We start from the raw sequence: 72,089 nt of genomic DNA, 5'->3' as shown, positions 1-72,089 counted from the left end.
CTAGAAAACGCGGACATTGAAATCTAGTTTAAGATTTCCCATTTTTTACTGTTGTGTGCCTTCAAGTCATCTCCAAAGCCAGTGAATCTGCTCTGGGCTTTAGTCCAAAGTTTAAAAGACTGTCCCCGGTGCTTTCCTTTGATTGGGTGTCGTACCTTTGATAGTTCCTCTGGAATTCAGATTGGAACCTAGAGTGAATTTCCTGTCCTGCAGATATGGGGAGGGGAGATATAGGGAAACCCTCAGATAGCTTGGTCAGTACCCAGAAGCCTTTTAGAACAGTTTGCTTTCAGGTTTTCTAATAACCCTTTCCATTCTCTTTTGCTTTCAACAGGAAAAGAAGGAGAAAAAAGCAGTTTGTCCTGAACCTTCTCCAAAGGTCCACCAGATGCCTCCTCCACCTCCTCCTCCTCCTCCTCCTTCTCCTCCTCCTCCTCCTCCTCTTCCTTCTCAGCCAAAGAAAAGGACAGGTAAGAAACCAGGCAGAAGCTGACACACAACACTTTCCATTAGTTCTCATGGCCCGAACAGACAAGCCAAAATAAAGCTGCTTCGGGACACATTGGAGGTATGCGATTTAAATGCACATGGAACTTAAGAGGCCAGAGGGTGTACCAATGCTGTGCTCTAGTCCTTAGGACTGGAGTGTGGCTTTGACGCAGCTTGCAGCCTCTTAGGACGCATGCATCATTTAAACAGCCTATCTCCAAAGTGATCCAAAGCAGCTTTATTTTGGCCTGTCTGTTCGGGCCTCAGTCCAAATTATAAAGAGATATAATTTTACAATTCAAAAAGGACATTGAGAAACTAGAGTGTGTCTAAAGGAGGGTGACTAAAATTGGGGTGTCTGGAAACCATGCCCTATGAGAAACGCCTTAGGGAGGTGGGGATGTTTAGCCTGGAGAAAAGAAGGTTAAGAGGTGATATGATAGCCCTGTTTAAATTATTATTATTATTATTATTATTATTAACCTTTATTTATAAAGCGCTGTAAATTTACACATTTATAAATTTACACATTTATATATAATATTTCCTTCCTTTATTAGCAAAGCGAGGCTTTGGACTAAGAGACAGTCATAGGAAGCCTTCCTGCAACAGGACTAGAAACACATCTCAGAAGCGTTTGTGCAGTGACTGGGACCACAGGTGAGCTGACTTTTTCATATAGATATTCTTAAGGGTGAAAGAGAAAGATTGCCAGATTGTAAATACTTTCATATCTGATGTTATTGGAATATAACAAAATATGTGGAAAAATGCTCATTTTGATAGTTCCAATTCTCCCAGAAAAAGAAAGGTGTATTTTTGACCAAGAAGCTAAATCCCTTTTTATCTCAGTCCAAAGCTTAATATAATTATTTTGAAACAATATTTCTATTTGTCATAACAATTCCTAGGTATTTAGCCTTATTATTGATTTTAAATCCAGAAATCTTACTCAGTTTCCCATTCTTATCCTTGCTTAAATTCTTTGTTATAAAAGAGGTTTTAGATTGATTTATCATCTGTATATTCTTGTAATGTGGGCAACAATGTCTAGCTTTAAATTCATGTTCTCTTATTCTTACCCCTTTTATCTCAGGGTTAGTTCTGACGGGGTTCAACAATACCTCAAATGCAACAATAAACAAGAGAGGGGATAGGGAACAGACTGTCTTGTACCACGCTCAATTTTAAAATAACCCGTTCTTTCATTATTTACTATCAGTTACGCCTTTTGTTCAACGTATATAGCAAATAACCAATTGTATAATTTTGGTCCCAGATTCATCCATTCCAGTACTTCTTGTAGATAACTCAAACTAATCCTATCAAATGCTTTCTCCTCATCCACCAAACAGCATAGCCAGCTTCTCATCATTCTGGCGCTCAAATTTTTCAAGGATGTTTAACACTGTCCTAATATTATTTTTACCATGCCTGTTTGGAAGGAATCCACACTCATCTCCGTGTATATGCTTACTTAAAACTTTCATGTTTCTGGCATCCTGGATGTCTTCTTCTGAGGTGACACCTCTCTTTCATTATCTCTTGTTCTGTCCAGGGATGAACCGGACAACAAGCGGAGACGTCTAGCCACTAATAAGCGCATGCTGCCACGTCCTGAGGTCCAAAACTCATGTTGCAGCCCTCCACCTGCAAAGAAGCGTTGCCTTGAAACTCCCTGTTGTTGCTGCCATAACACCCCAGTTTGCAGGTTTCCAACACAACAGGGAAAAGATGTCCGGCGGCAGCTGAAGGGAGAAGCCAAGAAGAGGAGAGCAGAGGCCAGGAAGAGGAGAGCAGAGGCCAAGAGGAGAGCAGAGGCCAAGAAGAGAACAGAGGCCAAGAAGAGCACAGAGGCCAGGAAGATAGCAAAGGCCAGGAAGAGGAGAGCAGAGGCCAAGAGGAGAGCAGAGGCCAAGAAGAGAACAGAGGCCAAGAAGAGCACAGAGGCCAGGAAGAGCACAGAGGCCAGGAAGATAGCAAAGGCCAGGAAGAGGCCAGGAAGAGAGCAGAGGCCACCTGCTTAAGGAGGAAAAAAAAGACCAGAGCCTGCCCATTCATCTAATACTAACCGGGTGAAAGAACTTGTAGCCTAAGCTTTCATAGACTTGGTTGGCTTCCTACAATGCAAAAAAATGAAGTTTCAAAATGATTGATAGCTGTCAAACTTACTTAGCCCTTCCAATATAGACCTGCCACACCCCTTGACCAATTGGAAGCAGTGCTCTGAACCATCCAACTGTGAAGAGCTGTCCCTTCTTATCCACTGGGGGCTGGTTCCAGGACCCCCTGTGGATAACAAGGCCTGTGGATGCTCAAGTCTCATTAAATACGAGGGGATATTGTGAAGGTGGAGTCTGCAAAATCTCAAAGCTACATGCCCTTGAAATGCTTTTGTTGGTGCATTACCCCTCGTACAATGAATGACATAGCAAAATAGTCCCCCTCCTTTAAAATAGTAGCCAACCCACCAAGGTTTGCTACTTGGAATTTATCCTTTGTTTGAAAACTTTCAAGCTGCAAAAGCTTGAACCAGTGGCTAAAAAATCCATGGCTTAGGAGGGGGAACTACTATACACCTTTCCAGTGAATGGTTCCATTAGCCTCAGCGAACTCACGTGGCCTCTTTTTTTCTCTTGCCCTGCAATTCCTGACCAGTAGGTTTTTTTTGACCTGTCTGTTTTCTGATTCATCCAATGTGGGCAAATCTCCAACACCCACGAAATTATCCAAACCGCCCTCCCATCTCTTCCGAGCCAGGCTTGACTTTGAAGGCTGGCAGGAAAGAGATGGAAAAGGCCAGGAGCCTTCCATGCCTTCTCTCCTGAGTTTGACTTTGAAACTTGGCAGAGAAGGGAAGGAAAAGATCCAGCTTCCTCTGACCTTTCTCTGCTAGGCTGGTCTCTCAAATAAAGAGTAAAGCCGCGTGGAGCAAGGAGAGGGGACGCTGGGCCCCCATGGGTTTACTCTAAAATAATGACACATGGGGCAGGGAGGGATCCAGCCCAAGCCCCGGAGCCACAATTCCTGCCACCCAGACTGATCCAGACCATCCAATGGGAAAACAGCCCTTAGACCAATACACTGTAGAGTGAAGCAGTCATGGAGACACTTTTGGCTATTCTATGTAAAAAGGAATGGCCCCATTATTATTATTATTATTATTATTATTATTATTATTAACCTTTATTTATAAAGCGCTGTAAATTTACACAGCACTGTATTAATACTAACGGACCCTTTTAGATCAACTTGGATAAATTCCTTAATTTTGAAGCTTTTGTCTATTGGGTTATCAAGAGATCATGTACTTATGTTGGCTTATAATAAAGCAAAAACTGTTATCACACAGAGAATTAAAGATATTGACCTGCAAACCCACAAAAGCAAAGCAATTCTCTATCCCATAATTGGGGGAACTGAAAGAATTCCATACATGCCAAATACTTTGATAACCTGCACATCCCCAAATTTAGAAGAGCATTTATGCTCGCAAGATTTAATATCATTCCGTCAGCCGTAGTTGAAGGCAAATCTAAAAAGATTCCTGCGGCTCTGAGGAGGTTGAGTCAATTGGACATGTCCTTTTTTGTTGCTCCCTTTATCTAGAATCTCATGCCATATATATATATATATATATATATATATATCTTCTTTTACAACACCTACCTGGCAGAAAAGAGCAATTTTATGTCTTTCAGACTACAAGGAACTAGTAACCGTAAAAGTTGCCAAGTTCTTTGCAGCTGCAATTATCTGCCGTAAAAACTTTTTAATACAGATGAAGTAAGAAAGCTTTAGAGTTTGGCCATAAGGAGCCATCATCTTGCTGTTTTTACATATTTTATCTTTATACCATTTTATATCAAATGTCACAGATATGGCATTGAAAAAGTTTGTTGAAAACTGAATAACTATGCCAATGTTTTAATTTTTTTTCTTTTCCTGAATCTTGAAAAGGTTTTGTGGAATGAGGATGTGGTATCCGACTGTTGACTGTGCCAATGTTTTATAACACTTGACTATGCTCAGATGAATTTAGAGAGCTCAGGATTTTTGCTGTCTTCCAAAATATTGTCAAGTTCATTTTGTCTTTTTGTAATGCCTTCTTCTTTTAAATCTATTTTCAATTTGATTTGTTTTCTCTCTCTCTCTCTCTCTCTCTGTTAGAATGTTATTAAATACTTTCTTAAGTCTGTGGATAAGTTAATTTTCTAATCCCATGTATGTCCTGACAACCTATGTTCAAGATCTTTTTATGTTGAATATTCCAAAGGTGCCCCTACAAAACATGTTTTAGCATGCAAGAATAGCTGATGTCTTTGCAATGTATCAGTCTAAGGCCTGTCTTCTTACCAGATAGTCCAGACTATGGAGATTATCACAATAGCAAACTGGTAGCCATTTTTGAAAAGGTTCAGCCCACGCTCAGCCTGGACTCAGGTCTGCTTTTTTGCCAATGCGATAATCTCCTATGTGATTCAGAAAGGTCCAAAACCAATTCCTAAAGGTCAGGTCTGATAGGGCGAGTTTGAGCAAGGCTTGTATTCAAGCAAATTGGACCATGTGCTGCAGAGAGGATTGCCATAACTGTCACTAAGCCAAAAATGTAGGACAAAATCTAGTCCAAACGGTAGGACAACTGCAGGACAAAACTCAGCCCCAAATGTTGGACATTTAAGGTCGTCCATTTTTCTTAAATGTCCTACATTTTGGGCTGAGTTTTGTCCTGCAATTGCCCTACAATTTGGTGTTGAATTTGTTCCACATTTTGTCACTGGTAATAGTGAACAGTTATGGCACCCCTACATGTGCTGCAGATAGGTTTGCCATAATTGTCTAGTAAGCCAAAATGTAAAACAAAATCTAGACCAAACTGTAGGACAACGGCAGGACAAAACTCAGCCCAAAATGTAGGACATTTAAGTTCCTCCATTTTTCTTATATGTCCTACATTCTGGGCTGAGTTTTGTCCTCCAGTTGTCCTCCAGTTTGGTTTGATTTTGTTCCACATTTTGTCCCAGGTTTCAGTGGACACTTACGGCAACCCTAGTTGCAGATGTGCCCTCTTTGGATGGATCGACAGGGCTACTGATCATGGGTTGCAGGGCAGGATAGGGGGGGTGGGGGGGTGGGTCACGTCACCGCGCTGAGGCCAATTGAACCATTCACTGGAAATGTGCACAGTTGGATGGTTCAGACCGCTGGGAAGGGTCAAATCATTTGGACAGCTATCATGAAATGAGCAGTCCCCCCTTCCTAGGCAATTCTTCACTCAAAGTCAATCATGTCTATGATTGCTTAGGCTACAAATTCATCTTGTGTGGTAAGGCTCTGAGTGGTTTCTCATGTAAATATGTTATTAATATTATTAATTGGTTTAATATTAAAATGTGAGATGGTTTTTTAATGCTATTTTAGGGTGGGAGGGAGATAGGGAATTGGGATTTTGTGTGTCTTATTATGTTTTTACTTCTGGTTTTTTTGATGTTGTGTTTTCATTGTTCTTTTGTTTGTTGTTACCCGCCTCGATCCAATACAGGGAGAGGCGGGATACAAATAAATATTATTATTATTGTTGGTTACTTGTTGTGTTTGGGCTATTTGTTTATATAGGTGCCACCCAAAAACTGCAGAGTTTGCTGGCGCAATGTTACAGGGTTTTCTTGGCAAGGTTCATTAGATAGTATATAGTATCTTGGAGAAACTATTGCAGTGTAGTGGTTTGAGTGTTGGACTATGACTGGATGCCAGGGTTCGAATCCCCGCTCAGCCATGGAAGCCCACTGGGTGACCTTAGGCAAGTGACACTCTCTCAGCCTCAGAGGATAGCAATGGCAAACCTCCTCTGGAAAAAAAACTGCCAAGAAAACCCCATCATAGGTTTGTCTTAGGGTCGCCATAAATTGGAAACCACTTGAAGGCACACAACAACAGCAATCCCTAGTCTCTGCTTCTAAATCTGCATCCATACCTATATATTAGCACGTGTAAATCTCATGCAAGTTAGCGTCCTCTTTTTGATGACGGGCTTCCCTTTTTTGGCAATGCGTTAAGAGGCTACAACAACAACCTATTTATTATTATTATTATTATTATTATTAACCTTTATTTATAAAGCGCTGTAAATTTACACAGCGCTGTACATACAATCTTTTAGTTAGACGGTTCCCTGCCCTCAGGCTTACAATCTAAGAAGACACGATACAAAAAGAGAAGGGAGTGGTGGTGGGGAATGGGATCAGGCCCAGCAGTTCTCCACCTCCGAGGCCTGGACCAAGGCAGATGGACTGGAGGAAGGGCTTGGCTTCTTAATGGATGCTTAAAAGGAGGTTTCCTGGGTCAGAGAGGGGCTCACCTCTGGGAATGCTTCTCTAAATAAACATGACTTTTTGCACTATTGCAGAATGAACAATGATGTTGTATGGTAACAGGTCTGGGGGTGAAATCAATTGAACCCTATGATTTTAAAACCAGGAAGGCTCCCTCCCTCCTCGAATTTACTTAGCAACAAACCTTGCAATTAGCATGAATGAATGGCATCATCTAGAGGCAGCATGGCGTCGTGGTGCGAGTGTTGGTCTAGGACAGGGGTAGGCAACCCTTTTGAGCCTCAAACATGGCTTCACTACATTGTGGGTTGGAAGAGAACTTTTTGCTTAATTGTTGTAGTTTGTTGCCATATGTTAGTGTGTACCATGGAGGACAGTGATCATGAGATACTGTCCCTCAAGGGGCTGCAGAAATAATTAGTGTAGTGTATGCATTATTCATTAATATGATTTTCTATTCTACTTTGGCTTTGACAAATGAGTCTAATTTTACCTTTGTACCTCTCTGGAATTTTGAATTGCAGTGTGAAAATTTGATTCTCACAAAACAAAGGGATGTGATTTGTTCCTAAACCCGAGAAAGGATAGAGGGTCATGTAAGGTGAGTAAAGACAGACACACTTACTCCACTAGCAGAGGAATTCCAAAAGAAAACATGCATGTGCTTTATAGACTATACTTAGCAAAGCTTTTGACTGCATAGATAATGAGAAGCCATGGAACACTCTTGAAAACATGGGAGCACCACTACATCTGATGGTCCTGATGAGAAATCTGTACTTAGAACAAGAGGCAACTGTCGAAACAGAATGGTTCCCAGTTAGCAAGGGGGTCAGACAGTATATTATCACCCTTCTTGTTCAACTTTGTATACATAAAATATCGTAAGAAAAACAAGTTCAGAGTCAGAAGGAGGAGGAAAGATAGGAGGAAAGAACACCAACAATCTAAGATAGGCAGATGACACCGTACTACTAGGAGTAAACATCACGGACTTGGAAAAAATTACTAAAGAAGATCAAGAAGAAAGTGTAAAAGCAGGTTGGCTGTTTGTGGCTTTGTAAGGGCCTGTATCAAATTGTCCTGTTGCCCTCCTTGCTGGGTAGCCTTGGAGGTCTGTCACAGTATAAGACATAGCAGTTAACCTGGAAAACTGAGAGTGTTTAGTCCAAAAAAGGAACATTTCCAAGCTTGGGATCCTATTCTTGTGGAACGTTGAGAACCTCTGACCCAGAATAGCCACGTGGCAAAAGATTGAACGCTTACTCGAAAGCAACACAAGGCAATTGTGTTTGGAATGAGATTCAACAGCAACAAACAAGGAAGAATCAATTGAGCCTGGAGTAGAACTAGAATGACAGACAACACACTGTCTAGGCTGGATAATATTTCCCTACTTAGACCTCTTCAAACGTCACCCATCCCCTTTCTCTGAAGGCTTCTGAATCCTGGAATACATAGGAGCTGTTCCAAAGGGACATGGGGACAGAAGTGCAGTTGTTGTGTCACAGAGCCCAGGGAGCATTACATTACAATCGGGGTTGCTGTTCCAGCAATATTTGCTTCTTTTTTGGCAATGCAAATGTTGGTGGATTTTTCCTGGAGAGCCTGCATTCCTCTCTAAGAGCAATTCACTGTCTGCTAAGGAGTCACCATCCTCTCTCCTTTCCCTTCATTAGGCACTCGCTGGGGACTGTCCAAACAGAAGCAACATAAATCTTGCACAGCATTTTAGTCCAGTGTTTTTCCATTTAGCCCCCCTTCCCCTCCTCCCCCCAAAAGAAAGAAAACTTGTTAACAAGCGGAAGATTTCCCCCAGTTGTGCCTAGAGTTTATTTATCCTTTTCCAAGATTTGCATGCTGCGTTTCAGAGCAAAAGGCCCCCCAAGGCGGCTGCCATCAAACACCAAACAATACTGCATCATTCATCACAGATCAACAAATCCCAACATAAGAAAGTTAAACATTAAAACAGCAACAGCAAAACATACCATAGCGCAGAACACCACACATATAAATGAAATGCATTTTAGTGACTTCAACCTATCCAGCTCTGGTCTAGGATATTTGAAGGACTGTATTTGAGAGCCAGCATTGCATAGTGGTTTGAGCATTGGACTGTGGCTCTGGAGACTAGGGTTTGATTCCCAACTCAGCTAGGAAACTCACTGGGTGACTATGGGCAAGCTTTCCAGTGATGTATTCAAGACTTTTCCTCCAGTTCTCAAATCAAGTCTCAAGTCTCTACCTTCAAGTCCATGAAAGATGCTTTCAGGTCGAGTCTCAAGTCTGAGAGCCAACTGTAACAGAAAAAAAGGAGATGGTGGGAGGCCTGTGTCTGAGAGAAGGTGGTGTGTCAATAACTAGAAAGTCAAGGAGACATGCAGAAAGTTAGTAAAACAAATTCACCAAGGGGAAAAGCAAACATGTTAGAGGCAATGGGATTGAGGTGGAAGGCTCCTTCTAAAGCTTTTAAAAAGCTTTAAAAGACTCCTCGGATGTGCAATTGGCACAGGCTGCAGACTAGACCTTAAGCCCTGTCTCAAGCCCATTGCTTAATATATGTGCTACTTCTGGATCAAGCTAGGCCAGCAAGTTGGTCACTAAAAACATACAAGTCTCAAGTGAAGTCAGTGCGTCATTTATAGTCAAGTCAGGTCCAAAGCAAGGCATTGAAATGACTTGAATACAGGTCTCTGAAGACTGATTGTTTAGGCAATGGGATTTTCTATTTGTTATTTTTTGGTATTATAGTGTATATTTTTCACTTGGTTTTGATTTTCTGAGAGTTTAATTACTTTTTAACTGTACTGTATTGAGTTGAATGTTTAACTTTCTGTTGTAAGCTGCCTTGACTCTCAAACTGGAAAAAGGTGGGATGTAAATCAATATATTAACAACTATAACAAATGCATATTAATTCCATAAATATGGGACCACTATCAAAAGACCATGTCTTCAGTGACTGCCATTCTGGCAGATCTTAATGACAGGAGTTCTGGAAGTCCAGATAGATTCCTATTAGTGCAGCTGCCTCTTTTGATAAGCCAGATCTCAAACCATTGACATTGGCCATCACCAGCACTTTCTGTTCGGTCCAGATAAGAATAGGCTGCCAATGCAGCTGGTTTTATGCACCAGTGACTTGGTTTCTAAAAGCTGACCAGGTGTTGTTGTTTTTATCTGCAGTATTGGCAGTGATAAATAAATTAAAATTTTCATTTCATAAAGAGAACTATCGCCTGCTAATATATAGGAGTCATAGGGATAAGTTGTTTTGTTTTTAAAGCTGGCAGACTTACTTGTTTTCTAAGTTCCACTTGGATGCATTTATCTGCTCTGGGCAACAACAGCTGAAGCAAGCAGGCACAACATAAGAGAAGTCCCAGGTACTATCCTAGGAAACACATGCAAGGGCAGCCATGTGGCCATGCAGCTAACTACAACAAAATCCCAAACCCACAAAAGATACCTACATTGGCCAACCAATGTCCAAAAAAATACATCATGCAAGATTTGGAAGCTCAACTGACTTCTTCATCGGGCAAAAGTTGCTGATAAATCATGCAGGAGAAGAAAAGCGATGATGACAGAATAAAAGACCAATATTTATTTTGTGTCAGATGTTGTTTTTGCTTTAGTTCAGTTGTTCTGGAAGGTTCTCAATGCAGGTAGAAGCCACTTCCTTCTTGGCCATCTGGGGACCAGAGGCAAGGGAAAATAAAAGACAGTTAGTAACTCCATTAGCAATATAGAAAAGTACCTTCCTTTGAGATCCAGGCTGTCCCTGTCCTGTGCAAAGCTAACTGCTCCTTTATTAAGCAAAGAACATTGAATTTCTCAAGAAGTCCCTGTACTCTTACATCTGGAAGAAACATTTAGGTGCCGCATAGGCAAAACATGCCAATTGTAGTCCAAATGAAAGAGTTTAATCTTTTCGGGAGCTTAAAACCTCAAAAAATCAACTCCCAGTCCATTGCTTCCTCTCATTAAAGTTTCCTCTGTTGCAGAAAAATTCAGTATCTTCAAATCTGGGAAATATATTCAGGGGTAGCAGTGTGGGCCATGCAACAAAATCCCAAGTCTACAAAAGAGTGATACCTTTATTGTCCAACCAAAATGCCTAAAATGCATCATGCAAGCTTTCAGAGCTCCACTGGCTTCTTCACAAGGTGAAAGATGTTTTTAAAAACCATACAGGAGAAGAAAAATGATGGTGGTAGAGTCACAGGCCTACATTTTGCCTCATAAATTGCTAATTGCTTTGAAATTTTATCATTTTTCTTTTATTGCCCGTTCCCTCATCATTCCCCACAAGAAAAGGAGTGGCCTTTGCCTACATTGATATCTCTTCAAGACAACTGAATTACAACAGACACAAAATCTGATACAAAATGTGGGTACTATTCCAGGAGCTGGTGAAACGCTCAGTGCCATGGAGAGTGGTTTTGCATCAGAGCAGTGCTTCCATGATGACTGTCTGATATGACAGGACTGGGCAATTATTTTTTCCAGCATGCCAGGGGCTGGCACTACATTTGTGCCCATTGGATGCAATCTTTTCCTTCTTTCACCAATATCCAAGTATTATTGACCAGCTGGTCTAGTCAGTTCCAACGAGTGGAATGGCAGGTGGGAAACAGTATCTTGTCCCTCACCTCAGGCAGTAAAATGTTTTGGTCCAGATCTGGTTCAAGCAATCTTTCCAACTCAATTGCTGTCTCTTTAAAAGCCAGCTACAACTCCTAAGAAGGCAGAAAATCCCCAGAATGACTTCTGCCATATTTATTTGTTATTGCCAGATGCTTTCAGTATTTCAGCGCTATTCAACATCATAGTCCCTGGATCAGTGCGAACTCCTGAGCCATTGGCTCTAGTCTCTAGTAAGTTTCCAGGAAAGAGGGTACTCCTTATTCTTCTGGCAGCAGAATGTCTTAGCTCTAGGTAAAATGCCATCTTAGGGGGAGCAAGATAGTCTGCATCCTAGATAGAAAGCATAGTCCTGTCCCCCCATGAAAGAAGATAGAAGGCGGCTCTGCTTTCAGCTGATCTGCACCATTCACCATATTCTGACAGAGGCAAAAGCCTTACTGTTCGTAATGGTATGGCTAGCTCTGTCTGAGCCTTCCTGTTACGGAGAAAGGGTGCTTAACTCATAGCATGCAATTGTGTACAGAGATCACCGACATCTGTTTACGGGGTGTGCAAGAAAAATGGGAGCCCTCCCTTCCAGGGTTTTTCAGGGTCAGGGAACATTGTGGAGAGCTGGCCTACAGATGATCCATCTAAGCAAGAGGTGTATGAGTCAGATTATGTTTTAACACCAAGAACAAAGTGACTGATGATCTCTGGAGCTGGCTTTTTTTTTATTGCTGTTGGAGCAATTTCTCTTGGAGATGTACTGGGCTTGAAAAAGACTGATAGGTTGGGGAGATTATTTGGCTAAAAAAAATCAAAAGTGCACAGGTAAAAGCTGACAAATGCAAAGGGCGGGGAAGGAAGACAGACGGAGTGGGGGCAATGGCTTCTTAAAATGCCACAATTTACATTTAAAACTCCACTCCTTCTCTGCAAGGCCCTGGAGAGGAATTTTGCAAGGCAGAACAAGACTGCTTCCAGGCCCTGGGGATGGCTTCCTTCAAAACAGGATTTAAGGTCCAAATGGACCTAAAATCCTCAATTACATCTTTTCAATAAAGATAATGGTATAACAATGAATTTTAAAGTTGTAGTTTTTCCTTCTTTGGAGAGAATTATGGCTATGATAAAATATGAACAAAGTAGACCACTTTGGATGTATGATTCTGAAAACATAGTTGAACATGAGGGCTAATCTCAGGCTATCTGCATATGACCATTGGTACATTTTCGTAAATGCTTTATTTCCTGTGCACCAGAATGACCAAATAGCAACATGCTTCATACAAAGCAATGATAATCAGCTAATGCAAACGTTTTACCCTTCAGACCCCGCTTTACATTTATATGTGGATGTTGTGCCTTTGCTACTCAAGAAAGTATACAAATAAAAATATTTTGTTTATTTACTGTTCATATCTTCATTCACACATTCGTGTATATTTGTATTTTACCATTTTATAAGGAAATAACATCACTCAAATTAAAACCGTTTTATGTAAGCAAATTCAATATTCAACTGAATGCAAGTGTGAATTTTGTACATAAAAAAGTTTAGGAAGAGCAGGAGGAGAGGGGCTCTGAGCCTCCAAATCTCATGCCCCCTTGAGCAACTTTTCACACACCTCTGAGGGTCCCATCGCACCATTTGAGAGCCACTGGGCTAATGCAATGGAAAGGGGCTGTCTTGCAATGGAAGAGGGGTTTCAGGGAGGGGTCTGTAAGAAATTCCTGAGCCCCTCCTTGGCTCTCCGGATGCTGGACTGATGTATCAATTGAACCCCCTTCTTATATGCCCTGGTTCTCTGATCGGAATTTATTTGCTTCTCACATAGATACTGTAGCACATGTCATCACATGGAAACTCACATGGATATAGATAACCAGATTTTAATTGATCAGAAAACTAAGCAAACCCACACATCTGAACAAAAATGACTTCCTCCTTTTCTGATGCTATTTGGAGACATCTTAGCTATTTTGGGATAATGGATGCCAATTCAAACAGTAAAGGAATGTGACATTTGCAGAAATGTGGATGCACAACTGCCATTTTAATTTCCTGATCATGCCTTGGAAATGGTATGTCACATCAATTGTCTGCTATTGGGATTTTAAAGTGTTAATAGCATCCATAGTCTTTGAGGATGGATTCAGAGATATGTCTGCCTGTTGGAGGTGGAAGCTGGAGAAGAATAGTTTTGCTATTAGAAATTAGAAGGATATTTTCAAGCAAAGATCATTCCACGCATGCACATATATCCCACAGGAGGAGGAAGACATGGCAGAATTCAAAATGTAGGAGAATCAGCATGACACCCATCCTGCATCGAGTTATCTGTAGACAAGGATGGGTGTCATGTTGATTCTTCTACATTTTGAATTATGCAATGTACCACTTACACATGCATAACATACAAAATTTATACTGCATTCGGTTACCTGTAGGCAAGCCCATTGGACTGAATAATGCCTACCTCCAACAGAATAAGTTCAGTTGGCAAAATGTATGTGGACTTAACAAAAATCTGAAGTGCAGCTTTTAGGCTTTAGTTAGAAATGCAGAGAGTCTTGCAAACACTCATGCTAGCACAAAGTAGAAAGCCCATCAAAGAAAATAAAATAACTATCCAGCCTTCACTTAATTATTTTCTTCCTTTCTGGACAACCTCTAAGCTAATCTGTCACTAGAACTGGTGGAATATAAAAACCACATTATTTGCTCATTTGCTTGCCAAGGCAAGGGAGGTCACCAATTACTCCGGTGCTCAGGGAAATGACTTCACCGTTCCTGCCCTGAAAAATGTCTCCGAAGTGCACTCCTCCATTGCACCTCTCTCTTACCAATCAACAAGAAAGATTAGGCGTTCGGTCATTTTGCTTTCAGGCAGGAACTGATTCTTGGATAAATCTGCCTCTGCAAGTTCTTTCTACTCAGTTTTTAAAATCACAAAATTCATTATTTAATTATCCAATATTCAATTATTGTCCTAGGTGTGATGCACCTTAATATGTGTATTTGTAACAACTGTGTTTTAACTATGTTGTAACCCGCCTTGAGCTGTGAGCAGAGGCAGCTAAGAAATAAAATTATTATTATTATTATTATTATTAGTAGTAGTAGTCTTATTAAGTAACTCACAAATAACGGAAGAAAGTAAGAAGGAGGGAGGCCTCTCAAACTCATTGCTTGTTTCTACAGTAAAAAGTCATACCTTCTTGGACTGGGAAGAAGATGGGAACATAGGGATATATGCGCATCTGACCACACTAGGAAAAATGAAGACCAAACCATTTTAGTAATACATTTTTTAAAAATATATTATTATTATTATTATTATTATTATTATTATTATTTAATTTTTTGGCCTTTCTCTCACTGAACAGCTTTGGATCCCACACTGGAAATGTATTAAAGGCACTGAAGAATGTGCTGAGTTCTGTAGACATAGGGAGCTCTGAAGCTCCGTCTCCTAAAACTGCTTTCTGTTCAGTGAGGTTTTTCTTTGTTGAAATCCCCTTTTTTAGGGAGACTAGACTGGTTCCCTCCCTGTCATCTTTCTTTGGGAAGGATGACCTTTTCATTCAGGTCAGGATTTGCCAACTGGCATTGATTGCTATGGAAGAGGATTTTAACTGAGTAGATGCTATCTTTTCTTTTCTTTTCTTTTCTTTTCTTTGGAGTGTGCAAAGTGTTTTCTTTAATTTTTTAATGCTTTGGTTCATTTTATTTTAAAATATATATATTTATTCTGCTTAGTGGTAGGCCACCTGGAGCCCCATTCTTAGGCAAAAAGAAGGCTATACATTGCAGAAAGAAATAAGCAAAGAAGATGCAGCTCTACTTGATCACTGCAAATGGATTTTACAATCCTTACTGGGCTAAGTGTTCTTTGCCATCAGCGCTCCTGCTGGTTCCCATTATTGATTAACTGAATCTTTGAAGGTGTTTTGTGGTTTTCAATTTATTATTGATTTTACAATGTGATTTTTTTATCTCAGAAGCTGCCTTGGGAAGAGTTGGCCTGAGCCTAAATTAAAAGATTAGGGGGAAAATACATAGAAATGATAGCAAACAGACAGGATAAATCTTCTAAAATCCAGAACCCAAAAAGATGGGGGAGGAAAGATTAAAGCACATAGCTTCTTCTTTTTCTGCCTTCCTTTTCTCTGAGAACATCATGGACCATTTAAAACAGAGAAGGTCTATTTTGACAGTAACCATGATGCATGAAGGCAAGAACAGTTTGCAAAGGGGAGCAGACAAACACATGATGAAGCGAAAGAGGGAAAAGATCTCTCTGCAGAGGGGCTTGTCTTCATCAATTAGTTTTCATTCCTGGAACGGCAGGCAGGACAAATCACATCCTCCAGGCAGCATTTCCGACTGACCCCTTAAGTCTTCTTGCCAACAAGGCCATGAAAACAGAATAACCTGTTACCTTTTATCTCGAATTAAACCATTTCAAAGCTCAGATTATCAAATCATTGGGGTTTATTATTTACACTTTCACCCAGCTATTATTTTGCCATTAATCTCCAGTCCATTGAAATCAATAATGTAAGTTGATATTTAATTAGGCTTGGCATCTTTTGTCTTATATCCACTTACAATAGCCCACTAGAGGAAGGGAAGTAGCAAGGGGCCAAAATCCAGTGTAGGGGAGAAAAGGCAGCTTCTGTAAGAGTACCCCTTCCCTCAAGGGACCTTTCACGCTACATAGTTACAACACTTTATTTCGTTTGATTTTGGGGGCTGAGGTGAGTGATAGGAGCCTAACGGTTGGTGTCTGAAGGGACAGCTAAAAGCCACCCATTTTTATTCCTGGCTCCCTAAAAGAAGCCACTCTACACACCTTTTAAAAGGGGTGTCACAGGCGCACTTGCACGCCATGATGACACCCCTTCCATGGAGCACCGTTTGGGCACTCTGATGCCCATGTGACATCATGGCACGCCCCGTATGGATGGGCGCACGCCAATATGGTGCACGGACACTGAGAGTAGGGTTTGCAGCATGTAAACACTGAGCCCTACCTAGTCCTACTTTTGGGCCCATCTGTATCAGCCTTGGGTTAGCAACCTGAAGTCCTTTTACACAACACAATTAAAGCCCTATACTCTGTTTTTCATGGCTACATCTTATGGGGGTGCAGACCACACCAGGTGACACTTCAGAGAGGGGTGTATGTCTTCCTACGTGGAGTATACCACAACCCGTGTCCACAGGCACCCACCCAGAGACTACAAGGAGGCCAACACTGTTGGCACACCACAGTGAAGTCCAGGAGGCCTCTCCCATTGCAAAATGACACCTGGATCTCTTCATGACTTGCAAACAAGGCATGTAGACTGGAACAACCCAAGACACAGACAGTCCCATTCAGTGGACCAGTCCACCAACTGTTGGTGATAAGCAGACCTGAGCCTTTCTCTTCCATAGTGGCCTGATCTACTCCTGAGGAACCATTGGCCTGGTGGCTCCAAGCCTGGAGGTGACAGCATGAGTTACCACACTGGAGTGATACCAACCCTAGTGATGCCATTGCTGGGACCTGTAGTTTAGGGAACGGTACATAGTATTCTCAGCCAGAGAGCTCTTGTGCCACCTCAGACTATATATCCCAGGAATCCATAGGTGCCAGAAAAGTTTCTCTCCCACTGTTGAAAGGCCTATCATTAGGACATTTTCTCTAGTGTTGAGATCAGAACTGAACAGTATGATGGTAGTTTTAGGGTAGTTTTCACTTCAGCACCATGGCCAGATCACTAGAAACGAAATGATCAGAGTTGTCATCTTGGGCAATGCTTATCAAGTTAGCCGAAGTGGAGGACTCCCTGCTCTCCAGCGCATTTATTTCTGTGTCAGAGACTGGCACCATATTTGTATCTATGTATTTTATTTATCGATTCTGAAATTCATTTTGCACTATTTGGATCCATTGTTCTAAGAAAAAATTCTGATCGTCCCGGTCTGAGCAGTGCCTTCCCCACTCTATTGATGGATTTCTCTGTGTGTGATGTTTTCAAGCCACCTCTTGACGTATGTCAACCTCATCAATTTCACAGAGTTTTCTTTGCCAAGGAAGACTCAGAGGTGGTTTCCCCCATTCCTTCTTCTGAAATAGAGCCTACAACACCTGCTCTTCGTTGGCAATCTCCCATTTCCTCTGGATTTATTCTGTTATCTTTTAATTAATTTATAGGTATTCATTTACCAGTGATGGTGTTATTTAGGGGCTGCAGTGGGAAGAGGGATCAATCAATCAATCCTGATTCCGGTTTACAGGTTTAGATTAAGATATGCTAAAGGCCCCTGAAATATGTCCTGTTTAAAAGGCCCAGGGCATCCTGCCCAGAAATGTGGATTCTAACAAATCCTTGAAATCTAATATGTAATCTGTTTTGTGATTAGAAGCCTCTTCTAACCCAACACCTTGAACTATAGCTTATTTAACGTGTGTGTAAATCTGACACTGCCTGTTTGGCTAGCCGCTATCCTCTGTTGGATCCTGTGTATTATGTTCTTATATTTTATGGATTTAAGCTCTGTTATGTGAATTGCCCAGAGAGCTTTGGTTATTAGCCAGTATGGGGATGTAAAAACAAAGCAGCAAAGAAAGGAAACAAAAACCCTTTGCATGTCCAGAGGGTTTTTAGTTGTCAAGGCTCTTCAGCTTTTCTCTTTCCAAATGATCCTTGGCCCTCAACACCTGCCACTTTTTTGATAGAGTTGCTATCTGACAATGTAAGCATTCGGATGTTAAATGAATCCAGTGCCAAGTCAGTGCTGCTCCAAAGGAGGGAATGGCGGGGGGGGGGGGGGGAGAGAAGGAAAAAAAGGGGCGAGCCATAAAAACACTGACGTCTGAGCCAAGATCAATTTACTTTTATGTTTTTTGGCTGGGGGAATCACACAAAACATCCGCTTTGCAAGAGATAATGAGGTTAAGATTGTTAGAAGAAGAGATCATTGAGAAACACACAATTAAAAAGACAAGGAGGGGGAAAGTGGAGCATTGTAGGGCTTTCCAAGAAGTTACATTTGATAGGATCATTATAATCTGTTAAACTTACATGCCACCTCTTCCCCAGGGAGACCAAGGCAGCATACATAGCATCTCCAAACAGCCTTTCAACAAGGCACCAACAACCTAAGCTAAACCTCAGTAAGCTTCAGTAAGATTATTAATGTCCTGCAGGTCATCCTAGGCTTCTCCATCTACCTTTATCATCAAACAACTCAGGTGCCGCTCCTATTGAACCCCTATAAGCTCTTTTCTGCCTTGAATCCACTCCCTACTGCCTTAGAAGCATGAATCCATACCATCCAACTGTCCCAATCTGTCAGGGACAGTCCCAATTCATCTTTTGTCTTCCCGTTTTTTTCCAGCTACTTTGAAAATGTCCTGTTTCTCTCTCCTCCTCTCACGTTCTCCCTTCATCCTTAGTTTATTGCAACTCGAGTTTAAAGTGCAAAAGCAGTCAGTATTCCATTAACGCAGTAGGAGGAACAGGAGAGGATTGGCAGAACCTTGTCCTTTCTGGTAGGCTCCAGCAAAAGCTATGTGTTCCAACTTCTCCTAAGTTGTGTGTGTTATACTTCACCACATTGACCAAACTTTGATATTACTTGGCCACATATTCCTGGTTCCCATCCATGAAGTGTTGGAGGATGTGTGATCCTAAGCATGTTTATCATGCCATGGCCAGGGTTTATGGAGTGGTCATGGTGCTGAAACCTAGCCTCCAGACAGATTCAGCACTTTAGCTATTTTCCTGAATATCCTGAAGGCACCAGATCCTGTCTGATCTTGGAGGCTAAGCAGGGTCAACCTGGTTACAAGACTGCCAATGAATATTAGATGCTGTGTGCTCAATTTCAGAGGAAGGAACTGGGAAATCCACCTCTGAACATTCCTTGCCTAAGAAAACCCTATGAAATTCATGGAGTTGCAGAGAACAACAGGCACACAGACACACTTTGATGGTTTCCTTCAAGGTTTGGTCTAAAAGATAAGGATTGGAGCCATCAGCTACCATTGACAGGACCAACTCCAGTTTAAAAGAGCTATGGTAACCTTATAGATAGCATGAAACACAGGATCATTTTGGCCATCAGTAACATTCCGCTATACATCCAGGGAGAAAAAAACACTGACAATAGTTTTGTTAGCTTTGTCCCTGATAACTCCCCTCCAAATGACCCTGGGTGCTTTCAAAAGCATTTTGGAAATGAAGTCCTTGTCTAGACATTAAATGTTAATTTTGAGTTCAATTACCTAATGTTTAAACTCTAGTGTAGGCTGCTGCAGCCTCCTTTTCTCTTCTCAGTACGAATACTTGCACTTGTACCAGCTGGAGCCATGCCATTTCCAGAAGATCATACACGTGGTTTTTGCTAATCTTGTTCCAAGAATAATGGAACTTGGGTGTCTGGTTGTTGTTTTTTAACACTCCATGAACCTGTCTCTCAGCCTTTTCTAGCTTTATGAAAATTATGATCTTTGCCAATGCATCTCTATGCAAAAGCTAACTATGCCTTTGTAAAGGCAGTACATTCAAATGGAAACATTCCAATTTTTTCTGCAGATGAATGCAAGATTGATTTCTACACCTGGGAAAAGCAACATGTCTATTAAAATAGTAAGATGGTGCATCTAAATGGGGGAGGAATGAATCATATACTGAAAAAAGGAAAATGGCATTGTTGACTGAATTATGAGCAGCGGTGAGAGAGAGTGAAACTGGGAACCTTGAGTCCAGGTTCTGGGAGAAAGGGGGAGCGCATATAAGGGACAACAACAATATGAGCCAGCATGACTTGAGTCAATCCAGCCTTGGTTTATATCTATACAGCTAACATCCTAGTCATCAGTTTCAATATCATGTCTGATTTACTGCATATACTCATGTATAAGTCTAGACATTTTAGTCAAAAAATTGACCCCAAAAATCTGAGTCGACTTATCCACGGGTCAATGTAAGTACAGTGGGCCCTTGTTATACGCTGGGGTTTGGTTCCAAGATCCTCCATGTGTAACAAAATCCGTGGATGCTCAAGTCTTATTCAATACAATGACATAGCAAAATGGTGTCCCTTATAAAAAATGGAACATCAAGATATGATATTTGAAATTTATACTGTTTTGGAACATTTTCAAACCGTGGATGCTTGAATCCGTGTATAAAAAATCCGCGTATAAGAAGGGCCGACTGTACTGTACTGTAACTCTCATAAAAATAGAAACCATCCCCTGATGAAATGCAAGAGCATAGTCTTTGGAAGCACTAACCCCTCTCTACTTTTTCATCCATCCATCCTTCAATGTGAACACAAGCCGCCTGCAATTTTGCAAGTTTTTTGGCATTGTTTTCCTTTGTTTTATTGTTTAGATCCTTTGTTACACGCTCTTAAATTTGACTCACGATTTATCCACGGGTCATATCAAAATCCATAATTTTGGCCCCAAAACTTGCCCTCAACTTATACATGAGATTGACTTATAGTTGAGTATATACGGTATGTCATTGCAATTCACTTTTAAGTGTTGAATCATAACAAGGTACATGAGTTCAGTCAAAACATGCCAGTTAAGATATGCATTTTCCCACCCAACATGGAAGTTTCTGAGTTGATGGAGAGCAAATGGGTGAGTAATGATGTTTGCATCCAGCCCTTTTCCTGTAGCCAGGCATGTTATGACAGCTGCGGCATAGACTTAAATACACCAGCTCCACATAGGAATTTCAGTAGATATGGTTTGTGGATGGTAGCACTGGGAAACATAGCTATGTGATGTTTCTGTAGCTACCTCTCCTGATACTGGATATCGACCATACATATCTAATGTCAGAGTCACTGATATGCTAACATTCACATGTAGATGCTAACCAAAACCTGACTTGGTATGAGAAAGTTTCTTGCAATGGGTGAACATTTTGCCAAAATGTATAAAGAAACAGCTGTTGGCGCTTTTTAAAAAATCATAGAAAATGAGAGACACAGGAGAAAATTCAGATGGCGTTGCAATGTGTTAGCAATGTTTTGCTCTTCAAACCATGCACAGGCAACGTGCCATTTGGATTTTAAACAAAACAAACCAACAACAACAATGCAGGCAGGGGAGTTCATGTCGGCACATTCATTTATCATCCAAGCAATAAGACAGCAAAGGAGTCAACACACCAAATAATCAAAAACTCATTGTGGAGTATATGGACGGCTCGCAAACAGGGCAGAAAGCAATGGACTGAATGTGCTAATGTTGCAGATTAATCTGAATGTTTTCTTTTTCTTCCCCAAAAAGAGAATGGAATAATGCTGTTGCAGAGTAGAATGCGGATATGAATCAAAGAATGCCGAGTGGAACGGCTCCCTGTTACAGTGATGCTAGCTGCCTTTTTCCAAGGCATTTATCACTGGGTAGATTACACCATCTCTACTAATCACAAAGTCCCAGGCTGTTGCACATTGCAGAATTAATGCAGTTTGACATTGCTTTAACTGTCATGGCTCCATCCTACAGGATCCTGGGATTTCTAGGGGGGTTTTATTTGGTGACACCAGAGTGCTCTGAAAGAGAAATGCTAAATACAGTTGTTCCTCCATATCCACGGATTCTTTATCCACAGATTCAACCATTCATGGCTTGAAAATATATTTTTAAAAATTCTAAAAAGCAAAGCTTGTTTTTGCCATTTTATATAAGGGGCACCTTTTTATTAAGCCATTATATTTAATGGGACTTGAGCATTCATGGATTTTGGTGTCCATGGGGTGTCCTGGAACCAAATCCCTCTGGCTACCAAGGGCCCACTGTAGCTCAGAAAATTACACACCCCAGAATTTCATAGCACTGAGCCATGGCAGTTAAAGTGGGGTCAAAACAGATTGATTCTGCAGTGTAGATGCAGCCCAAGTGACTCAGTCTTGTGAAGCCTGGCTCCCTTACGACACTGAATAAACCACTGTCGAATAGCTCTTACTGTCAGGAGGTTTTTCCTAATGTTGAGGTGGAATCTCTTTTTCTATCATTTTAATCCATTGCTCCAGGTCCTATTCTCTGCAGCAGCAGAAAGCAAGCTTGCTCCATTGTCAGTACGATATCCCTTCAAATATTTAAACAGAGCTATCACACCATCTCTTCGCCTTCTCTTTTCCAGGCTAAATATACCCAGCTCCCTAAGTAGCTCCTCCTAGGGCATCATTCTCAGAACTTGCACCATTTTGGTCGCCCTCCTCTGGACATGCTCCAGCTTGCCAACATCCTTTTTGAATTGTGGTGCCCAGAACTGGACATAGTATTTCAGGTGAGGCTGCAACAATTTGCTTTTGCCTGAGTCTACTGGGAACGGCAAAATCTGACCCCTTTCTTCTTCTCTCCTCTGTGCTAAATTAATTGCAGTTACATTTGTACTTCAGACTCAGCATCAATGGAAGTAAGTCAAGGATGGAAGGAGAAAGTTTGGGGGGGGGGGAGAGACTGGGACATTTTTAAAGCAGCTGAAAAAATGGGACAACAGGGGATTAAATGGGACTGTCCCTGCCAAATTGGGACAGTTGGATCATATGCAATGGTCTGACTTGGTGTGAGTCATCTTACTAAGACCCAAGCTATTAAGAAAACAGTATTCTTAAAACAACCAACACATTTGATCTTAACATACTAGCTTTGATAGGCATGGAGTTCAGGAGGTAAGGTTCAAGGTCCTGAGTTTCACATTCAGTCTATCTGTGCCTGTGATCCAACACAAGGTTGAATTCTTATACTTACTGAAAGCAGTGGGGTTAAGAGTGCAGACTCCATTGCGCCAACTGCTTCCATTCCTTGAAACACCAGCTCTGGCTTCAGTGACACATGCCTTGATAACATCCTGTTGGGATTACTCTAACATGCTCAATGTGGGGCTGCCTTTGGAAACTGTTCAGCAAGTCCAAAATGCTGCATCCAGATCGTTGACTGGGATAGGTTATAATAAGGGCCATATAACTGCCTTGCTAAAACAACTCCACTGATTGTTGATTCATTCCTGGGCAGAAGTTAAAGTGTTGGCTATGACCTTTAAAGCCCTACATAGCTTGGGGCCAGACGGTTTGAAAAATGGTATCTCCCTTCATGAACCTGCTTGTATTCTAAGATCTGCGGAGGAAGCCTTTTTCTCAATCGCACCACCATCCCAGGCATGTCTTGTGCAAGGTGACCAGATGGCCTCCTTTTCCAAGACATGTCCTACATTTCAAAGTGTCCTCCATTTTGAGCATGACTAAGAAGCATGAATTCACATTGATATTAGTGTTTTTAGCTGGTATTTTGTAATGTCCCCCATTTTTCTTGAATGTCCTATGTTTTGCAGTGTCTTGTCATCCTTTGCAGTTATGGCATTTGGTGACGCTGGTCTTGTGAGGACACAAGAGAGGGCCTTCTCAGCGGCTGCTCCCAGGTTATCGAACTCCCTTCCCAGGAGGTCTGGTTGGACCCTCCAGCAAGTAAAGTATTTTATTGTATATTGTGTTTTTAAATTGTTTTTATTATGCTGTGAACTGCTGTGATCCATGGAATAGCGGTATATAAATAAATTTTATTATTATTATTATTATTATTAAAGACCTTTTTATTCAAGGAAGCTTTTGGTTTTTAGTGAAGGTTTTAATGGGAGGAGGGGACTATAGTGTTTTTTTGTTTTATTATGTTTAAAGTAGCATGTAATGCTCTTTTTAACTTCTTTTAATGCTTAGGTAGCCTTATGCTTAATAATGCTTAGGATGTTTTCGGGATTTCAAGATACCACATTATATCCTTATTGACACACCTAAGGAGCCTCTTGGGAAGAAACCAGACTAAAAACTAAATGAAGAAAGAAATGCACAGTCTGAGCAATGACAAGTAAGTGTCATTTGGGGCTTAACCAAAATTAGCTTTCTTTCATTTTTTAAAGCCATTGGAACTTTTTTCCTTCCTAGTTTCTAAACAAAACAGGAAGCCTGAGTGCCAAGAAATGTGGTTTCATACTGTTTGTGATCCTGAACTGATTCACTTTCAAGAAAGTTTCACTGATCAAAGGGGCGCTACTCCAAAAATAAACAGGCAAACCACTGTGAGCGAGGATACAGTGTGCGAAATCTAGTTTTCTGAATTTCTAGACCATGCCATGTTTGCAGTAATTTCAGATAAGCGTCTACCGCGACGTTTGTAAAACCGGCGGAAAAGAACAAGACAAATGACAGGGAAAATGTAAAGCTTTGTGGGAGTCTCTTTTTTACTCTTCTGGACATAAATTCACTCACTGCTTCAATGATACGCCTTGGCTTACTGGGACACAGGCTTAGTAGCCTGCTGGTTCATGTCAGTAGAACATAAAATGCAAAGATGTTGGCTTGCCGCAAGTTAAACCGGCTTCCGGGCGGGCTATGGAGTTGAGACTGCCATGGTCGCCTTAGTTGATGATCTCCGTCTGGGCATGGACAGGGGAAGCGTGTCCCTGTTAGTGCTTTTGGACATCTCAGCGGCTTTCGATACCATCGACCATGGTATCCTTCTGGAACGCCTGGGAGAGTTGGGTATCGGGGGCACTGCTTTGCAGTGGTTCCGTTCCTACCTCTCGGGTAGATTCCAGATGGTGGAGCTGGGGGACTGTCGCTCCGATACGAGGGCCCTTACATCTGGTGTCCCTCAGGGAGCGATTTTGTCCCCTATGCTATTCAACATTTACATGAAACCGCTGGGAGAGATCATCCGGAGACACGGGGCGCGGTGTTATCAGTACGCTGATGACACCCAGATAGTCTTCTCTGTGTCTCCGACTGATGCAGTAACTAAGGATGGCATCTCTCCTCTAGATGCCTGCTTGGCGTCGGTAATGGGCTGGATGAGGGAGAACAAACTCAGTGTGAATCCAGGGAAAACGGAAGTACTGGTGATAGGTTCCCCAGTTCCGGGTGGTGAGATCTGTCATCCGGTCCTGAACGGGGTCACGCTCCCCTTAAAGGACTCGGTGCGCAGCTTGGGAGTACTCCTTGATTCGTCGCTCCAGCTGACTTCTCAGGTGGATGCGACGGTCAGGAGTGCTTGTTATCAGCTTCGGCTGATACGCCAGCTGCGTCCCTACCTGGACCATAGGGACCTTGAAACTGTTGTACATGCTTTGGTAACCTCTCGATTGGATTTCTGCAATGCGCTCTACATGGGGCAACCCTTGTACCAAACTCGGAAGCTGCAAATGGTACAGAACATGGCAGCTAGATTGGTCGCTGGTACTTCCAGGTCGGACCATATAACACCTATTTTAAAAGATCTACATTGGCTGCCTATTCGCTTCCGAGCTCAATACAAGGTGTTGGTTTTGACCTATAAAGCCCTAAATAGCTTGGGCCCAGGGTACTTGGAGGACCGCCTCTCCCCATATAGTCCGCCCCGCACACTTCGAACATCCGGGACTAACTTGTTAGAGGTTCCTAGATCACATCTTGTGAGGACCTCACAGAGGGCTTTTACCATCGCTGCCCCATTTTCTTGGAATAAGCTCCCTGTAGAGCTTCGCTCCGCCGCCTCACTAGATTCTTTTAAAAAGAATTTAAAAACATACTTATTCCAGCTGGCCTTCCCACTTTAGTTAACTGTTTCTCCTCTGCCCCTTCTTTTCCTCTTCTGACCCTGGACCATTGTGATTTGATTGTTTTTGCCCTTGACATGTGTATTTTTTCTGATTCCTGTTCCCTTTTTATGCAGTAATGTTTTAACTTTTATACTGTAATTGTTTACTTTGTATTGTAACTTTTTTAAACTTTTGTAAGCCGCCTTGATCATTTTTTTGGAAAGGCGGGGTAGAAATAAAATTTATTATTATTATTATTATTATTTCTGCATTCTGTTATTTAAATAAACTCAGTGATATATAAACTCAAAGCAATGCTTTGCTTGATATTTATCTGCATTTACCTAGGTTCCAGTATGATTACATTTGCTAGATTCAATTTATTTACATTATCTCTTCAAATGGATCCCATTCTTTTTCTGTTTTATGGATCAGTTTTTTATTAATCATGTGTGTTAACTTGTCCATATTCTTCTTTTCTTCAGTCTTAAGTTTCCAGTCCTTTATCGGCCACCTCCCTGGTCCAGTTCAAGAAGGAGCTGAAGACTCTCTTGTTCACACAAGCATTCCCTGAACCAGGCTTCAATTAGTCTCTTCTCCCCCTCTATGTCAGCAGTGACATGCTGGCTAGAATGTTTTAATGTATATGCTTTTAATGCATCTGTGGTTTTTATTGTATGTATTGTATATGATTTTATCTTGTACACCGCCCTGGTTCATAGAAGGGCGGTATATAAATAAATTTTTTATTATTTATTATTATTTATTGTAGGAGGTTCGTCCACCTTCCAACCTTTGGCAATGACTAGCCTCGCTGCTCTTACTAAAGGAAGTATAATTCACCAGTATTTCTTTGAGTCTTCTTTATTGATCTTTGATGTCATGTTTAGTAAGTACAGTTCCATAGAAAAGGGGATTTGTATTGCTTTATGCACTTGGGACAGTAACAGTAATATTTGTCAATTGATTAAAAGGTATCTTAATATTACTAGACCTCTGGGTTTTAATATCAGTGTTCAGTTAATAAATGATAACTTGGTTTCTTTCTGATTCTAGGAAGAGAAAGTTGTAGGCAATTTAAGATCAGACCCCAAATCATAATAATCACAATTAACTTGTAACATCCCTGGCTTGCTGAAAAATTCATTCAGATATCAAAATGATATCTTGTGAATTCATCATCATTTACTTTTGCCATCTTGGGACACTTGTGGCCAAACTCTCATGCTGTTTGACCACAAGTGTCCCAGTTTTCATGTGTGAAATGCTGAAGAGTGTGATGAGAAGAAGAATCCCTGCAACATATGTACAAGTCTGTAGGACAGAGTAGGGAAGAAGGCAAGAAGAATACAAAATCTCTCTGTCCCTCTTTCTCTCTGTGTGTGTATGCCTTCAAGTCATTTCCCACTTATGGTGATCCTAAGGTGAATCTAGCATGGGGCTTTCTTGAAAAGATTTGTTCAGAGGATGTTTGCTACGACCTTCCCCTGTGCCTGAGAGCATGTAACTTGCCCAAGGTTTTTCTTGTTGCTGTTGTGTACCTTCAAATCATGACACCTGGCAACCCTAAGGCGAACCAAACATGGGTTTGCTTGGGTTTTTTGCAAATTCAGAGGAGGTTTGCCTTTGCCTTCCCCTGAGGCTGAGAGAGTGTGACTTGCCCAATGTCGCCCACTGGGTTTCCATGGCTGAGCAGAGACTCGAACCCTGATGTCCAGAGTCATAATGCAACACTCAAACCACTACACTGCGCTGGCACTTTAGTCTGGCTATACTGTGCATATTAAGGTCCTCCATTTTTCTTAAATGTCCTATATTTTGGGCTGAGTTTTGTCCTGCAGTTGTCCTACAGTTTGGTCTCGAATTTGTCCTACATTTTGTCTCTGGTAATAGTGGACAATTATGGCAACCAAAATGGTGAAAGTTATTATGGCAACCATGCCTTATGAGGAGAGAGTCAGGGAGCTAGGTATGTTTGTTGAGATAGAAAGTCACAACTTGGAAAATGTACAATGTGGGTTTTAATAGTAGCCAGGCATAAAAGGGTGACTGTGAGCCATAATGATGAGGCGTTTAAACAGGAAGGGACATTAAAAAGATATCCAGGAAGTGCTGCAAAGTACTGAAGGATGCCACCAGTCTGAGGAGAAGTCACTCAGGAGGGGGGCTGGATGCTTTGTGACTAGTAGGCCTCACGGAGCCTTTGCTAGAGTAGTGACTCCGAGCATTTCCCCTCCCCTCAGAGAGGGTGGGATCCATTTTGAGGAGGGAGCAAGCTTGTTTTCTGCTGCTCCAGAGACTAGGCTGCCTATATCTTCAATTACCTCTACTTTCTACTCTTCATAATTCCCTATCTATTTCTTCTTATATCTTCTAAATTTCCACTCTTATCTCCAATGTCATTCTTAACAAATTCACCTCACGCGCCCTCGTCTCTTTCACTCTTCTCTCTTCCATACACACAGATCGACTTCCTATTTACCCACTTAATCCAGATTCCTAACTTGTTTTCCCTATAAAATCAACTTCTGACTTAGTTTAATTTGTAAAATCCATCATATTATTCTAATCTAACTTAATATACGCATATTCACCCAGATTCTCTTTTAAGAATTCCATCACTCTTTCCCAGTCTTCCATTAATTTGCTTTTTGTATCATTCCTTAATGCCTGTGTTAATCTATCCATTTCCATCCCATCATACAACTTCCACATCCTCTTTTGTTGGTATGTCCTCACATTTCCACTTTTGTGCAAAGCACACCCGAGCTAAAGTAATCATATAATAAACAATCTTCTCATATTTTGAACTAATTTCCTTCCCAAATATACCTAGTAAATAAAATTCTGGTTTTAACTTCACTTTAATATCTAGAATTTCACTGATCATTTCATTTATCATTGCCCAGTATTTTTTTGCCCATTTGCAAGTCCACCAGCAGTGGCAAAAAGTGCCTATTTCTTTTTTACATTTCTAGCATCTATTTTCTTTTCTTTTATATATTTTTGCAATCTTGTAGGGTGAGAGGTACCATTGATAAAACATTTTATAGAAGTTTTCCCTCAGATTTTGGGAGGCCGAATATTTGAAACCATTTCCCCATACTTTTTCCCATTGTGCTAGGAGTATAGAACGCCCACTGGATCATCTGATATTTTATTAACTCTTCTTCTGTATCAAATTCCAAGAGAATTTTATAGATTTTACCAATTAATTTATTATCCTCAAAAGCCAGAATCTTCCCCAGTTGTGATTCCTCCCCCTTTTTCTCAAATCCATATTCTTTAAGATCTACTTTGAACCTTTCATAGATTTGCCTATATGTGAGCCATGACCCTTTCCATCCTATCTCTGCCAATTCTTCTTTTGTTTTGATTCTCCAGACCCCATTCTTATTTTCAATCAAATCACTATATTTAAACCATTTACTGTCTTTAATCATTTCTTTTCTACAAAACGCCTCGTGGGTAGAGACCCATCCGTTCATTTTCTGAATTATCCTTCCTTTATATCTGTTCCAAATTCTTATTAGGGATTTCCTAATACAGTGATTCATGAAATCTTTATTTTGTTTTGCTTTCTCATACGCTAGATAGGCATGCCATCCAAAGCTCAAGCCTTCACCTTCTAATTCCAATAGTTTTTCTTCTTCCAAAACTACCCATTCTTTAATCCAAGTTAATGCACATGCCTCAAAGTACAACTTTAAATTTGGAAGGTTTAATCCACCTCTAATTCTAGCATCTTGTAGCGTCTTTAATTTGACTCTCAGTTTCCTTCCCCTCCATATGAATTGGGCTATGTCTTTGTGCCAATCTTTAAATGGTTTGTCCGAATTTATTATTGGTAATGTTTGGAATAAATATAACATCCTCGGCAAGACATTCATTTTAATCACTGATATCCTTCCCATTATTGATAAATTAAGTTTGTTCCAATTAATTAAATCTTCTCTTATTTGGGACCATAATTTCTTGTAATTATTCTCAAACAATTCAATAGACCTGTTTGTTATTTGAACCCCTAAGTATTTGGTTTTCTTTCCCATTTTTAATCCAAATTTTTCTTCTATTTTCTTCTCTTCGTCTTTTTTAATATTTTTTGTTAGAATAATAGATTTTTCTTTGTTAATTTTATATCCTGTAATTTTGCCAAATAGGTCTAATATATTTAGAAGTTTTGCCAAATTCTCCATCGGATCTTCCATAATTATAATCACATCATCTGAAAAGGCTCTAATTTTATAATCGTATTTCTTTATTTTTGCTCCTTTTAATTCAGTATTTAGTTTGATTTCCTTTATAAGCAAGTCCATAACAAGTATAAATAATAGTGGTGAGAGGGGGCAACCCTGTCGCATTCCTCTTTGAATCTCTATAATTTGTGACCTTTCTCCATTAATTCTCAATTGTGCTTTCTGGTTATTATATATCTTCCCTATCCAATTACTGAAATTTTCTCCCACTTTAATTTTTTTTAATGTCTCCAAAACCAAATTCCAATTTACTGAATCGAAAGCCTTTTCAAAATCGAGAAAAACTAACCCCAATTTTTTCTCGTTATGTTTTTCATAATACTCCAATATATTTAATACCATTCTTAAATTTTCTCTTGTATATCGCTTTGGGAGGAATCCTCTCTGTTCTTCATCTATTGTTTCGGCTAAACATTCTTTCAGTCTCTTGGATAATATTATAGCCAATATTTTATAATCGTTGTTTAGAAGAGAGATGGGTCTATAATTCGCTGGATTCAATCGATCTTTGCCTTCCTTATGAATAAGTGTGATTTCTGCTTGTTTCCACATTTCGGGTATATTACCTATCAAAGCCTCATTCATTACTCTTTGTAGTGGTTCCAAAATTTCATTCATAAATGTTTTGTAGAACAATGCCGTAAAACCATCATTTCCCAGCGCTTTACCTGTTTTACATTTTTTGATTGCATCCTGGATTTCCTCTTTTGTAATTAATTTATTTAATTTTTCCTGTTGTTCTTCCGTTAATATTGGAATTTTACTATTTGCCAGAAAGTCCTGAATCCCCTCTTTTTCCTCCTTTTGTTTCATATATAATACCTTGTAATATTCTAAGAATACTTCCTCTATGTCTTTCTGTTGGATTAGTAACTGATCATCCTTCTTTATCTTATTGATGATATTTTTCCCTTTCTCTCTCCTTAATTTATGTGCCAGCCATTTACCTGTTTTATTTGCATTGAACTGGGATTTAGACCCTGGTCTCCAATGCTCAAACCACTCCATCTCATGGTGGTCCTCACTCACAGCATGTTTGATACCAAGCAGCATCGGGACCACATGCTGCTAGCAGTTTTGTAAGGGCTAGAAACTCTTTATGCTTCCCCCACTTTGTGTTCTTTCTCTGTCCTTCTGTTTTTCCTTTCTGTCCTCCATCCTTTCCTCCCCTTTTTGGTTTTCTTTCTCTTACCGGTAAACTTTAGTGACCATTTGGCTTGTATCATTCATCCCACTCATCTCCTGCCCTTCTTAATTTTTCTCTTGTCAGATGCATCTCCTTATTGTTTGGAGTTTGGAGCCTTGCAGAAGGAAGCAAGTATGGAACGGCTGGAGGTTCTCTGCAGAAATCGGTATCTATGACTCAACTGTAGCTTTATCTCTAGGAGAAATTAGGAAAAGTTTGCCACATACGGACTGCAATTTAAGTAATTCTACTAAAAACACACACACGAAAGAGCAATGAGGCACACATCTGTAGGACCATCTTAATATCCGTGGCACTTAGCAGTTGTCTGGGTTTCATCGTCTCAGAGCTATGCAAGGGACAGATGCAGATGTGGATGTCAGGAGACAAGAACACAACGTAGTAATGGTTGCAAAACATCTAGGTGTTTGTAATTGAAAGGTTCCTCGACCGACAAGGTCTACTATTACCAGCTGCCCTGTCAGAAAGAACCCTGCCAGGATTGAGAAGCAGGTAATGGTAATTTCAGATCTGAGGTGGATTGTTTTCCCATCCATGTTTTCTCCTACCAGCTCTCCTTTGGAAAGGATTCCAGGAGAGAGAAAGAGGGCTGAAATGATCAGACCGCATTTGTACTCCTGCAAGGGATAAGAAAAGCTGTCCATTTTTCTTTCTCCCCTCAAGTTCTTTCCAGCCAAACATGAAGAAATAACACAAATGTTTGGTAAATTATGATTAAATTAACCATAAATGAAAGTCTCACCCATCGCTAGTTCTACTTCACCCTCCTACCCACACCAGCTAATATATGTTCTAATATTTTTTCTTCCAGCTCTATGTTACTTGACAACTGGATTGGAACAATTTGTATATTTAAAGGTAGGCTATTAAATAGACAGACAGACTTGGTTAAGGATATGATCACAAATATATAGATGTATGCATTGGGTGGATGGATGGATGGTCAGACACAAGTATATCCATACATCCAACCATCTGTATGGGAAAATACAGATTTCTAGCTGTTATAGTTATGAAGATATCCCTGAGATATCCCCATGGAAGAAGAGAATGATAATGCATATTTTATGTGTATTTATGTATTGCTTATAAATTGCCTGTTAACTTATGGCAGCCACACAGGACCCAGTCCCTGGTGCTGAGGGCCCATTCACACTACACAAGTATAGCACTTTTATTCCACTTTAACTACCGTGGTTCCATTCTAGCTTAGTGAGGCACTGGAACTCTCTGGATGAGATTTCTCAAAGTCCCTCTCTAAACTTCTAATCCCAAGATTGCATAGGATAGAAGCATGCCAATTAAAGTGGGATCATCACACTATAATTGTGTAGAGTAGATGGGCTCCTGGAGCCAGTCAGCCCTGCCTCCTGTGCAGTAGTTAAAGATATAGAGCTCTGCTGAAGAAAGCAAAGTCTGGAAGATTACTTTCAAAAAGTGACTATAACAACATGCAAATATCATGCTGGGACTCAGAGCATCATCCTGGCATAGCTCAGGTACCCACATTCAGGGTTTTTTGGTTGTAGAACAGTTGATCACAGCTCAGGTACAGAAAGCATTATATTCATTATAATGTTTTGATATTCATTCTTCTTAAAAATAACTTCCTAAGCTCAGGAGGTGGGGGGAAAGTGGCAGATTGGAGCATCTGAGAGATGTTGGCCTGCTGTGTGGAAATCAGCAGGCTGAATGATGGAGAGCTCACTTCCGATGCAACCCACAAGATGCCTTGGATTCCTGAGGCCACAGGTCTAGGGATAATCGGCTAATAGATCCCACAGAGCAAGGACAGCCAGTAGGCTAAGGAGAGCAGACAAAGGGCAGCCAGCATGAAGAAATTGATATTTACATTTTCCCAGGTTCATCACAGCAATGAGGCACTGCTCCGTGGCTGCAACTCAAATAGATCGAGTAACAACTGCAGCTGGCATGCCATCTTGCTCTTTAATTACATCTTCCATCTAATCAGATTCCATAAGTTGCTTGGAAAGGCAGCACCTATTGATCTACATACCATTCTGGACAAGAGGCTGAATTATCCAAACAGCAGAAGGGCTCACAGAGTCATTGCCAGCTAATATGGCAATACTGTCATGGGGAGATGATTAACATAGATTTCTGGCAACTCACTCTGTCATTATCTGTGAAGTGTGAACTTCATAAGAGGTGGATTGCTCTGAGGCCAAGCTCATCAGACCAAAGGCATACTTGACATTGTTGTGCTAAAGAGCCATAAAGCCCAAAGGCAGTAAAGGTGCCAAGTTCCTAAACATCAGGGGTTACAGGGCTGGATGGTGACTAGGGAAATCCTGATTCATCTCTACTCAGCCATGACCCTCACTGTAACCCAGTGACTCTCTGCTTCTGCTGGAACTATCTCTCAGGACTGTGGAATAGATACAAAAGGAATGAGGAAAGCCATCTGTACCCCTGTCATCTCATTAAAGAAAAAGGTGGATAGTAAACATAACTATTCTTGGCATGAAAACACGAAGTGAGTCATTTCTTGGCATGGATGGGTGAGCAGGAATTAGAATAATAGAATCTCAGAGGATAATCTAGTCCACCCCCCTGGAACTTCATTGTGCCCTCCAACTGTCCCAATTTGGCAGGGACAGTCTGGACTGATCCTCTGTTGTCTCACCTTTTAAGCAGCTTTTAAAATGTCTTGGTTTCTACCTTCTTTTCCCACTTTTCCCCTTTGTCATTAGCTTGCTTCCATTCCATTACATTCCATTCCATTAAACAAAGGGGCTATATGGACCAGCACTTTGTGCCAGCCTGTGGGCGAGGTGAGGGCTGAGCGTCCGCATGCTCCAAGTGCAGTGCCCATACAGCGCAGAAGGGGTGTCATAATGCCACACTGCGGGGCTTATAACACCCCTTCCAAGGAGTCGCTGGGGTCAGCTTCTTTTTGAGTCCTCCGAAGAGCAGAACGGGGCTGTGGCATGTGGTTACCCTTCCCAGTAGGCTCAGGCAAAAGCAAACGGCTGTAGCCTCTGAATGGCCCGGTACAGATGGGCCCTTTGTGGCGCGCCCATGATGTGCTAGGGTTGCTCATTTGGACTATGATACTGACCAGCTCTGGCCAGTGTTCAGGGTAGTGCAAGCACTAGGGTAAAAATATCCATGCTGGAGAAGTTTGGGCTAGATGGACCTATCTAGCTGGTGGGGAATGATCGGGGAGATAGTCCAAAAGTAACTTCTCTAAGGGCCTGAACAGACAGGCCAAAATACAGCTGGTTTGGGCCACTTTGGAACAACACAACCAACAAGCTTCATTTATATACCGCTTCATACCGCCTAAGTAGTGTCTAAACGGTTTACAAATGTAAGCTAATTGGCCCCCAACAAGCCAGGTACTCAGAACCACTGATGCCAGTGACAGTAAGAAATGCTATCTCAGTGTAAGTAGATTTAAATGATATCACTCTAAAATATGATTTGATTTAGGTTTCATCGGTAAGCTGGTAGAATTATCTGGGCATTACAGCTTTTAGGCTGAATTGTTATTATTTTTAAAACACTGATGGGATTATGGCCTAAGTAGCTTTTTGAAGGGCATCCAACAATGCAGTGGATAATGGAAGCCATATTTCCTGCCTGTAAAAAAGTGCTCCTTTCTCTGACCATTAGACTGCCTTCCTTCTCTGTGGTTAACCAAACCAGTCTGGAAATCTATCTGCTACTGAGCTGAGTGATTCTTTGTAAAAAATATAGTAAAGGCTCGGAAGCAGACCAGGAGCCAATGCAGATCATATCACAGAGTCATATCTATCAAATAGAAAACCCTCCAAATAGCCTGGCTGCAGTGCTATAAGCCAGGCACAGTTATTTGGCCGTCTCCAAAAGGAGCCCCAGTGAACAACCATGCTCTTTCTCAAGCTGGTGCCCGCCAGGTGCATGGTCTACATCTCCTATAAGCCCTAGCTAGTGGTTATGGGCATTGTAGTCCAAAACATTTGAAGGCACCAAATGTTACAGTTATAACTGCAGGTCTGTTGGGAGACAGTATGAGATGTGTCCCTTTAGATACATTTTATGTACGTGGGTTGACTAAAGAGAAATCAATTATATGTTCTGTTGTTGACTGTTAAAATATATACTCAATGAAGTCATGGGAATCTCAGTAATGTAAACATAAATTTCAAGTCCTCTATAATGTCGCCTTGCAAGCTTATAAATATTTCCTATCAATAAAGTTGCTCTTTCTTTGCTCCTACAGAGCTCTTCTGTTTGGGAAGGGAGGGCAGCCCCTTGATCAAGGATAACTTCCTTTCCACACAGATTCAGGATTGACCCGCAATCCACATAGTCTAAGGGTAGTTGGAGTACTGGGAGCTTATACCTCAGTTCTCCCCCTTCTTATAATTGCATCCTTTTTCTTATTCCTTCATCTGTTACATTCATTGAACTATATGGTTGTGCTATTTATTACATTTCATCCCACCTTTCTCACATGAGTAGGTCTCAAGGTGGCTTAGAATACAAAATATAGCATTTTTAAATAAGCATTTTAAAATAAGTAAACATGCTTTTAAAAGAAGAGGATGGTGCTGTTCCTTCGGTTGTAAGTTAGTTCTCAAAGATCTGCAAAGGATGTTGGACAACTACCTTTCCAAGACTTTGGAAACAAATTGTTAATGTGACAAGGGGTTTTATAGTGCTTTACTGTTTTAACCTAAGTTTTTAAATAGTTTTAATTCTGTTTTTAGTATAAAATAGATTGAACATCCTATCCCATGTCATTGGATCAGGGATGGAGAATTGATCAGATAGGACCAAGTAGAATGCAGTGTCTTTGTTTGGTTTCCAAGGAGATCATAGAGAATCTTGACCAAGGTAGAACTTGATCAGTTGAGTGTCCACTGAGCTTCAGACCAGACGGACCTCAACACACTGCAGCTATTTCTTGTAGTTTCAGTGTACTTTGTCATTTGTGTGGCTTCTCTATCGATTGCGAATTGCTTGTTCCATGTAAGTGCTTGTTTAATTTTTTTTTTGGTTCATTTTATTTATTGTAAACATGTAGACACAGGTAGACCTGGCTGGTTTCCCAGTTCAAGCTTTATTATTATTGTTGTTATTGTTATTATTAAAGGTTTATAGTCTCATCCTAAATTATACAACAAATACGATTCATTTAAACAATTTACAGTATTTTGCTTATATATACAGTACCTGTGTCTATATGTATCTTAATTATCTTTTCTCACACATACTGGACTTTCCTTAATTGCATTACAAGCTTTATATAAAATACCCCTGCCCAAATGTCCTGGTACTTCTGTGGTTTTTGTAGCTCTATCCAACCATTTTGCAACTTAAAATTTGGTTTTATAACTGTATTAACTTAAATTAGATCTATTTTGCTTTTCCAATATTCCTCCTAGAATTTCAACCATTCTTCTAAGAGTTGGAGTCTGTGTGGATTTGGGCTAACTTTCTTGGAGTGAGATGCCACATATATTTGGATGATATACTAATTTTGTTTTTTCTTCTAACTGTTTATACGAGTATTTTGTGGGTTTTTAGGGCTGTGTGGCCATGTTCTAGAAGAGTTTCTTCCTGACATTTCGCCAGCATCTGTGGCTGGCATCTTCAGAGAATGTTTGCCTGGAAAGGATTTGGCTGTATATATGGTGTGACCTGGCAAGGCAGGAGTGAATTTGCATGTGTATTGCTTTTGTTGCAAACCTCAGGGTTTGAGGGTCTGCACAAGACTATTAATGTCTGCTTGACTGGTCATTGTCTGCTGGGAGAGTTCTCATTTGCATTTGCTGAGTCTTTATCTTGCTATCTTTCAGGATGGGTAGCCAAACCTTGTTTACTTTCAGAGTTTCCTCTTTCCTGTTGAAATTGTCCAGGTGTTTGTGGATTTCAAGGGCTTCTCTGTGCATCCTGACATGGCAGTGGTTGGCATGGTCCAGAACTTCAGTGTTTTCAAGCACCAAATGAGAAGGAATAGCTAATACTCCAGAGGACAGGATCAAAATTCAAAACAACCCGAATAGACTAGAAAGCTGGGCCAAAGCTAACAAAATGAAATTCAGCATGGAGAAATGTAACATAGTTCACTTAGGGTGGAAAAATGAAATGCACAGATATAGGATGAGGGACACTTGGCTGAACGAGAGACTTATATATGTGAAAGGGATCTGGGAGTCCAAGTAGACCACAAGTTGAACATGAGTCAACAGTGTGATGCGGCAGCTAAAAAGGCCAATGCAATCTTAGGCTGCATCAATAAAAGCATAGTGTCTAGATCAAGAGAAGTACCACTTTTTAGGGATGCTGTGGCTTCATCTTGAAAAATGACCAGTCCTGTACTGAATCCAGAAATAGCTTTCCTCCTCATTTGGGGAATAACAGAGGACTCCAATATAAAACACTGTGGGAGAGTATTGCCTTTCCAAAAGGCCTGAAATTGTGTGAGATTGGGGAGGGTTTTTTTAAATAGAATACAATAAAAGCCTGTTAAACAATTGAGAGACAGGCTCTGGAGCCTTGCATTGATGGGGAAATCCAGACAGGTGAAGGTGATGAGAAATAAATGGAAAGCACACTCTCTTCTATGAAACACGACACCTCTTTATTATGACTGTAAATGGCATGTATGTATTCCTCCAGTTCAAGAGAAATCCCAATAGAAAGATATCATGGGCTGATTCTGTCAGTATCTTTGTTAGGATTGCCACACGGTTGATAATCCTGATTCACTTTGATGTTATATTTGCAGTTGCTGCTGTCATCAGCTCTGGGTTTCTGCTGTTGTTGTTTTATGATTTGTGTTGCATTGGAATGCGTTGGAAGGAGCATTTAAGCCAGGGATATTACTTGGATGGGAGGCTGCCAATGAATACCAGGCTCTACAAGGCTATATTTCAGGGGGGAAAGGAACTGGCAAAACCATCTCTGAGTCTTCCTTCCCTACGAAAACCACATAACATTAATGTGGTCACCATGGATCAAGAGGCAACTTGAAGATGCATAAACACACACACATTACAGAGAAACCAGGCACACATATGTTTGCCTTTATAAAGGGCCCATGCTCCCAAATATGTGTTTTTTCACCTCCTTCAGTCTATATAAAAGGAAAGGAATAGGAGTCATCTCTTATACACCTGCCAGCCCTATAAGGGACAAGCTTTCTTAACGTCAGATAAGGGGCAACCCTTATAATAAGGGATACCTCGCAATGCAACTCCAACTCCATGTCTCAAAAGCAAGCTTGGTTCATTATAACATTTTCCCTATTAAGACTTCATTTTTGCTTTTCCTTTTCCTAACCCTTTTCCTTTTAGCTGTGAAGTTGTAATAGATTTTAAAGCAGGGTGGAAGCTGTGGGAACTATAAACCAGAGACAATAAAACTAGTGCAGTAGCCACAGGTCTCACCTTCTCCATGAAGCTGCTTGGTTCATCAATCAACAAAGCTACATGGGAATATATATATATATACACACACACACACACACACATATATATATATGATACAACTGATCTGTCTGAAATGCAAATGAAATTACTCTCTGTCCAGCATGAGGATATATTCTCTTGGCTTGCTTTGTGGTACACTGGACACCAATTTGTGCAATTTGATTGTAAGTCCCCTGATGCCAAGGCCTTTTTAAAAAGTAAAAAGCTATTGCACTTTTAAAGGCATGGATCCTCATCTTATTTTTTTAAAGGCAAAAACACTAGAACAGATGTAAGGCTGGGAGATCTGCCTGCTCCCACACTCTTCTGTCCAAAATGTTGAGCATTTTGGTGGAGAACCTCATGGCTTTCAACATTTCACAGCTAAAAACTGGGACGCATCTGGCCTTTGAGCATCACAGTGCAGTCAAGGTAGCAAAGGTGATGAAGGAAGACAATCGCAAAAGCTAGGAGGGGCTGCATTTGGTTTGCTTTTGCCTGAGCCTAGTGGGAAATGCAAGATCCCACCACATTCTGGTCTGTGGCCAAAATAAATCTATTTGTTCAGTCAAAATTCCTCTCTCTCTCTCTCTCTCCCTCCTTCTCTTCCTCCTGCTGAGTTGAAGTGCAAGCCACTTCTGTACTTTGAGTTCAGTTTGCAGCAATGGATGTGAGCTGAGAACAAAAGTGGAAAGTGGGAGAAACTGGGACATTCTAAATGTAGCTTTAAAATGTGACTTTCTAGGATATAAACTACATCATCAGCAAACAGTCTCATCTTATATTCTGTTTTTTAAATTTTCATTCTGCAAGCTATTTTCATTCTGCAAGCTATTTTGTTGACCTGTCTTAATTTCTACAGCCTGAGGCCAGTCAGAGCCACTTGAGCCTTGAAATGGAGGACAAGCAGAAGACTGCTTCTAAGAGCAGGAATTATATTAAACCTGCACGATTCCAGACCCGGACCATCCAGGCGGACCCACTGACAGATTCCACAGACATCAAAACCAAGAGGTTGGTACTTTTTATATTGTTTTATGCTGGTCATCGAACGTAATACATTTCATTCATTCAATATGATTGAAACATAATAATAATAAGTTTTATTTGTATTTTCCCGCTTCTCCCAATAGAGAATACCTTCTTAAAGGTAGTGATGGGACGGATTTCTTCCGGCAGGTTATTCTATAACCTGGGAGCCATAGTTGTGTATGCTCTTTTGGAAGTAGCTGTTAATCTGACCTTTGGGTAAACTAATAAATTCTTCCCTGTTGTTCTGAGGGTGCAGGGCGGGTTGTGTAGGGAGAGGCGTTCCCTCAAGTAACTCGGGCCCAAGCCATGTAGGTAACAACCAACACTTTGTATTGCACCTGGAAGCTAATTGGCAGCCAGTGTAAGGATTTTAGGACAGGTGTTATATGGTCTGGCCTGGATGTTCCAGTGACCAATCTGGCTGCTGCATTTTGAACTAATTGAAGCTTCTGAACCTGGTACAAAGGTAGCCCCATGTAGAGCGCATTACAGAAATCTAATATTCCTCTGTGGGTTTCACCTCATGAGGCTTTGCAGGGATGTAGCCAAGGGGGGGGGATCTGGGGGTCCGGACCCCCCCCTTCCGTTAGAAAAATGAATGGTGTGTGCTGCTGCGCCGCCGCACTCAAGCCCCATTATAATGACGGCACTTAGTCTGGACCCCCCCCCTTCCTAAAATCCTAGCTACGTCCCTGGGCTTTGTATGGTATGGACCCAAAAAGAGAAGAGATATGGATAAGATACAGTCAGCCCTTCTTATACACAGATTTTTTATACACAGATCCAAGCATCCACGGTTTGAAAATGTTCAAAAATGGTATACATTTCAAATATCAAGCCTTGATTTTCCATTTTTATAAAGGACACCATTTTGCTATGTCATTATATTTAATGGGACTTGAGCAAACACAGATTTTGTTATACACAGGGGATCTTGGAACCAAACCCCAGCGTATAACAAGGGTCCACTGTATAATGATTTGATTGATATAGGGGGAACAATGAAGTCTCATGAGAAATTAATTGGGTGGTTTCTATACAGACAGCTAAAGCAGAGATTTAATTTGGACAAAAAACAAAGAGGCTTCTCTAACATTAAATCTGATATTGAAGAGATATTATGGAGTCAAGCTGGTAAAACTCTGTCAAAGATCTATAAAAAAATGTTGGAACGGTATACAGAGGATGAACTAATTAAGGATGTAATGATTAAAAGGGCTCAGGACTGTGGAAGGGAAATTGAATTAGTACAGTGGGAGAAGTCCTGGAATGCAAGAATGAAATACTCTACTTCGCAATATGTCAGAGAAAATTATTACAAAATCTTGTACAGGTGGTATTTAACACCTGAATAAATAGATAAAATATATAAAGCAGGCAATAAGATCTGCTGGGACTGTAAGAAAGACATTGGTACCTTCTACCATTTATGGTGGTTATGCGACAAAGCAAAAACCTTTTGGAAAAAAGTTCAGATGGAAATCAATGAAATTTTGGGAGTTAAATTAAAGTTTAACGCAGTGACAATGATATTATGTATGTTAGATGGAGATGTAGGAACAAGGTTTGGGAAAATTATATTTTATATGTTAACGGCTGTGAGACTGGTTTTTGCAAGAGGTTGGAAATCAGACAAGACAATAGAAATTGAAGAATGGAGATTAAAGCTATTTCATATGATGGAATTAGATTTAATTTCACACAAAATGGAAAACCAAGATAGCTTCAAATGGAGGTCAAGTTGGGAATCTGTCATAAAATTTATGGGGGGGGGAATGGGGGGAAAGAGCTAATTGGACCTCAAATATGGACGAAATTGTATAAAAATTATGATAGGTGATGGGAATTTGTAAGGAAAACAAGGGACATATTATATGTCAATGTAATTTTTAAATTTGCTTTCTTTTTTTGCAAATTCAAGTAGATAGAGATCAGTAAGCTAGAGTTTATGAGAGACGAAACACAAGAATTGAAATTAATGGGAAAAGGGGATATACCCTTCAATAAAAAATTCTAAATAATTAATTAGACGTTTTCAATATAAACTGAGGGAAAGCGCTACATATGGATCTTATTAGATTACAATCACATTCATCATCAAGAATTGTGAGAATGTGGCGTGGGAGATAAGCAAGTGTGCTATCTGGTTTTCTTTTGTGTAAGTGTCACAGAATGAAATGTGTATTAATAATGTGGAAATTGTTCTAGGTTTCTTTGGGGGATATAGGGAGTGGTATTAATTTAATAAAATATTTTTTAAAAAAAAGATCTGATGATCCAGCCTTGAAGGGGATGTTGAGGTCCCCCAGGACCAGAAGCGTATGGGATTCCAGCACCAGCTCCAAGACTAGCTGTGTCAGCTTGGCCAGGGAGTCTGGACGGGAGACCAACAGAATCCCTGGACTGTCCCTAGCCTTCAGGGTCAGAGGTTCACAAGACCATTCTTGCAGGCCCAGAGGAAAGAGCCAAGTGAATCTGGGTGACTGTATCCAAAAGGTTCTTGGACTTAGCAGACAGGCTGCAATATGGAAAAGGGGCACCACTCATCTTTCTCCTCTTTGATCAAATGAACAGGTTCTGTGTCACGTGCCGTATAAAATCCGCACTATTCGATATGCAACAAGGCTTGGAGAAAGAATCTCATATGTTCTTTGTAGTAGACCAACAAGGGGCCACGAAATGGGAGCTCAGCGAATCCAACCATGACATGAACTTAATTGATAAGGTACAGAAAAGGATGGAAGCCACTAGGGGGTTAGACACAATGGGACACAGAGATTTGTCTTCAGTGAGAGCCATGCAATAGATTTTACAAGACAAGTCAGGTTTATTTAAATATCACCTTTCTACTGGAAAAAAAAATATAGCAAGTGAATTCTTAACAAAAATAAGCACACAGCTAGGTAATATTTGAGTACTGTATTTTCTGGCGTATAAGACTACTTTTTAACCCAGGAAAAATCTTCTCAAAAGTCAGGGGTCGTCTTATACACCGGGTGTTGTCTTATACGGCAGGTGTTGAAACTTCAGAACCGGACTGGAAAATCTACAGTTGCCGCATATGGTGGGGGGAGCTCAAAAATGGCCACAGCTGCATCCCCACCATATGTGGCAATTGTATGAAAGCAGCAAGGGCGGCACTATACAAGTACAGTAGAAGAAAATCCATTCACCAGGATTCGTGGAAAGAAGTGGCTTAATGCGGTCCCGATGATGAGGTGAGGGGGTGCCTCACCGGGAAGGTGTAAGTGAAGGGTGGCGCAAGCTGCAGGTGTCCAGGATGCCCGGGGGTATGGAAAAAAGAGCCATGTTTGCGCTCCCGCTCTGATAGTCCTGGAGAAAGGGAGGGCTGGGCAGGCAGGGAGAGCTGACCAATCCAAGCAGGCTTTGTATACAACAAGTTTTCCTGCTAAGTACCTGCATGTCATAAGCCTTTGAATTAAAATTACCATATTGAAATCAAATCTGATGTTTTTAAATTTTTATTTGGTGTGCGTTGGAAGAGGGGTGGTCTTATACAGCGAGTATATCCCAAACTCTGTATTTAAACTGGAAAAGCTGGGGGTCGTCTTATACTCCCAGTCGTCTTATATGCCGGAAAATACGGTCTCTAACTTTTTTGTTGGGGATTTGAAATATCTGTATTGCATATATAAACAAAAACAGACATATTTCCCTTGAAACGTCCTGCATCTGTTTGTAGAATACACAGATCCAAATGATTTGTCTTGCTGGGTTTTGCTATTAATTTGGATATTTTTGTCCAAACTCATTTCATTGTATATTGCATCATTTCTGTTACATTGTTATACCTATTAACATAGAAAAGCTCTACAGTCACAGATCATGTGTTGTTCAGTTCCTATTACAAAAGAACAACCAGTAATGCCATAATGACCATGTGAACAAGATGTGTCACTTGCAACCTGCCCCCAGAAAACAATGTTTACATTAGGTTCAGAATATTGCCATCCAACCCTTGTTTGCCTTGCTCTGGTAGGAGACTTTTAAAGAGCACATGTGGGATTTTATTTTATTTCTGTGTATTTTCCCATCCAAAGATGCTCCCAGTCGAGACAAAGATAATGCCATTGGAGAAGAAGCTCCAAGCCCAGCTTGACTACCTCCAGAAGTTAGTTCAGAAAAAGAAGCTGGAAATGAAGACTCTGAAAAAGCCAAAAACCCAGTGGAGAAGTCCAAAGGTGCTGGACCAGATCTTCTGTTTTTAAAAGAAGATTTAGCATCAGCTTTTGTATACTTGATCTTCTTTGGCAGATGCAAGGAGTGAGAAGGTGCTCAGGAGATATCTGAGGTCCTTTCTGGGCACCCGTTGACTCCATGCATCTGAGGAAGGAAACCAAGAGCCCGTACAGACAGGCCAAAATAAAGCTGCTTTGGGTCACTTTGAAGTTATGATGTTTAAATGATGCATGCGTCCTAAGAGGCCAGAAACTGTGCCAAAGCCAAGCTCCAGTCCTAAGAACTGGAGTGCAGGTTTGGCACAGTTTCTGGACTCTTAAGATGCATATGCCTTTTAAACAGCATACCTCCAAAGTGACCCGAAGCAGCTTTATTTTGGCCTGTCTGTCTGTACAGCCCCCAAGTCTACAAAAGCTTATGCTGCGACTTCTTTTGCTCAGTTAGTCTCACAAATGCCGCAATATCTCTTTGCAAATTTAAACAAGAGTAATTTAAGTGGGTTAAACCTATATTTTAAAAAATGGCAAATTAAAACCGAAGAGCCCACACTCTTTTAAAACAATCTGAGACCAAACACAGGCACAAATGTGGATTAACTCCAATGGCACAGGGAAGCAAAATGCTGTGTTTTATTTGACCTCCAATAAAAGTGGTGTTGGTGCCAATTCGATCCCTGTAGGTACCCCAGCAGAAAAGGCCCTCTCAAATCCTCCCACCATTTACAGCTCCTACTGCTGGGGCATTGAGGAGGTTCCTCAGGCAGAGGGGTACATGGGAAGAACTCCCGGAAGTACTGAGCTTCCCAAGCCATTGTGGTCTGCAAATATCTTAATATAAAATGTAAGTCCCTAATTCCCATGGTGGATGATGTAGTCTTGCAGACTTGCGGGAAGCACTGTATGTAGTCTCTTGAAGCCCAAGAGATGGCCGATTGAAATCTGTACTTAGCCATGGAAAATTTGTGGCAATTCACGCTCTCTCAGGCTCAGAGGAATTTAATGCAACCTTGCTCTGAACAAATTTTGCCAAGAAAACCATAGAATAAGTTCACCTTTGGGTCACCATGAGTAGAAAAAGACTTGAATGCACAACATTGTAAGAATATCACAGCTCTATGACATGGAGCAAGTGATACCTGGGAAACTAAGCAGTGGAGTAGCCTTTCACCAAGCCATTTTGCTCACACTTCTTTATATTCTACAGGACAGCGATAGTGACTCCGATATTGAGAGCACGTTAGATACATCATCATGTTCTGGGAGCAAGATAAATTATAAGGACTACATTTTACCTGCAAAGTTTCAGTGGAAGACCACCCAGGAGGACCCACTGAAAGGAGTTGCAAACACCAGAAACAAATGGTTGGTACTAAATTCAAGGGTCCAAGGCAGAGATGCCGGTTTCTTTCATTACTTCTCCCCTATTCCAGCATCTCTGTCAGGATCCAATGTCTCCTAGAATCATAGAATCATAGAGATCATAAGGGCCATCCAATCCAACCCCCTGCCATGCAAGAAATCCAAATCAAAGCTTCATCCAGCCTCTGTTTAAAAACCTCTAAGGAAGGAGACTCCACCACACTCCGAGGGAGTGTGCCCACTATCTAACAGCCCTTACTGTCAGGAAGTTCCTCCTAATGTTGAGGTGGAATCTCTTTTCCTGCAGCTTGGATCCATTGTTCCTGGTCCTGTTCTCCGGAGCAGCAGAAAACAAGCTTGCTCCCTCCTCAATATGACATCCCTTCAAATATTTAAACAGGGCTATCATATCACCTCTTAACCTTCTCTTCTCCAAGTGAAACATCCCCAGCTCCCTCATAGGGCATGGTTTCCAGACCCTTCACCATTTTAGTCGCCCTCCTTTGGACACACTCCAGATTCTCAATGTCCTTTTTAATTGTGGTGCCCAGAACTGGACACAGTATTCCAGGTTGGGCCTGACCTGAACAGTATAGTGTGGCACTATTACTTCCCTTGATCTAGACACTATACTTCTATTGATGCAGACTAATTCGCATTGGGCTTGTTAGCTGCGGCATTGCACTGTTGACTCATGTTCAACTTGTGGTCTACTTGGACTCCCAGATCCCTTTCACATGTTGTCTCCTTAAGCCAGGTGTCCCCCATCCTATATCTGTGCATTTCATTTTTCTGCTCTAATTTCTCTGTGTTGAAATTCATTTTGTTAGCTTTGGCCCAGCTTTCTAATCTATTAAGGTCATTCTAACCAGCCTGAGACTGTTAGCTGTGCTTCTCCCAGATTTGATTGGAAGAGGAAAAGTTGCTTCCAGTAAGGGCCTGCTCTTGTCCATTGCTATGCCAGGCCAGCCAGAATCTGAATAGCTCTCAGCAGGGCTGGCATTCTTCTGCCTGAACTAAACTGACAATCAGTTTCTTTCCTTGCACTCTGTCCTTGTTACTGCCTTTAGAGGCTGTATTTTTGTGTGGTCTTTTTTTTTAATACAGATTTTGTATTGTATGATACACTTATGTGATTTTACTGGGTGGAGGTATTCATACAAGATGCAGTCCTGTATTATTATAGGTTTACACTCATGCTGTAACAAATCACTCCAGCAGAGCATAATGCTCACAATGCGCAGCTAGCATGTGTACATGTGCGCGTGTGTGCGTGTGCATGTGTGTGTGTGTGTGTGTGTTCATGTGCATGTAGTCTGTCAACGTATGGTGACCCCAGCAGATCAAATGACTTCCCCAAAGTCACTCATTGGATTTCATGGTCGAGCAAGGAATCAAAATGTACCAGTGGGAGATAGTAAACCGCTTGCAAAAAGGGATATTGTATTTCTTTTCCCATCTCCAGTCTTGAATCCATTTCTGAACATGTGAAGATGAGGGAAAGATACAAGGCTCAGGAAAAGCATTTGGTAGATCTTTGCCAAAAAATGTCTACGTCACACCAGATAAATGAGGATCCAGGAGAAGGTAAGTGTTTTGTCCCAAGAGCAATGCTATGGACTTTGACTGTAGTAAGGCCTCTGGCTCTCGGGAACACAGCCAGAACAAAAGACTTGTCCACAAATTTCTTTAAGTTTCAAAAGCTTTATAACCAGTATAAATAACACAAATAACATGAAACTGATCTCCTTTTCTTAATAGTCCTTCCTAAATACCTTGTTCTCTCTTCTTGATGTATTCTATCTTTCTTTGAGGACTATCTTTCTTCCTTTGTGGACTTATCTTTTTGTCAAAGGAAAATACTCTCTCCAGGTCTGACTTGGCTGAAATCTTACTACACACTGAAAATAACTAGAGGGAGACAGCATAAGACCCTGGGATTTCCCACAATCCTTGTCTTTCTTAAAGCTGTAGAGTGTGCGGAAAGGCAATGGGGCAATCCAATTACCTTTGTCGTCTTGCTGGCAGTGTTGTTTCATGATTTGGTCCTTGTTCCTAGGGGTGGACTTACACTCCATTAGAATAGGCAACTCAAATCTTTTGCCATTGTGTAATGTTTCTAGAGTGAAGCCTGAGGTGTTCCTCCCCACCATAACTTGATTTCCTGTGCAAGTTGTCATGACATATTCTATCTCTTGAGTCTGGACATCAAAGAGATCAAAGAATGCTGGAGCTGCTAGTGAAGTATCACTTTGTGTGTCTAAGACAATGTACATCTTCCTGGAGGCTTCAGGGTGCCCATTTGGGAACACCTTGGCCAGGCATATTGGATGGCATGATCGCACTTTACCTGGTTCTTGACACAGGGCTGTACAACTGGTACCTGCTGTCTTGACTTCTGAAGAAGTTACTGTCTCTGGTTGAGGTGTTGTTGGCTCAGCAGTTGTTTTTTTCTGCTTTTGTGGTGGTGTGGCTCGATGCAACGCCGTGCAGTGTCTAGTACTGTTGCATTCTAGACATTTTACCTTTTCATTGCAGTCTTTGGCTCTGTGCTCTTTAGATGTGCAGCATTTGAAGCATATCTCTTGTTCCTTTAACAAGGCAATGCGGTCATCATAAGGTTTTTTGCGAAATTCTTTACAGTCACTGATATGGTACGGTGCCTTGTGTATTGGACACAAGGATTTAGTTATTGATTTGGAGTCCGCTGTAGACTTGGAGAATGAAGTCTCAGTTTTCTTGACTGAGATGATTTGCTTGGCTCTAGGTGCTTTTGAAGGACTCTTTTCAGTTTCGGAACCCTGGTAAAGATCAAAAAGCCCTGTCTGAGGGTCATTTCTCATATGAGCCATGGTGGCAACAAAGTTCACTAAGTGTGAGAAAGGTGGATATATTTGGCTGTGTTGTCTTTTATACTCGAAGACTTCCTGACCCCACTTTTCTCTAAGTTGGAATGGGAGCTTTCTTACAGTGTCTGCTTGTGACATATGTTGGTCTAAGGAAATGAGACCAGGTAACTGTGGATTATTTTTAGCATTCTGTAGCTCTTGTAAAAGATCTAAAAGGTCCCACAACTTCTTGCTGTCTCTCATTGTGAGCTGAGGGAAGTCCTTTAGTCTACATAAAAGAGAGGTCTCAATCTGAGCTGCACTTCCATATCTCTGGTCTAATCTGTCCCATGCAGCTTGTAAGGCTGCCGAAGGGTCTGCTATGTGAGCAGCATAAAGTCTTTTTACCTGCTCTGAAGATGAAGGGCCGAGCCATGCCATTAGCAAAGTCAGTTCTTCCTTTACAGATAACCCCATATCTTCCATGGCTCCTTGGAAGATGGCTTTCCAGAGGATGTAGTCTTCAGGTTTTTCTGAGAATTTTTGAACACCTTTGTCTGTTAAATCTCTCCTTGGGTTCCTTGTTATAGTTGTGAAGTATAGATCTGGCACATTTTGCAAATGTGGCTTTGTGCTGAGCGAAGCATGGATTGGTTGCTGTTGGTAACCCAGGTTAGTAGGGACAGTGGTACTAACCGGGTATGTGATGGGTATTCTTTGTCTGTTGAAGGACTGGCTCTGGTACAGCAGTGAGGCAGGCACTGAGGTTATTGCTGAGGTCTGCACTAAAGGTGGTGCTTCTGCTGGCTGAACAATGGGTGCAGCAGCTGGCGTTAGAAGTGTCATGGGCTGAAACTTCTTTGCCTTGAGGTCTCGTGGTTGACCAGCTAAATAGGAAATCACCTTCTGTCTAGGGTCTTCTTCTTTCAGTTTAGACATGTCAGATGCCAGTGATTTTTCTTTGAGACCTTGCTCCAAGATCCGAGCCTTCTCATTCAGTTGTTCTGACTTTGCTATTTGCTCCAAGGTTTCCAATTCAGCTTTCATTCTGGCTTGCTCTATTTTGAGTTCTTGCTTTCTTTTGGAAAATTCTGCCTGTTTCGCAGCTGCTGCTGCCTCAGCCTTTGCTTGAAGAGCTATCATCTCCAGCTCTGCTCCTACAGACCTTCGTGAGGAGCCATTACTACGGGAAGTGGTTTTGGAACTCCTGGTCTTGTGGGAATGCCAGGATGAAGTCACTTCTGAAGAAGCCAAGCTTGGTGCTTTGCTTGTTTGAGGCTTTGGCGGGGTAGCCACCGCCGGCTAGTCCGTGGGGGAGCCGGAGCCTCCACACGGCGCGGCTCCCCTGCGGACTGAAAAAGATGGAGGGCTACATTGAGCACAGGAGGGCTGCCTGGGGCCATGATTTGCCCCAAAGCAGTAGATGACAACAAATTTCAAGTGATTCTAACTGCTATCAGCTTGACCACTAGAAAATCTGTTAAACGTTTACATGCATGAAGAGAGTTTTACCTGACATATCCTATATCAAGAGTTTCACTTACTTTTGATGAGGTAAAATTGTATTTCCTTCTTAGGCTGTTCTTGGCATTCTTCTCCCAAGAAAGAAGTGGGAACAAAGGAAGATTCCACCAGAAAAGCTCCCATCAAGCCAAATGAAAAAGTTCAGAAAATTTCAGTCCCAGGGAAGGAAGCCAAGTGAGTCTGGAAATAGGTTCTTGGGAGAAAAGTTACAATATGAGAGTTTATTAGGCAAGGGAAATTGGAAGTATAATCCAGTGGCAATCTGAATGCAATCATGGGGTTTAACGTTATTGTGTGATAGACTGCCACACGCAAATTTGGGCAATGGCATGCTATTTTTGGGCAATGGGGAGCCAGTTCGAATGCAATTCATGTAATTTTGCTAACCTAGCGAATTCACGTGAATGCGTTCTGGCCCCACTTTCTTTTCCTTCAAAATTATGAGTAATTCCTCACTTGTGATAAACTCCATAGAAAAGGGGCACCCCCTCATCATTCTCCTCTTTGGTCAAATGGACAGGGTTAATCTCACTTGCCAACCCAAACCAGCCAATTCGGATGTTGAACGGGGCTTGGATGGCGGCTCCCATTTGTTACCTGGCGCAGACAAGCTAGGCAGCGGGGCCTTCGACCTAATGCAAGCCATCCAACAGCTGAAACTAACTGACAAGGTACACTTTTCATAGTATTTTTTGCATCTGGATATCTTTCTCCCCACTGAGAATTTACCCTTAAAGTTGTCTCTTCCAACTTTATGACATGTGAGATTTTATTTTGTGTGTTTTCCCATCCAAAGGTGCTACCAATTGAGACAAATAAAACATCATTGCGTAAACAGCTCCAAGCCGAGACTGACTACCTCCTGTATTTGGCCAGGAAAAAGAAGCTGAAACAGGAGGTCCAGAAAGAGCCAAACCCCCCACAGAAGAGTCAGGTGGTGGTAGGTTTTGTACTTTCAAAGGAAGTTTTAGCATCAGCCATTGTAGACTTGATCTACTTCGGCAGATGCAAGGAGGGATCTAAGATCCGTTCTGGGCACCCATTGATTCCATGGATGTGAGGATGGAGAACAAGTCTGCAAACGTTTATACTCAGTTAGTCTCACAGGTGCTACAAGATGTTTTGCAAATTAAGGCAAGAGTGGTTTAAGTGGGCTATATTAAAACTTATATTCAAAAAATATGGCAAAAGGCCCAAATAAAGCTGCTTCAGGTCACTTTGGAGGTATTTTGTTTAAATGATGCATGTGTCCTAAGAGTCTGGAAGCCACGCCAAAGCCACGATCCAGTCCTAAGGATCGTGTTACAGCTTCTGGACTCTTGGGATGCATGCATCATTTAAACAGCATACCTCCAAAGTGACCTGAAGCAGCTTTATTTTGGCAATCATTGTTTTTTCTTTGTCTCCTTTCCTGTATCCTTTCTTCCTTTTGTCTAGAAGGATTGACAGGTGGTTAAATGCCTGTATTGCAGCCACTCACTAAAAACCACAAGGGTGGGTTCAATCCCAGCTAAGGGGGCTTACGCTTGACTCAGGCTTGCATCCTTCCAAGGTTGCTAAAATGAGTACCCAGACTGTTGGGGGCAATTAGCTTACAGTTGTAAACCGCTTAGACACTGTTAGTTCAGCATGAAGCGGTATATAAATGAAACTGTTTGTTTTGTTTTTGTCTTGATAAGAATCTTGCAAAAACGGAGCAGAAAGACGACAAAACAGATAAAGAAATTCTTGCAAAGAATCAAGAAAAGAAGAAGAAGAAGAAGAAGAAGGAGATGAAAACAGCCGAAGACAAGGAAGAGAAGGTATAGCAAGCATAATATGGCTGTTTAAATGTTAATTAGAACCCTGGCAATCTGGCTTTGAATCTGACAGTAAGAGCTGTTGGACAGTGGACGATGCTGCCTCAGAGTGTAGTGGAGTCTCCTCCTTTGGTTTTTTAAAGAGAGGCTGGATGGCCATCTCTTTGGGATACTATGATTGTGAGTTCCTGCATGGCTGGATGGGGTTGGGCTGGATGATCCTTGGAGTCTCTTTCATCTCTAGGATTCTATGATCATCTCTGGTTCAGAGGGCAGAAGCTCCAGATCTGAGCAGAGGAGCCCATCCCAGCAGCCTCCTCAATTCTTGGGCAAGACCAAGGCAGGAAGGACCCAGGGAGGGGGCACTAACCTATAGACATACACAGCCTCTGGAAGGGTTGGAAAGGAAGACCCACACACCTGACTTCTAGCTAAATCCCAGCCCTGCTTCCTTGAAAGTCAAGTTACTTGAGTTTACAAGGGCACCCTTGTTTTCTTGGCAAGGTTTGTTCAGAGGAGGTTTGCTATTGCCTGCCTTCAACACTCAAACCACTACACCATGCTGGCTCTCATAAAGAAAAGAAAAATAAGGACCCCCGAGGAGCTATGTGCCTTCCACCTAGAAAACGCGGACATTGAAATCTAGTTTAAGATTTCCCATTTTTTACTGTTGTGTGCCTTCAAGTCATCTCCAAAGCCAGTGAATCTGCTCTGGGCTTTAGTCCAAAGTTTAAAAGACTGTCCCCGGTGCTTTCCTTTGATTGGGTGTCGTACCTTTGATAGTTCCTCTGGAATTCAGATTGGAACCTAGAGTGAATTTCCTGTCCTGCAGATATGGGGAGGGGAGATATAGGGAAACCCTCAGATAGCTTGGTCAGTACCCAGAAGCCTTTTAGAACAGTTTGCTTTCAGGTTTTCTAATAACCCTTTCCATTCTCTTTTGCTTTCAACAGGAAAAGAAGGAGAAAAAAGCAGTTTGTCCTGAACCTTCTCCAAAGGTCCACCAGATGCCTCCTCCACCTCCTCCTCCTCCTTCTCCTCCTCCTCCTCCTCCTCCTCCTCTTCCTTCTCAGCCAAAGAAAAGGACAGGTAAGAAACCAGGCAGAAGCTGACACACAACACTTTCCATTAGTTCTCATGGCCCGAACAGACAAGCCAAAATAAAGCTGCTTCGGGACACATTGGAGGTATGCGATTTAAATGCACATGGAACTTAAGAGGCCAGAGGGTGTACCAATGCTGTGCTCTAGTCCTTAGGACTGGAGTGTGGCTTTGACGCAGCTTGCAGCCTCTTAGGACGCATGCATCATTTAAACAGCCTATCTCCAAAGTGATCCAAAGCAGCTTTATTTTGGCCTGTCTGTTCGGGCCTCAGTCCAAATTATAAAGAGATATAATTTTACAATTCAAAAAGGACATTGAGAAACTAGAGTGTGTCTAAAGGAGGGTGACTAAAATTGGGGTGTCTGGAAACCATGCCCTATGAGAAACGCCTTAGGGAGGTGGGGATGTTTAGCCTGGAGAAAAGAAGGTTAAGAGGTGATATGATAGCCCTGTTTAAATTATTATTATTATTATTATTATTAACCTTTATTTATAAAGCGCTGTAAATTTACACATTTATAAACTTACATATTTATATATAATATTTCCTTCCTTTATTAGCAAAGCGAGGCTTTGGACCAAGAGACAGTCATGGGAAGCCTTCCTGCAACAGAAGAAGAATCACACCCCAGAAGCGTTTGTGCAGCGACTGGGACCACAGGTGAGCTGACTTTTTCATATAGATATTCTTAAGGGTGAAAGGGAAAGATTGCCAGATTGTAAATACTTTCATATCTGATGTTATTGGAATATAACAAAATATGTGGAAAAATGCTCATTTTGATAGTTCCAATTCTCCCAGAAAAAGAAAGGTGTATTTTTGACCAAGAAGCTAAATCCCTTTTTATCTCAGTCCAAAGCTTAATATAATTATTTTGAAACAATATTTCTATTTGTCATAACAATTCCTAGGTATTTAGCCTTATTATTGATTTTAAATCCAGAAATCTTACTCAGTTTCCCATTCTTATCCTTGCTTAAATTCTTTGTTATAAAAGAGGTTTTAGATTGATTTATCATCTGTATATTCTTGTAATGTGGGCAACAATGTCTAGCTTTAAATTCATGTTCTCTTATTCTTACCCCTTTTATCTCAGGGTTAGTTCTAACGTGGTTCAACAATACCTCAAATGCAACAATAAACAAGAGAGGGGATAGGGAACAGCCTGTCTTGTACCACGCTCAATTTTAAAATAACCCGTTCTTTCATTATTTACTATCAGTTACGCCTTTTGTTCAACGTATATAGCAAATAACCAATTGTATAATTTTGGTCCCAGATTCATCCATTCCAGTACTTCTTGTAGATAACTCAAACTAATCCTATCAAATGCTTTCTCCTCATCCACCAAACAGCATAGCCAGCTTCTCATCATTCTGGCGCTCAAATTTTTCAAGGATGTTTAACACTGTCCTAATATTATTTTTACCATGCCTGTTTGGAAGGAATCCACACTCATCTCCGTGTATATGCTTACTTAAAACTTTCATGTTTCTGGCATCCTGGATGTCTTCTTCTGAGGTGACACCTCTCTTTCATTATCTCTTGTTCTGTCCAGGGATGAACCGGACAACAAGCGGAGACGTCTAGCCACTAATAAGCGCATGCTGCCACGTCCTGAGGTCCAAAACTCATGTTGCAGCCCTCCACCTGCAAAGAAGCGTCGTCTTGAAACTCCCTGTTGTTGCTGCCATAACACCCCAGTTTGCAGGTTTCCAACACAACAGGGAAAAGATGTCCGGCGGCAGCTGAAGGGAGAAGCCAAGAAGAGGAGAGCAAAGGCCAGGAAGAGGAGAGCAGAGGCCAAGAGGAGAAAAGAGGCCAAGAAGAGAACAGAGGCCAAGAAGAGCACAGAGGCCAGGAAGATAGCAAAGGCCAGGAAGAGGCCAGGAAGAGAGCAGAGGCCACCTGCTTAAGGAGAAAAAAAAAAAGACCAGAGCCTGCCCATTCATCTAATACTAACCGGGTGAAAGAACTTGTAGCCTAAGCTTTCATAGACTTGGTTGGCTTCCTACAATGCAAAAAAATGAAGTTTCAAAATGATTGATAGCTGTCAAACTTACTTAGCCCTTCCAATATAGACCTGCCACACCCCTTGACCAATTGGAAGCAGTGCTCTGAACCATCCAACTGTGAAGAGCTGTCCCTTCTTATCCACTGGGGGCTGGTTCCAGGACCCCCTGTGGATAACAAGGCCTGTGGATGCTCAAGTCTCATTAAATACGAGGGGATATTGTGAAGGTGGAGTCTGCAAAATCTCAAAGCTACATGCCCTTGAAATGCTTGTGTTGGTACATTACCCCTCGTACAATGAATGGCATAGCAAAATAGTCCCCCTCCTTTAAAATAGTAGCCAACCCACCAAGGTTTGCTACTTGGAATTTATCCTTTGTTTGAAAACTTTCAAGCTGCAAAAGCTTGAACCAGTGGCTAAAAAATCCATGGCTTAGGAGGGGGAACTACTATACACCTTTCCAGTGAATGGTTCCATTAGCCTCAGCGAACTCACGTGGCCTCTTTTTTTCTCTTGCCCTGCAATTCCTGACCAGTAGGTTTTTTTTGACCTGTCTGTTTTCTGATTCATCCAATGTGGGCAAATCTCCAACACCCACGAAATTATCCAAACCGCCCTCCCATCTCTTCCGAGCCAGGCTTGACTTTGAAGGCTGGCAGGAAAGAGATGGAAAAGGCCAGGAGCCTTCCATGCCTTCTCTCCTGAGTTTGACTTTGAAACTTGGCAGAGAAGGGAAGGAAAAGATCGAGCTTCCCCTGACCTTTCTCTGCCAGGCTGGTCTCTCAAATAAAGAGTAAAGCCGCGTGGAGCAAGGAGAGGGGACGCTGGGCCCCCATGGGTTTACTCTAAAATAATGACACATGGGGCAGGGAGGGATCCAGCCCAAGCCCCGGAGCCACAATTCCTGCCACCCAGACTGATCCAGACCATCCAATGGGAAAACAGCCCTTAGACCAATACACTGTAGAGTGAAGCAGTCATGGAGACACTTTTGGCTATTCTATGTAAAAAGGAATGGCCCCATTATTATTATTATTATTATTATTATTATTAACCTTTATTTATAAAGCGCTGTAAATTTACACAGCACTGTATTAATACTAACGGACCCTTTTAGATCAACTTGGATAAATTCCTTAATTTTGAAGCTTTTGTCTATTGGGTTATCAAGAGATCATGTACTTATGTTGGCTTATAATAAAGCAAAAACTGTTATCACACAGAGAATTAAAGATATTGACCTGCAAACCCACAAAAGCAAAGCAATTCTCTATCCCATAATTGGGGGAACTGAAAGAATTCCATACATGCCAAATACTTTGATAACCTGCACATCCCCAAATTTAGAAGAGCATTTATGCTCGCAAGATTTAATATCATTCCGTCAGCCGTAGTTGAAGGCAAATCTAAAAAGATTCCTGCGGCTCTGAGGAGGTTGAGTCAATTGGACATGTCCTTTTTTGTTGCTCCCTTTATCTAGAATCTCATGCCATATATATATATATATATATATATATATATAGATATATATATCTTCTTTTACAACACCTACCTGGCAGAAAAGAGCAATTTTATGTCTTTCAGACTACAAGGAACTAGTAACCGTAAAAGTTGCCAAGTTCTTTGCAGCTGCAATTATCTGCCGTAAAAACTTTTTAATACAGATGAAGTAAGAAAGCTTTAGAGTTTGGCCATAAGGAGCCATCATCTTGCTGTTTTTACATATTTTATCTTTATACCATTTTATATCAAATGTCACAGATATGGCATTGAAAAAGTTTGTTGAAAACTGAATAACTATGCCAATGTTTTAATTTTTTTTCTTTTCCTGAATCTTGAAAAGGTTTTGTGGAATGAGGATGTGGTATCCGACTGTTGACTGTGCCAATGTTTTATAACACTTGACTATGCTCAGATGAATTTAGAGAGCTCAGGATTTTTGCTGTCTTCCAAAATATTGTCAAGTTCATTTTGTCTTTTTGTAATGCCTTCTTCTTTTAAATCTATTTTCAATTTGATTTGTTTTCTCTCTCTCTCTCTCTCTCTCTCTGTTAGAATGTTATTAAATACTTTCTTAAGTCTGTGGATAAGTTAATTTTCTAATCCCATGTATGTCCTGACAACCTATGTTCAAGATCTTTTTATGTTGAATATTCCAAAGGTGCCCCTACAAAACATGTTTTAGCATGCAAGAATAGCTGATGTCTTTGCAATGTATCAGTCTAAGGCCTGTCTTCTTACCAGATAGTCCAGACTATGGAGATTATCACAATAGCAAACTGGTAGCCATTTTTGAAAAGGTTCAGCCCACGCTCAGCCTGGACTCAGGTCTGCTTTTTTGCCAATGCGATAATCTCCTATGTGATTCAGAAAGGTCCAAAACCAATTCCTAAAGGTCAGGTCTGATAGGGCGAGTTTGAGCAAGGCTTGTATTCAAGCAAATTGGACCATGTGCTGCAGAGAGGATTGCCATAACTGTCACTAAGCCAAAAATGTAGGACAAAATCTAGACCAAACGGTAGGACAACTGCAGGACAAAACTCAGCCCCAAATGTTGGACATTTAAGGTCGTCCATTTTTCTTAAATGTCCTACATTTTGGGCTGAGTTTTGTCCTGCAATTGCCCTACAATTTGGTGTTGAATTTGTTCCACATTTTGTCCCTGGTAATAGTGAACAGTTATGGCACCCCTACATGTGCTGCAGATAGGTTTGCCATAATTGTCTAGTAAGCCAAAATGTAAAACAAAATCTAGACCAAACTGTAGGACAACGGCAGGACAAAACTCAGCCCAAAATGTAGGACATTTAAGCTCCTCCATTTTTCTTATATGTCCTACATTCTGGGTTGAGTTTTGTCCTCCAGTTGTCCTCCAGTTTGGTTTGATTTTGTTCCACATTTTGTCCCAGGTTTCAGTGGACACTTACGGCAACCCTAGTTGCAGATGTGCCCTCTTTGGATGGATCGACAGGGCTACTGATCATGGGTTGCAGGGCAGGATAGGGGGGGTGGGGGGGTGGGTCACGTCACCGCGCTGAGGCCAATTGAACCATTCACTGGAAATGTGCACAGTTGGATGGTTCAGACCGCTGGGAAGGGTCAAATCATTTGGACAGCTATCATGAAATGAGCAGTCCCCCCTTCCTAGGCAATTCTTCACTCAAAGTCAATCATGTCTATGATTGCTTAGGCTACAAATTCATCTTGTGTGGTAAGGCTCTGAGTGGTTTCTCATGTAAATATGTTATTAATATTATTAATTGGTTTAATATTAAAATGTGAGATGGTTTTTTAATGCTATTTTAGGGTGGGAGGGAGATAGGGAATTGGGATTTTGTGTGTCTTATTATGTTTTTACTTCTGGTTTTTTTGATGTTGTGTTTTCATTGTTCTTTTGTTTGTTGTTACCCGCCTCGATCCAATACAGGGAGAGGCGGGATACAAATAAATATTATTATTATTGTTGGTTACTTGTTGTGTTTGGGCTATTTGTTTATATAGGTGCCACCCAAAAACTGCAGAGTTTGCTGGCGCAATGTTACAGGGTTTTCTTGGCAAGGTTCATTAGATAGTATATAGTATCTTGGAGAAACTATTGCAGTGTAGTGGTTTGAGTGTTGGACTATGACTGGATGCCAGGGTTCGAATCCCCGCTCAGCCATGGAAGCCCACTGGGTGACCTTAGGCAAGTGACACTCTCTCAGCCTCAGAGGATAGCAATGGCAAACCTCCTCTGGAAAAAAAACTGCCAAGAAAACCCCATCATAGGTTTGTCTTAGGGTCGCCATAAATTGGAAACCACTTGAAGGCACACAACAACAGCAATCCCTAGTCTCTGCTTCTAAATCTGCATCCATACCTATATATTAGCACGTGTAAATCTCATGCAAGTTAGCGTCCTCTTTTTGATGACGGGCTTCCCTTTTTTGGCAATGCGTTAAGAGGCTACAACAACAACCTATTTATTATTATTATTATTATTATTATTATTATTATTATTAACCTTTATTTATAAAGCGCTGTAAATTTACACAGCGCTGTACATACAATCTTTTAGTTAGACGGTTCCCTGCCCTCAGGCTTACAATCTAAGAAGACACAACACAAAAGGAGAGGGGAGTGGTGGTGGGGAATGGGATCAGGTCCAGCAGTTCTCCACCTCCGAGGCCTGGACCAAGGCAGATGGACTGGAGGAAGGGCTTGGCTTCTTAATGGATGCTTAAAAGGAGGCTTCCTGGGTCAGAGAGGGGCTCACCTCTGGGAATGCTTCTCTAAATAAACATGACTTTTTGCACTATTGCAGAATGAACAATGATGTTGTATGGTAACAGGTCTGGGGGTGAAATCAATTGAACCCTATGATTTTAAAACCAGGAAGGCTCCCTCCCTCCTCGAATTTACTTAGCAACAAACCTTGCAATTAGCATGAATGAATGGCATCATCTAGAGGCAGCATGGCGTCGTGGTGCGAGTGTTGGTCTAGGACAGGGGTAGGCAACCCTTTTGAGCCTCAAACATGGCTTCACTACATTGTGGGTTGGAAGAGAACTTTTTGCTTAATTGTTGTAGTTTGTTGCCATATGTTAGTGTGTACCATGGAGGACAGTGATCATGAGATACTGTCCCTCAAGGGGCTGCAGAAATAATTAGTGTAGTGTATGCATTATTCATTAATATGATTTTCTATTCTACTTTGGCTTTGACAAATGAGTCTAATTTTACCTTTGTACCTCTCTGGAATTTTGAATTGCAGTGTGAAAATTTGATTCTCACAAAACAAAGGGATGTGATTTGTTCCTAAACCCGAGAAAGGATAGAGGGTCATGTAAGGTGAGTAAAGACAGACACACTTACTCCACTAGCAGAGGAATTCCAAAAGAAAACATGCATGTGCTTTATAGACTATACTTAGCAAAGCTTTTGACTGCATAGATAATGAGAAGCCATGGAACACTCTTGAAAACATGGGAGCGCCACTACATCTGATGGTCCTGATGAGAAATCTGTACTTAGAACAAGAGGCAACTGTCGAAACAGAATGGTTCCCAGTTAGCAAGGGGGTCAGACAGTATATTATCACCCTTCTTGTTCAACTTTGTATACAGAAAATATCATAAGAAAAGCGGGTTTAGGTTCAGAAGAAGGAGGAAAGATAGGAGGAAAGAACACCAACAATCGAAGATAGGCAGATGACACCGTACTACTAGGAGTAAGCATCACGGACTTGGAAAAAATTACTAAAGAAGATCAAGAAGAAAGTGTAAAAGCAGGTTGGCTGTTTGTGGCTTTGTAAGGGCCTGTATCAAATTGTCCTGTTGCCCTCCTTGCTGGGTAGCCTTGGAGGTCTGTCACAGTATAAGACATAGCAGTTAACCTGGAAAACTGAGAGTGTTTAGTCCAAAAAAGGAACATTTCCAAGCTTGGGATCCTATTCTTGTGGAACGTTGAGAACCTCTGACCCAGAATAGCCACGTGGCAAAAGATTGAACGCTTACTCGAAAGCAACACAAGGCAATTGTGTTTGGAATGAGATTCAACAGCAACAAACAAGGAAGAATCAATTGAGCCTGGAGTAGAACTAGAATGACAGACAACACACTGTCTAGGCTGGATAATATTTCCCTACTTAGACCTCTTCAAACGTCACCCATCCCCTTTCTCTGAAGGCTTCTGAATCCTGGAATACATAGGAGCTGTTCCAAAGGGACATGGGGACAGAAGTGCAGTTGTTGTGTCACAGAGCCCAGGGAGTATTACATTACAATCGGGGTTGCTGTTCCAGCAATATTTGCTTCTTTTTTGGCAATGCAAATGTTGGTGGATTTTTCCTGGAGAGCCTGCATTCCTCTCTAAGAGCAATTCACTGTCTGCTAAGGAGTCACCATCCTCTCTCCTTTCCCTTCATTAGGCACTCGCTGGGGACTGTCCAAACAGAAGCAACATAAATCTTGCACAGCATTTTAGTCCAGTGTTTTTCCATTTAGCCCCCCTTCCCCTCCTCCCCCCAAAAGAAAGAAAACTTGTTAACAAGCGGAAGATTTCCCCCAGTTGTGCCTAGAGTTTATTTATCCTTTTCCAAGATTTGCATGCTGCCTTTCAGAGCAAAAGGCCCCCCAAGGCGGCTGCCATCAAACACCAAACAATACTGCATCATTCATCACAGATCAACAAATCCCAACATAAGAAAGTTAAACATTAAAACAGCAACAGCAAAACATACCATAGCGCAGAACACCACACATATAAATGAAATGCATTTTAGTGACTTCAACCTATCCAGCTCTGGTCTAGGATATTTGAAGGACTGTATTTGAGAGCCAGCATTGCATAGTGGTTTGAGCATTGGACTGTGGCTCTGGAGACTAGGGTTTGATTCCCAACTCAGCTAGGAAACTCACTGGGTGACTATGGGCAAGCTTTCCAGTGATGTATTCAAGACTTTTCCTCCAGTTCTCAAATCAAGTCTCAAGTCTCTACCTTCAAGTCCATGAAAGATGCTTTCAGGTCGAGTCTCAAGTCTGAGAGCCAACTGTAACAGAAAAAAAGGAGATGGTGGGAGGCCTGTGTCTGAGAGAAGGTGGTGTGTCAATAACTAGAAAGTCAAGGAGACATGCAGAAAGTTAGTAAAACAAATTCACCAAGGGGAAAAGCAAACATGTTAGAGGCAATGGGATTGAGGTGGAAGGCTCCTTCTAAAGCTTTTAAAAAGCTTTAAAAGACTCCTCGGATGTGCAATTGGCACAGGCTGCAGACTAGACCTTAAGCCCTGTCTCAAGCCCATTGCTTAATATATGTGCTACTTCTGGATCAAGCTAGGCCAGCAAGTTGGTCACTAAAAACATACAAGTCTCAAGTGAAGTCAGTGCGTCATTTATAGTCAAGTCAGGTCCAAAGCAAGGCATTGAAATGACTTGAATACAGGTCTCTGAAGACTGATTGTTTAGGCAATGGGATTTTCTATTTGTTATTTTTTGGTATTATAGTGTATATTTTTCACTTGGTTTTGATTTTCTGAGAGTTTAATTACTTTTTAACTGTACTGTATTGAGTTGAATGTTTAACTTTCTGTTGTAAGCTGCCTTGACTCTCAAACTGGAAAAAGGTGGGATGTAAATCAATATATTAACAACTATAACAAATGCATATTAATTCCATAAATATGGGACCACTATCAAAAGACCATGTCTTCAGTGACTGCCATTCTGGCAGATCTTAATGACAGGAGTTCTGGAAGTCCAGATAGATTCCTATTAGTGCAGCTGCCTCTTTTGATAAGCCAGATCTCAAACCATTGACATTGGTCATCACCAGCACTTTCTGTTCGGTCCAGATAAGAATAGGCTGCCAATGCAGCTGGTTTTATGCACCAGTGACTTGGTTTCTAAAAGCTGACCAGGTGTTGTTGTTTTTATCTGCAGTATTGGCAGTGATAAATAAATTAAACTTTTCATTTCATAAAGAGAACTATCGCCTGCTAATATATAGGAGTCATAGGGATAAGTTGTTTTGTTTTTAAAGCTGGCAGACTTACTTGTTTTCTAAGTTCCACTTGGATGCATTTATCTGCTCTGGGCAACAACAGCTGAAGCAAGCAGGCACAACATAAGAGAAGTCCCAGGTACTATCCTAGGAAACACATGCAAGGGCAGCCATGTGGCCATGCAGCTAACTACAACAAAATCCCAAACCCACAAAAGATACCTACATTGGCCAACCAATGTCCAAAAAAATACATCATGCAAGATTTGGAAGCTCAACTGACTTCTTCATCGGGCAAAAGTTGCTGATAAATCATGCAGGAGAAGAAAAGCGATGATGACAGAATAAAAGACCAATATTTATTTTGTGTCAGATGTTGTTTTTGCTTTAGTTCAGTTGTTCTGGAAGGTTCTCAATGCAGGTAGAAGCCACTTCCTTCTTGGCCATCTGGGGACCAGAGACAAGGGGAAATAAAAGACAGTTAGTAACTCCATTAGCAATATAGAAAAGTACCTTCCTTTGAGATCCAGGCTGTCCCTGTCCTGTGCAAAGCTAACTGCTCCTTTATTAAGCAAAGAACATTGAATTTCTCAAGAAGTCCCTGTACTCTTACATCTGGAAGAAACATTTAGGTGCCGCATAGGCAAAACATGCCAATTGTAGTCCAAATGAAAGAGTTTAATCTTTTCGGGAGCTTAAAACCTCAAAAAATCAACTCCCAGTCCATTGCTTCCTCTCATTAAAGTTTCCTCTGTTGCAGAAAAATTCAGTATCTTCAAATCTGGGAAATATATTCAGGGGTAGCAGTGTGGGCCATGCAACAAAATCCCAAGTCTACAAAAGAGTGATACCTTTATTGTCCAACCAAAATGCCTAAAATGCATCATGCAAGCTTTCAGAGCTCCACTGGCTTCTTCACAAGGTGAAAGATGTTTTTAAAAACCATACAGGAGAAGAAAAATGATGGTGGTAGAGTCACAGGCCTACATTTTGCCTCATAAATTGCTAATTGCTTTGAAATTTTATCATGTTTCTTTTATTGCCCGTTCCCTCATCATTCCCCACAAGAAAAGGAGTGGCCTTTGCCTACATTGATATCTCTTCAAGACAACTGAATTACAACAGACACAAAATCTGATACAAAATGTGGGTACTATTCCAGGAGCTGGTGAAACGCTCAGTGCCATGGAGAGTGGTTTTGCATCAGAGCAGTGCTTCCATGATGACTGTCTGATATGACAGGACTGGGCAATTATTTTTTCCAGCATGCCAGGGGCTGGCACTACATTTGTGCCCATTGGATGCAATCTTTTCCTTCTTTCACCAATATCCAAGTATTATTGACCAGCTGGTCTAGTCAGTTCCAACGAGTGGAATGGCAGGTGGGAAACAGTATCTTGTCCCTCACCTCAGGCAGTAAAATGTTTTGGTCCAGATCTGGTTCAAGCAATCTTTCCAACTCAATTGCTGTCTCTTTAAAAGCCAGCTACAACTCCTAAGAAGGCAGAAAATCCCCAGAAAGACTTCTGCCATATTTATTTGTTATTGCCAGATGCTTTCAGTATTTCAGCGCTATTCAACATCATAGTCCCTGGATCAGTGCGAACTCCTGAGCCATTGGCTCTAGTCTCTAGTAAGTTTCCAGGAAAGAAGGAAAGAGGGTACTCCTTATTCTTCTGGCAGCAGAATGTCTTAGCTCTAGGTAAAATGCCATCTTAGGGGGAGCAAGATAGTCTGCATCCTAGATAGAAAGCATAGTCCTGTCCCCCCATGAAAGAAGATAGAAGGCGGCTCTGCTTTCAGCTGATCTGCACCATTCACCATATTCTGACAGAGGCAAAAGCCTTACTGTTCGTAATGGTATGGCTAGCTCTGTCTGAGCCTTCCTGTTACGGAGAAAGGGTGCTTAACTCATAGCATGCAATTGTGTACAGAGATCACCAACATCTGTTTATGGGGTGTGCAAGAAAAATGGGAGCCCTCCCTTCCAGGGTTTTTCAGGGTCAGGGAACATTGTGGAGAGCTGGCCTACAGATGATCCATCTAAGCAAGAGGTGTATGAGTCAGATTATGTTTTAACACCAAGAACAAAGTGACTGATGATCTCTGGAGCTGGCTTTTTTTTTATTGCTGTTGGAGCAATTTCTCTTGGAGATGTACTGGGCTTGAAAAAGACTGATAGGTTGGGGAGATTATTTGGCTAAAAAAAATCAAAAGTGCACAGGTAAAAGCTGACAAATGCAAAGGGCGGGGAAGGAAGACAGACGGAGTGGGGGCAATGGCTTCTTAAAATGCCACAATTTACATTTAAAACTCCACTCCTTCTCTGCAAGGCCCTGGAGAGGAATTTTGCAAGGCAGAACAAGACTGCTTCCAGGCCCTGGGGATGGCTTCCCTCAAAACAGGATTTAAGGTCCAAATGGACCTAAAATCCTCAATTACATCTTTTCAATAAAGATAATGGTATAACAATGAATTTTAAAGTTGTAGTTTTTCCTTCTTTGGAGAGAATTATGGCTATGATAAAATATGAACAAAGTAGACCACTTTGGATGTATGATTCTGAAAACATAGGTGAACATGAGGGCTAATCTCAGGCTATCTACATATGACCATTGGTACATTTTCGTAAATGCTTTATTTCCTGTGCACCAGAATGACCAAATAGCAACATGCTTCATACAAAGCAATGATAATCAGCTAATGCAAACGTTTTACCCTTCAGACCCCGCTTTACATTTATATGTGGATGTTGTGCCTTTGCTACTCAAGAAAGTATACAAATAAAAATATTTTGTTTATTTACTGTTCATATCTTCATTCACACATTCGTGTATATTTGTATTTTACCATTTTATAAGGAAATAACATCACTCAAATTAAAACCGTTTTATGTAAGCAAATTCAATATTCAACTGAATGCAAGTGTGAATTTTGTACATAAAAAAGTTTAGGAAGAGCAGGAGGAGAGGGGCTCTGAGCCTCCAAATCTCATGCCCCCTTGAGCAACTTTTCACACACCTCTGAGGGTCCCATCGCACCATTTGAGAGCCACTGGGCTAATGCAATGGAAAGGGGCTTTCTTGCAATGGAAGAGGGGTTTCAGGGAGGGGTCTGTAAGAAATTCCTGAGCCCCTCCTTGGCTCTCCGGATGCTGGACTGATGTATCAATTGAACCCCCTTCTTATATGCCCTGGTTCTCTGATCGGAATTTATTTGCTTCTCACATAGATACTGTAGCACATGTCATCACATGGAAACTCACATGGATATAGATAACCAGATTTTAATTGATCAGAAAACTAAGCAAACCCACACATCTGAACAAAAATGACTTCCTCCTTTTCTGATGCTATTTGAAGACATCTTAGCTATTTTGGGATAATGGATGCCAATTCAAACAGTAAAGGAATGTGACATTTGCAGAAATGTGGATGCACAACTGCCATTTTAATTTCCTGATCATGCCTTGGAAATGGTATGTCACATCAATTGTCTGCTATTGGGATTTTAAAGTGTTAATAGCATCCATAGTCTTTGAGGATGGATTCAGAGATATGTCTGCCTGTTGGAGGTGGAAGCTGGAGAAGAATAGTTTTGCTATTAGAAATTAGAAGGATATTTTCAAGCAAAGATCATTCCACGCATGCACATATATCCCACAGGAGGAGGAAGACATGGCAGAATTCAAAATGTAGGAGAATCAGCATGACACCCATCCTGCATCGAGTTATCTGTAGACAAGGATGGGTGTCATGTTGATTCTTCTACATTTTGAATTATGCAATGTACCACTTACACATGCATAACATACAAAATTTATACTGCATTCGGTTACCTGTAGGCAAGCCCATTAGACTGAATAATGCCTACCTCCAACAGAATAAGTTCAGTTGGCAAAATGTATGTGGACTTAACAAAAATCTGAAGTGCAGCTTTTAGGTTTTAGTTAGAAATGCAGAGAGTCTTGCAAACACTCATGCTAGCACAAAGTAGAAAGCCCATCAAAGAAAAGAAAATAACTATCCAGCCTCCGCTGAATTATTTTCTTCCTTTCTGGACAACCTCTAAGCTAATCTGTCACTAGAACTGGTGGAATATAAAAACCACATTATTTGCTCATTTGCTTGCCAAGGCAAGGGAGGTCACCAATTACTCCGGTGCTCAGGGAAATGACTTCACCGTTCCTGCCCTGAAAAATGTCTCCGAAGTGCACTCCTCCATTGCACCTCTCTCTTACCAATCAACAAGAAAGATTAGGCGTTCGGTCATTTTGCTTTCAGGCAGGAACTGATTCTTGGATAAATCTGCCTCTGCAAGTTCTTTCTACTCAGTTTTTAAAATCACAAAATTCATTATTTAATTATCCAATATTCAATTATTGTCCTAGGTGTGATGCACCTTAATATGTGTATTTGTAACAACTGTGTTTTAACTATGTTGTAACCCGCCTTGAGCTGTGAGCAGAGGCAGCTAAGAAATAAAATTATTATTATTATTATTATTATTATTAGTAGTAGTAGTAGTCTTATTAAGTAACTCACAAATAACGGAAGAAAGTAAGAAGGAGGGAGGCCTCTCAAACTCATTGCTTGTTTCTACAGTAAAAAGTCATACCTTCTTGGACTGGGAAGAAGATGGGAACATAGGGATATATGCGCATCTGACCACACTAGGAAAAATGAAGACCAAACCATTTTAGTAATACATTTTTTAAAATATATTATTATTATTATTATTATTATTATTATTTAATTTTTTGGCCTTTCTCTCACTGAACAGCTTTGGATCCCACACTGGAAATGTATTAAAGGCACTGAAGAATGTGCTCAGGTCTGTAGACATAGGGAGCTCTGAAGCTCCGTCTCCTTAAACTGCTTTCTGTTCAGTGAGGTTTTTCTTTGTTGAAATCCCCTTTTTTAGGGAGACTAGACTGGTTCCCTCCCTGTCATCTTTCTTTGGGAAGGATGACCTTTTCATTCAGGTCAGGATTTGCCAACTGGCATTGATTGCTATGGAAGAGGATTTTAACTGAGTAGATGCTATCTTTTCTTTTCTTTTCTTTTCTTTTCTTTGGAGTGTGCAAAGTGTTTTCTTTAATTTTTTAATGCTTTGGTTCATTTTATTTTAAAATATATATATTTATTCTGCTTAGTGGTAGGCCACCTGGAGCCCCATTCTTAGGCAAAAAGAAGGCTATACATTGCAGAAAGAAATAAGCAAAGAAGATGCAGCTCTACTTGATCACTGCAAATGGATTTTACAATCCTTACTGGGCTAAGTGTTCTTTGCCATCAGCGCTCCTGCTGGTTCCCATTATTGATTAACTGAATCTTTGAAGGTGTTTTGTGGTTTTCAATTTATTATTGATTTTACAATGTGATTTTTTTATCTCAGAAGCTGCCTTGGGAAGAGTTGGCCTGAGCCTAAATTAAAAGATTAGGGGGGAAATACATAGAAATGATAGCAAACAGACAGGATAAATCTTCTAAAATCCAGAACCCAAAAAGATGGGGGAGGAAAGATTAAAGCACATAGCTTCTTCTTTTTCTGCCTTCCTTTTCTCTGAGAACATCATGGACCATTTAAAACAGAGAAGGTCTATTTTGACAGTAACCATGATGCATGAAGGCAAGAACAGTTTGCAAAGGGGAGCAGACAAACACATGATGAAGCGAAAGAGGGAAAAGATCTCTCTGCAGAGGGGCTTGTCTTCATCAATTAGTTTTCATTCCTGGAACGGCAGGCAGGACAAATCACATCCTCCAGGCAGCATTTTCGACTGACCCCTTAAGTCCTCTTGCCAACAAGGCCATGAAAACAGAATAACCTGTTACCTTTTGTCTCGAATTAAACCATTTCAAAGCTCAGATTATCAAATCATCGGGGTTTATTATTTACACTTTCACCCAGCTATTATTTTGCCATTAATCTCCAGTCCATTGAAATCAATAATATAAGTTGATATTTAATTAGGCTTGGCACCTTTTGTCTTATATCCACTTACAATAGCCCACTAGAGGAAGGGAAGTAGCAAGGGGCCAAAATCCAGTGTAGGGTGGAAAAGGCAGCTTCTGTAAGAGTACCCCTTCCTTCAAGGGACCTTTCACGCTACATAGTTACAACACTTTGATTTCCTTTGATTTGGGGGGCTGAGGTGAGTGATAGGAGCCTAAAGGTTGGTGTCTGAGGGGCTCAACAGATGGGTGGCTAAAAGCCGCCCATCGTTGCCCCTGGTCAGTGCCACAGCAGTCACATGCTGCGGCACCGATGCACTCCCTAAAAGAAGCTGCTCTATGTAGCTTTTTTTTAGGGGTGCCACAGGCGCACTTGTGCACCATGACAACGCCCCTTCTGCAGAGCACCATTTTGGCACTCTGATGCCCACGTGTGGATGGGCGTACGCCAATATGGCGCATGGGCACTGATAGTAAGGCTTGCAGCGTGTAAACGCTGAGCCCTACCTAGCTCTACTTTCGGGCCCAGGCCAACGCAAAGCACCCGTCATTACTGGCCCTGAGTTAGCAACCTGAGGACCTTTCACACAACACGATTATAGCACTATACTCTGTTTTCCATGGCTACATCTTATGGAATAATGGGATTCAGGGATGTTTCTAAGGGGTACAGACCACACCAGGTGACACTTCAGAGAGGGGTGCATGTCTTCCTATGTGGAGTGTACCACCACCCATCTCCACAAGTAGACTGGGGCTGTAGGAGACTGAAGGTCCTGGAAAGGACCCAGTTCACCCACCCAGAGGCTGCAAGGAGGCCACCACTGTTGAATTCCAGAAGGCTTCTCCCATTACCAAATGGCACCTGGATCTTTTCAGGACTTGCAAACAAGGCAGCTAGACTGGAACAACCCAAGACACAGACAGTCCCATTCAGTGGCCCGGTCAACCAACTGTTGATGGCAAGTAGACCAAATCATTTCTCTTCCATAGCGGCCTGATCTACTCCTGAGGGACCATTGGCCTGGTGGCTCCAAGCCTGGAGGTGACAGCATGAGTTACCACACTGGAGTGATACCAACCCCAGTGATGCCATTGCTGGGACCTGTAATTTAGGGAGCGGTACATAGTATTCTCAGCCAGAGAGCTCTTGTGCCACCTCAGACTATATATTCCAGGAATCCATAGGTGCCAGAAAAGTTTCTCTCCCACTGTTGAAAGGCCTATCTTTAGGACATTTTCTCTAGTGTTGAGATCAGAACTGAACAGTATGATGGTAGTTTTAGGGTAGTTTTCACTTCAGCACCATGGCCAGATCACTAGAAACGAAATGATCAGAGTTGTCATCTTGGGCAATGCTTATCAAGTTAGCCGAAGTGGAGGACTCCCTGCTCTCCAGCGCATTTATTTCTGTGTCAGGGACTGGCACCATATTTGTATCTATGTATTTTATTTATCGATTCTGAAATTCATTTTGCACTATTTGGAGCCATTGTTCTAAGAAAAAATTCTGATCGTCCCGGTCTGAGCAGTGCCTTCCCCACTCTATTGATGGATTTCTCTGTGTGTGATGTTTTCAAGCCACCTCTTGACGTATGTCAACCCCATCAATTTCACAGAGTTTTCTTTGCCAAGGAAGACTCAGAGGTGGTTTCCCCCATTCCTTCTTCTGAAATAGAGCCTACAACACCTGCTCTTCGTTGGCAATCTCCCATTTCCTCTGGATTTATTCAGTTACCTTTTAATTTATAGGTATTCATTTACCAGTGATGGTGTTATTTAGGGGCTGCAGTGGGAAGAGGGATCAATCAATCAATCCTGATTCCTGTTTACAGGTTTAGATTAAGATATGCTAAAGGCCCCTGAAATATGTCCTGTTTAAAAGGCCCAGGGCATCCTGCCCAGAAATGTGGATTCTAACAAATCCTTGAAATCTAATATGTAATCTGTTTTGTGCTTAGAAGCCTCTTCTAACCCAACACCTTGAACTATAGCTTATTTAACGTGTGTGTAAATCTGACGCTGCCTGTTTGGCTAGCCGCTATCCTCCATTGGATCCTGTGTATTATGTTCTTATATTTTATGGATTTAAGCTCTGTTATGTGAATTGCCCAGAGAGCTTTGGTTATTAGCCAGTATGGGGATGTAAAAACAAACCAGCAAAGAAAGGAAACAAAAATCCTTTGCATGTCCAGAGGATTTTTAGTTGTCAAGGCTCTTCAGCTTTTCTCTTTCCAAATGATCCTTGGCCCTCAACACCTGCCACCTTTTTGATAGAGTTGCTATCTGACAATGTAAGCATTCGGATGTTAAATGAATCCAGTGCCAAGTCAGTGCTGCTCCAAAGGAGGGAATGGGGAAGGGGGAGAAAGAAAAAAAGGGAGTGAGCCATAAAAACACTGACGTCTGAGCCAAGATAAATTACTTTTATGTTTTTTGGCTGGGGGAATCACACAAAACATCCGCTTTGCAAGAGATAATGAGGTTAAGATGGTTAGAAGAAGAGATAATTGAGAAACACACAATTAAAAAGACAAGGAGGGGGAAAGTGGAGCATTGTAGGGCTTTCCAAGAAGTTACATTTGATAGGATCATTATAATCTGTTAAACTTACATGCCACCTCTTCCCCAGGGAGACCAAGGCAGCATACATAGCATCTCCAAACAGCCTTTCAACAAGGCACCAACAACCTAAGCTAAACCTCAGTAAGCTTCAGTAAGATTATTAATGTCCTGCAGGTCATCCTAGGCTTCTCCATCTACCTTTATCATCAAACAACTCAGGTGCCGCTCCTATTAAACCCCTATAAGCTCTTTTCTGCCTTGAATCAACTCCCTACTGCCTTAGAATCCATACCATCCAACTGTCCCAATCTGTCAGGGACAGTCCCAATTCATCTTTTGTCTTCCCGTTTTTTTCCAGCTACTTTGAAAATGTCCTGTTTCTCTCTCCTCCTCTCACGTTCTCCCTTCATCCTTAGTTTATTGCAACTCGAGTTTAAAGTGCAAAAGCAGTCAGTATTCCATTAACGCAGTAGGAGGAACAGGAGAGGATTGGCAGAATCTTGTCCTTTCTGGTAGGCTCCAGCAAAAGCAATGTGTTCCAACTTCTCCTAAGCTGTGTGTGTTATACTTCACCACACTGACCATACTTTGATATTACTTGGCCACATATTCCTGGTTCCCATCCATGAAGTGTTGGAGGATATGTGATCCTAAGCATGTTTATCATGCCATGGCCAGGGTTTATGGAGTGGTCATGGTGCTGAAACCTAGCCTCCAGACAGATTCAGCACTTTGGCTATTTTCCTGAATATCCTGAAGGCACCAGATCCTGTCTGATCTTGGAGGCTAAGCAGGGTCAACCTGGTTACAAGACTGCCAATGAATATTAGGTGCTGTGTGCTAAATTTCAGAGGAAAGAACTAGGAAATCCACCTCGGAACATATCGACCATACATATCTAATGTCAGAGTAACTGATATGCTAACATTCACATGTAGATGCTAACCAAAACCTGACTTGGTATGAGAAAGTTTCTTGCAATGGGTGAACATTTTGCCAAAATGTATAAAGAAACAGCTGTTAGCGCTTTTTAAAAAATGATAGAAAATGAGACACAGGAGAAAATTCAGATGGCGTTGCAATGTGTTAGCAATGTTTTGCTCTTCAAACCATGCACAGGCAACGTGCCATTTGGATTTTAAGCAAAACAAACCAACAACAACAATGCAGGCAGGGGAGTTCATGTCGGCACATTCATTTATCATCCAAGCAATAAGACAGCAAAGGAGTCAACACACCAAATAATCAAAAACTCATTGTGGAGTATATGGACGGCTCGCAAACAGG

At 41.3% G+C, this 72,089-nt stretch overlaps 1 protein-coding gene across 1 annotated transcript; it reads left to right on the top strand.

Annotated features, from left to right (window-relative positions):
• The first annotated feature begins 27,918 nt into the window (after positions 1 to 27,918).
• Positions 27,919 to 52,794, top strand: LOC149307121 (uncharacterized). Its single transcript, XM_089538270.1, has 13 exons — positions 27,919 to 28,023; positions 31,581 to 31,662; positions 32,329 to 32,375; positions 39,804 to 39,955; positions 42,548 to 42,698; positions 44,035 to 44,175; positions 45,377 to 45,534; positions 46,997 to 47,118; positions 49,937 to 50,057; positions 50,404 to 50,554; positions 50,680 to 50,823; positions 51,563 to 51,685; positions 52,636 to 52,794. Exons 2-13 carry the CDS (start codon positions 31,581 to 31,583, stop codon positions 52,792 to 52,794), a joined length of 1,551 nt encoding a protein of 516 aa, XP_089394396.1. The 5' UTR covers positions 27,919 to 28,023.
• The last annotated feature ends 19,295 nt before the right edge of the window (positions 52,795 to 72,089 follow it).

The sequence above is a fragment of the Sceloporus occidentalis genome, unplaced genomic scaffold (assembly GCF_023333645.1).
Source record: "Sceloporus occidentalis isolate IW3139 unplaced genomic scaffold, rSceOcc1.0.p SCAF_9, whole genome shotgun sequence".
Taxonomy (NCBI): Eukaryota; Metazoa; Chordata; class Lepidosauria; order Squamata; family Phrynosomatidae; genus Sceloporus; species Sceloporus occidentalis.
The sequence above is the reverse complement of the archived record's forward strand: the minus strand, read 5'-3'. Positions and strand labels throughout refer to the sequence as shown.

What these genes read in the sequence shown, in the direction of transcription:
- LOC149307121 (XM_089538270.1), top strand. Translation starts at nt 31,581, where the DNA reads ATGCATCTCCTTATTGTTTGGAGTTTGGAGCCTTGCAGAAGGAAGCAA. An exon ending in GCAAACACCAGAAACAAATG is followed by an intron (nt 45,535 to 46,996) that starts GTTGGTACTAAA and finishes TCCCATCTCCAG; the next exon opens with TCTTGAATCCATTTCTGAAC. An exon ending in CCGAAGACAAGGAAGAGAAG is followed by an intron (nt 51,686 to 52,635) that starts GTATAGCAAGCA and finishes TGCTTTCAACAG; the next exon opens with GAAAAGAAGGAGAAAAAAGC.